Source organism: Papaver somniferum, unplaced genomic scaffold (genome assembly GCF_003573695.1).
Source record: "Papaver somniferum cultivar HN1 unplaced genomic scaffold, ASM357369v1 unplaced-scaffold_18, whole genome shotgun sequence".
NCBI lineage: Eukaryota > Viridiplantae > Streptophyta > Magnoliopsida > Ranunculales > Papaveraceae > Papaver > Papaver somniferum.
The window spans coordinates 1,086,242-1,158,330 of NW_020627707.1; the positions used below are offsets into that span (position 1 = coordinate 1,086,242).

At 35.9% G+C, this 72,089-nt stretch overlaps 1 protein-coding gene and 1 pseudogene across 1 annotated transcript; one reads left to right on the forward strand and one right to left on the reverse strand.

Moving 5' to 3' along the window:
* Positions 1–25,467: 25,467 nt before the first annotated feature.
* LOC113337807 (uncharacterized mitochondrial protein AtMg00810-like) lies at positions 25,468–29,255 on the reverse strand. The gene is made up of 5 exons (XM_026583391.1): positions 29,220–29,255; positions 27,018–27,316; positions 26,630–26,919; positions 26,341–26,441; positions 25,468–25,647 (listed from the first exon to the last, which is right to left on the reverse strand). Exons 1-5 carry the CDS (start codon positions 29,253–29,255, stop codon positions 25,468–25,470), a joined length of 906 nt encoding a protein of 301 aa, XP_026439176.1.
* Positions 29,256–41,459: 12,204 nt separating this feature from the next.
* Positions 41,460–44,479, forward strand: LOC113337846 (annotated as a pseudogene).
* The last annotated feature ends 27,610 nt before the right edge of the window (positions 44,480–72,089 follow it).

The following is a 72,089-nucleotide window of genomic DNA, read 5'->3' on the forward strand; positions in this document are numbered from 1 at the left end:
AAATCAAGACCATTAGAGGAGAAGGTATGGTCAAATCGGTTTGATAGGCAGAAGTCTGAGGATTCCTCTCAAGAGGAAAATGGTGGACAAATTGTTGTTCACCGCAACACAACTTGATTGTGTTGTTTTGGAAATCTTGTCTCATGTGCCTGATTAAAAGAGACAATGATTTTGTACCTCTTAGGCTTTAAGAAAAGTATTTCGTTCTTTTTCTTAGTTTTTTTTTGTTTTTTCCTGTCTATCAACAAAGAAAGGTTATTATCGACAATTTGACTCTTTATAGGGTTGTGAGTTGGACGTGTACGAACCTGTTTAAAGGTTTCGAAACCCTACATTCCTTTTTTCCTTCCTCAAAACCTCTTTTTATCTCAAGACTAATTGTTGAGTTCAATTTGTGATTTCCTCTCACAAACCCATACGTTATGGATACTCCAAGCATGATGTCTTCTGATGGAAAAGATGTTAATGTGATTGTTAAGCCATTGTAGTTGCAGGAAATCCTACACTACACCCCTCATATGATTTCATTAACACTCAACTCATTTTAGATTAACAATCTTAATTTTATTGATGAATCTTTGAACAATCTTACAAGAAAAGATAAAGGAATCAAGAATAACCACTGCTCTAGATTTTCTCTCTCTTATTTACTTGTTTCTTACTCAAAAAAGATCTCTCTCTTCTCCTTTACAACTGAACGACTATTTATAGGGAAATACATAGTGGATGACAACTAATCTGTCCTTTTTTTCGGATATGGCTTGCGACATTCTCGCAAACTTACAAATGTTAATCTCACAAACTCTCTAATTTTCGAAGAATCATTACATTCTTCTCATGATTTTAGCTGACGTCGTTTATTATGTCACTTCTAAAATTATTCTGCGACGCTGTTGTGTTGTGTTGTGTTGTTGATAATTTCGCTGAGGCATTATTGCTGCGACATTCTGATCCTACATCTTGCCTATTCTCATATCTTCTCCACGAAGTATAGAATGATGTGATAAATACCGCAGTTATCCATCATTTCATATTCTGCATTTATCACACGTATCCTTTTTCCCATCTTTTTCTTGACACGTCTTTTGTAACTGCTTCTTTTTAACCGCTTATATCTTTCCGTATTAATCGTGTTTATCTTCTCGAGGATGCTTCTTATCTGGATTGTAATTCGCAGGGTGATAAGGATGTCAATAAACCTCTCAAGAAATCTGGCCACCTTAAAACTGTTGAAACTTCTGTTCCATTCCACTTACTTATCTCTTCTAAATCTCCTGCGACATCTTCGCAAGAAAAACCATCATCTCCAATTCGCGAAAAAGCTGCCTCAGACTTCATTTCTTCAACTAAATTTTCAATGATTGAAACCCCCATTATTGATGCTTCTGTGAATGAAACTTCTTCTCTTCCTATTGATAATGTTTCTCAACCTTCTATCATTGCCAGTTCTCTACCTGAGCCTCTTCCCTTTTCGAAAGAAACCGTGGAAGGAATAGATATTGCTTTCAAAGTTTTTTCTGAAGTCCTGGATGATGGAAAGAGGTCTTCCATTGATCCTGTCAAGTCTAGTATTTGCGAAATTCTGAGTAAATATTTCGGTTCTGACAGAGCTGCTTCGCAAACATCTTTGGAAAAAGAGTGTAATGCTCTTCGTCTCGAAAATCAAAAGCTTCAGAATATTTTGTTGGATCGTGACAACCTTCGCAATAAGAATGATGAATTTGCCTTTCTAATGATTTTATCCTTCCCATATTTAATTATCCTTGAAATCCCTCTTTCGCATGTTAAGACTTAAACCAGAAACAAATAATGGAGAGATATCAATTTGAATCTGCTGTTGAAGAATCCCGTGTTGATAAAGAGATTTTGATGGATCAATATAACCAATTAGATAACCTTTATTCATATTCTCTTGATCATATAAATAATCTTACCAATGAAAATACCCAATTAGTTCAGAGGAAAGATTTATTAAGTAATGAAATATCTCGCCTTTCTTATTCATTAACTAAAGCTAATTTAGGGATGGAAACTTTATCAGATGAGAATAAAACCTTATCTCAAGAGAAGCGAACTTGTTTAAACAAGATGGCGATATCTTCGCAACAACTTAGCATTCTTCAGAAAGTATGTGATGACCAAGAACAATCTCTTCGCTCTTTGAGAAATGAACTTAAAGAAGTAACAGAGTCATCTACTGCTGAAAGAGATACACTCATTCAAGGTAGAATAGCTTTAAGTGTAAAGGAGAACCAACTTAAAGAACAATATTCCAAATTAGAAGAATCTTATTCTTCTCTTGCGAAGAAAAATGCCTTTCTTATTTCTAAAGAGAAAAATCTTCAGTCTCGACTTAAAGGTTTAGTTGGAGATAAATTTGATGATGCGATGGGCCGTTGGGAGAATAGTCATCTGAATTTGATTCAACATCTTATTTCGCAAAATGAAGGTAGTCATAATAGTTTGACTGCCTTAACTATCTTTTCCTTGTCATATCTTTTTGAGTTCTTCGTCTTATTGAAATTTTGTATTCTACCTTTCGCAGAGTCTGAGAAGAATCTTCATTCCTCCATTTCTGTCTTGGAGGCTAAATATGCCAAAATTCGCAAAGAAAATGCATTGCTCGTCTCTGTCCTTACTGGTTCTCGCGACCGAGCAGAAAGAAGACTTGATTATCTTGCTTATTTTAAGGATATTCAAGATAGGAATCATCAGAGAGCACTTCTTCGTCAAGTTCATCTCCGGGCTAAAGTCCTTGTAAATGATATTTTATTTTCTAAAAAAAAATCTCATCCTCATACATCAATCGAACCTTTGGAAGTATATGATGATGAAGTTCCTCGTCCCGCTGATAGTGATTATGATTATGAAAGTGGTGCAGAGGATAATCTCTTGGAAGATGAAGAAGAAATTCCTTCTAAGGAAGCATCTGCTGGTGTTAATCAAAATAAAAATGAAAAAGAAATCTCTTTTGAAGAAGTAATTGCTGGCGATAATCAAGGTGCTAATCAAGGCGAAGATCAGAATCGAAATGAAGGAGAGGCTTGCGATAATGAGTACATTGGCGAAGAACGTCTATTATCTCCTTCTACTGGAATTAATATTGAAGCATGATCTTCTTATCTAGTTCTATCTTCTTGAATTGTCTTATCTTTATTACTTTTTGCGAATAATATTCTTCAACCAACTTTGGAATCAATTTTCCCTTTTAGTATTTTGCTGGTGAGAAAGATAATGCTTCTAGTTTATTGATTCCCATACTTTCCTCTCATTATCATTCTTGCGAAAAATAATCTATTATGAATACTTATAAATATTTTGTTTTGTCATGTGGTCTTATTTTTCCTTCCTAATTAAAGGTCTTATTATGCCACCTCTTGTCATTGCGACAAAATCGCAGGACGTCCTTGCACTTTCATGCAAAAACCCATTGATCTTGCCTTAACTTTTTCTTTTGTATTATGGACTCTTCAGGAATGTTGCGACAATATGACAGGCCTAAATATTCTTGCGAAAATAAATCCCCATGACATTGCCGTCTTGCGACGAAATCGCAGGACGTCTTCGCACTTTCATGCAAAAACCCATTGATCTCGTCTTATCTTTTTCTTTTGTATTATTGTCTCTTCAGGATTGTTGCACAAATATGACAAGCCTTAATACCCTTGCGAATAAAAAGCCTCCTGACATTTGCGTCTTAAGACACTTATCAGCTCCCTAATGGAGGGTGCCACCCTTATCTCCCCCCTGATTGCGCCTTCAAGGAGGCGTACTTCTACCATACAAGGTTAGATCCTCCCATACAGTATTAACAACAACCAGTTGTTTTCGCAGCCTATTATCCCTTTTACCTATGGGGCTTATGGTTACGAGACTGCACCCTAACTGGGGTTTTCTTCAGGCCGAGTGCAGTATAAGCCAAGACTTGTCAAGAATGGCAAGGTACGCTTCAAACGCCCCTGGCACTCTTGACTCAACCATGTACCTCGGTGCCTTGATCAGATCTGCACTCCTTGGGAGAGTCCTTATTACCTTAGTCGCCCAACCTAAGTCATATGCTTAAGCTGAGAATCCAAGGTGCCTCTCCCAGATGGGCTTTATTGACCCCAAATATCCATGACTCAGGTTCCGGTGGCGGTGTATCCTTTCCCTGAGCCACACAACAGGTACCCCCTTATATGACGTACTTTAGGTCTTACATTTGCCTCTTGCGAAATTTTATTCGCGAACTAGGGTGTACGCCATAAAGGTTCGCCCCTTATGTCATTGTTCTGTGATTATCTCTGCGAAAGTTTCACACATCATGATCTTGTTTTGATATGAATAATCTTGCAATTATTCTTTCAGAATACATAACTTCTCAAAGCTTCTTACGGATAATATCTTTTAAAGTACAACCTATTCCATGGTCTGTCAAGTCTATGACAAACATCTCTACCTTTTGGATCCATTAATCTATAAGCTCCTGTTCTAACTATCTCCTTAATGATGTAAGGTCCATCCCATTTTTTCGCTAATTTTCCACCATTTTCTCGCTGATATATTGGTGTCTCTCGCAGAACTAAATCTCCTGGTTGGAATTCGCGTACTTTGACACGTTTATTATATTCTCGGGCTAATCTTCGCTGATAATTATCCATATGTTGTAAAGCTTTTTTTCTTCTTTCTTCTAATTCATCAAGTTTGTTTAAGATTAAACCCGCACTAAGATTTTTCTCCCAAGCTTCTCTCTTTGTTGTCGGAATAACAACTTCTGTTTGTAACACCGCTTCAACTCTGTATGTTAAACAAAAAGGTGACATTCCAGTAGCTTCTCTTCTAGTTGTATTATAAGCCCATACTGTATTATGTACTTGTTCGCACCATGCTCTGTGATGCCCTTCCAATTTTTTCTTTAATATATCTGCAATTGTTTTGTTTGTTGCTTCTACCTGCCCATTAGCTTGTGGATACAAAGGAGTAGACTTTTCACATTTTATCTTAAATGCATTAAGTAACATTTCTATGTTCTGTCCTTCAAACTGTTTACCATTATCAGATACCAACTGCGCAGGAATTCCGAATCTGCAAATGATATTTTCGAATATGAATGTAAAGATATCTTTGTCGCGAATATGCTGTACTGCCTTCTCTTCTGTCCATTTTGTGAAATAATCTGTTGCGACTATTAAGTATCTTCTTTGGCCAGAACCTGGTAAAAATGGCCCCACAATATCTAAGCCCCACTTTCCAAAAGGCCACACACTGGTTGAAGATGACAATGGTGCTCCAGGTGCATGTATTTTCTTTCCATGTCGCTGACAATCTTCGCAACGTCTTGATATTTGTTTTGCATCTTCGTGCATGTATGGCCAGTAATATCCTTGCATTTTTGCTCTATGTGCCAAAGATCTTCCCCCGCTATGATTTCCAGCATCCCCACTATGTAAGATTTTTAGTACTTTTTCTCCTTCCTCTCGTGTCAAACATCTGAGTGATGGTCCATTAAAGGATTTTCGGTATAGCAGCCCATATCTTAATTCATAATTCGTTAAGCGGCTTTTTAACTTGTGTGTTTCCAATCTATTTCTTGGTGTTTCTCCTTTCGCCAAATATGCATGAAGTTCCGTTCTCCAATATGCGATATTGTTCATTTGTTCTTCTTCTTCACCGTCTATTATCATCACGTCCACTTCTTCTTCTTCTTTATTGATTGATGGTGACAGAAGTGTTTGTATTTTTATGCATCTCGCAGTTGGATCTGTCATCATACTTGAGATGAAAGGAAAAGCGTCTGCGAATCTATTATCCTTCCTTGAAATGTGCCTCCATTTTATTTTTGGGATTTTCGCTGACAATTCTTCAACGAGCTTCTTGTATTTCTTCAAGGATGGTTCATTTGTAGTATACTCTCCCTTTATTTGGCGAATAACTAGCTGTGAATCACTAGTGATCCTGGCATTTTCTAGTTTCATTTCTATTGCGAATTTTAAGGCATGTATCACAGCTTCATATTCCGTTTCGTTATTAGTGGACGCGAATTCCAATCTGAATGAAAAAGCCATCTTTATTCCTTATTGTGAAATTAAAAAAATTCCAACTCCATTACCTTCTCCATTTGATGATCCATCTACCAATATCTCCCATCTATTTGGTTCTATTAATAAATCTTTTGGATCTCCGTGATCTTTTAGAAATCTTCATCACTGATTCAATTGGTACTTTCATTAATACCTTTATCTTGTGCGCTTGAAAATATATGCGGAGTTTAAATGATGCATAAACTAATGCTAAGATCAACTTCTCAATCTTTGAGTAATTATTCTCAGCAGTATTAAAAGTTTTGCTAATGTAATAAATGGGTTTCTCCACTCATGCGTCTACTAGCAATAATACAACACTTAATGCATGCGACATCGTCGCAAGATAGATCAATAATTCTTCTCCTGATTCTGCTTTTTGTAAAATAGTTGTATTCATAAGATGTTCTTTGATCCCTTGAAAATCTTTTTCGCATTCATCAGTCCATTTGAATTTCGCACCCTTCTTGAGTATATCGAAAAAATATTTGCATTTGTCTGATGATCGCGAAATGAATCTCCCCAGCGAAGCTAGAAGTCCATTCAACTTCTGTACATCTTTTATCGTTGCTGGTGTTGGCATGTCACGAATTGCTTGCACTTTTTCTGGATCAACCTGTATTCCTTCTTTTGATACAATGTAGCCTAAAAATTTTCCCGATGCAACTCCAATAGTACACTTCTCAGGATTCATCTTAATGTTGTACCGCTGCATTTGTTCAAAAATCTCCCTCAGGTCTTGTACATGGTATTTGGATTCTTTACTCTTTAGTAACATGTCGTCCACATATACTTCTAATGTTTTGTGTATCCATTTTGCGAACACCTTCTCTACCATTCTTTAGTATGTCGCTCCCGCATTTCGCAAACCAAATGGCATTTTCGTGTAACAATATAAACCTCTAGGGGCGAGGAAAGCGGTATGTTCTTGATCTTGTTCAGCGAGAGGTATTTGGTTATACCCTTTGTACCCATCTAAAGACGATACCCTTTCATTTCCCGCTGCGGATTCCACCATTTGAGGAATATCTGGTAACAAAAAACTATCTTTAGGGCAAGCTTTGTTTAAATCAGTGAAATCTATGCAAATCCTTATTCCTTTGTTTTTCTTTGGGACAACGACCATATTCGCTATCCATTCTGGGTATTTATCTTCTCTTATGATTCCCGCATCAAGCATTTTCTGTAGTTCTTCTTCTATTTGGGAATGGTAACCTGTTGCGATTTTTCTTATTCTTTGTTTAAATGATCTCACATTCTTGTTAATCTCCAACTTGTGGCATGCAATTGATGGATCTATTCCCGGTATCTCATCCATGCTCCATGCGAAAACATCTTTATATTCTCGCAAAAGATTGACAGTTCTTTCTTCTTCTTCTACATCCATCTTGGTTCAAATTCTCAATATTAGAGGTTCTTTTATAGTCCCAACGTTTATTTCTTTTGTTGGTTCTGCGGCAGTGTAACTGGGCTTGGGTTCTCTCATTGGTGTTGGTTCTTTTATTATTTTCACAGGTCCTTCTCCTTCTTCCAAAATTTCGCTGGGTATTTCATTGCCTTCTTTTGCCCTTATCATATACACTCTAAATTCTTCTTATTTCTTTGCCTCCTTTGCCAACTTTCTGCGAAATTATTTCCTTTTTGCTTGTCCTTCATAATGCTTTATTTCAATTTGATGACATAATTTCGCATTGTCAATATCTCCTCTGATTTATCCTATTCCATTTGGTGTGGGGAATTTAATACATTGATGCAATGTTGATACTACAACTTTTATCGCATGTATCCATGGTCTTCCTAGCAACATATTATATGGAGATTCTATATCCACCACGCATAGTGTTACGTGTGTTCGATCTCTCCTAGTGGAATTCGTACCACTATTTCTCCTTTAGGTTTTGTTATGGATTTTCCAAAGCCATGAACAAAATATGTTGAACTGGACATTTCTTCATCTTTAAATCCCATTCCCCTGAATGCATGATAGAATATTATATCCACTGAACTTCCTGTATCGATTAAAGTTCTGTTCAATATCCATTCTCCCGTGGATTTTGTTGTTGTCTCCTTCTCTTTTCGCGTAATAGGAACTGTAATAACCAATGGAGATGTGTGGTTCAAATTTTCTTTTGGTATTTATACCGCCATGAATGTAATTTTTTGATTTTCCCAATCTTTCAAGGGTGATGTCTTTTCTACCGCCATAACCTTCCTTCCTTCAAAATTTCGTTTATGTATTCTTCCTTTGATGTTTTCATGGAATTCATTAACCATTGTTTTTGTTATCATATTACACTCCAATCTTTTGTCATCTTCATTGACTCTCATCATTTTTCTTTTAACTGGTTCACTGATTTATTTAATCACTTTCTTGATTTGAACAATCTCAACAACAATCTTCAATTTTCGATCTTCAGCGTCCCTGTTTCTAGCGCCATTATGTAGTTGCAAGAAATCCTACACTACACCCCTCATATGATTTCATTAACATTCAACTCATTTTAGATTAACAATCTTAATTTTATTGATGAATCTTTGAACAATCTAACAAGAAAAGATAAAGGAATCAAGAATAACCACTGCTCTAGATTTTCTCTCTCCTATTTACTTGTTTCTTACTCAAAAAAGATCTCTCTCTTCTCCTTTACAACTGAACGACTATTTATAGGGAAATACATAGTGGATGACAGCTATCTGTCCTTTATTTTCGGATATGGCTTGCGACATTCTCGCAACCTTACAAATGTTAATCTCGCAAACTCTCTAATTTTCGCAGAATCATTACATTCTTCTCATGATTTAGCTGACGTCGTTTATTATGTCACTTCTAAAATTATTTTGCGACGTTGTTGTGTTGTGTTGTTGATAATTTCGCTGAGGCATTATTGCTGCGAGATTCTGATCCTACAGCCATCAATCATGAAGGAAAAAGAAAAATCTCCGTTATCTCCTACCTTGAAAAGAAAAAGAAGGAATGTGAGGAAGCCAAGAGCCGTTCCTTCAAACTCTCATAAGTTTTCTGGTGTTCTTGAAGAGTTGAAGGAGGTGCGAAAGGAGATTCAACAAATAAAGGCTTTTGTGTATAAGACTCATGAGATTCAGAAGGCCCTGGTTCGACAACATCAGCCGAGAAGGTTTATTGATATAAACTCCTACCTTAATGAAACTTATGTCCCAATGGTTGTTGACGAAAAGGAGTTCGGGGACGATAAATAATTCTTCAAAGGTTTTATTGCCTAGTAAATCTTCTATTTTATGTTTTTATTAAAAGAATAACTAGAGTTTGGAATATCCATTATTGTGATTACACATAGTTGTGTCCAACCTTTTCATCTTCATGTTTTTAGATTTATTAGTTTAAATTCTAAACTTGTTTGGAAGATAATTTTTGAAATATTAATCTTTATGATTTTATATATTGCAATATTGTTATGGGATATGTGTATTTGAGTCGGTGAACTTGATTGTCCCATATCTTGTCAAAAGTAAAGTCGTTCATGAATTTATATGCATGCATTGATGAAAGAATGAATAGACTTTTGACAATTACAAAAGTTAAGCCTATATTGTCAATTATTGATGGAAGATAGGTTAAAATATTTTGTTTGCAAGGATTATGTCTATTAAACGTCGTTATGCAAATAGTGATGAAAAATAGAATGAATCCTTGTATATTCCGCAGTAATTGATCTTCCCTGATCCATTTTTTTTATGTATTTGTAGGATCAGATTCTCGCAAAAATTGTGTCTCAACGAAATTATCAATGGAATTGCACAATAGCGTCGCAGAACAGTTTCAGAAAACAACGTCAGCAAATATCATGGGAAAGATGTGATAGTCTTGCGAAAATTAGAGAGCTTGCGAAGTTAACATTTGTAAGGTTGAGAGAATGTCGCAAACCATATCCGAAAATAAATGACAGATTAGCTGTCATCCACTATGTATTTCCTTATAAATAGTCATTCGAGTTGTAAAAGAGAGAGAGATCTTTTTTGAGTGAAAGACAAGTAAATAGGAGAGAGTTCAGAACAAAGATCATTCTTGATCTTCTTTATTTTCCTTGTCTTGTAAGAACATTCAGAATTCAATCAATAAAATTAAGAGCATTAAACTAAATGAGCTGATCAACAATGAAATCATAGGAGGGGTGTAGTGTAGGATTTCCTGCAACTACATAATGGGGCTAGAAACAGGGAAGATTAAATATTGAAGACTATTCTATAAAAAATCAAAGATTAATATTGAGATTTGTGAAAATTTAAAGTAGTTGATTAAGAATTTTTCATAATTTCTTGAAACACTGTTAGCATTGAAGAAATGACTAGAAGAAGAAATACATCCGAACAACCAACTACTATTAGAAGAAGCAAAAGAATTGATGGAAGAGAAAGAAGTGAAATGGGAGAATCTACTAGAAGGAGAAATAATAGAGAAAGTATAATTCAATCACCAACTCAACAAACACTAGTTCAAGAGAGGAATACAGATTATGAGAGAGTGAGCGTACACACTTGGCGATCAAATTCAGTAGAAGAAGTAGAAGAAGAGCAACAAAATAGAAATTACAGACAGGAAGAGAGAAATCAAGAAGCAGATGAAGGAATAATTCATGGAGGTGAAGAAATTGGAGCGTTAGAAACATTGAGACGAAGAATACATGAAGAAAGAAGAGATGAGGCGGAAGAACGTGCAAATTTAACAAGACAAAATCACGAATTAAGGATGGAGAATATCAGATTGCAGAATAGAAGATCGAGAAGTATTACAAAATCATATTCCAGATCAACTAGAAGAGAAATGAGGCAAAATTCACCTACAATCAATGTTGGAAACAATATTCAGGAAGAAATGTCAAATCCTAATGGAGAATATCGCGAAAATAGAGAAAGAATTGATGATCGTTACATTCCACAAAATGAAACTTTTGATGATAGACAAATTGGAGGAAATCAAGAGAACGGGCAAATTCAGAGACAAAATAACCAAGATGGCGAAGGAAATCAAGAGGAGGGAAGAAGAATTTTACATGTGAGAGAAAATCAAAGAAATCAACAGACAATTGAAGAAGAAATTGAAATACATAATGCTGAACAAGCACGTTTAATCTGCGAACGTGAAAAGTTGAGAGCGGAAATGGAAGAGCAAGAGCTTCAGGAGACAATTCGCCAGAACAATCATGACAACCGAGAAAGAACGCGTATACAAAACTGGAATAATGATAATCTCAATGAGGAGTATGATAGAGTGAAGAGAATTGCTGAAAGACAGCAAATTGAGTTGATAAAAAATGAACAAAATTATGGAGGGGAAAATGAACGACATCATCACTTTCGAATTCAAGATAGGGATGAGGAAGAGAATCGCAGAAGAAGACGAGATGAGGATAATGAAGAAGAGATACAAAATTTCTCAAGAGAAGATAAACGTGAACGCAGAAGAAGAGAAGCAAAATTAAAGAGACCAATGGGTCAAGATTCAGGAGTAAATCAAAAAATCTTGAAAGAATTAGAAGAAATGAGAGGAATGCTAAATAACAGAGGAGAAGTAGGTAGAAGATAATTGGATGAAGCAATAGAAGAATCTGCGAAAACTCCATTTAAAAGGGAAGTACAATTAGGAGGAATACCACCGAAATGCAATTTGCTCGCATTAACCAGCATTTTCGATGGAACAACTTGTGCAATTCAACACATTAAAGCTTATGTGAGATGCATGTTACAATGGGAAAATCATGATGCGGTATTGTGCAAATATTTCGCATCCAGTTTAACAGGAGAGGCGTTAAAATGGTTTGAAGGTATACCGAAGAACACAATAACCTTCTTCAATCATTTGCAGACCACATTCTTGGGAGCATATATAAGTAATAATTCTTCACGACCTGGTATAGAAGATGTGTTTGGATTAAAACAAAGGATTGGTGAAAGTTTGAAACACTTGACTAAAGATGGAGAACCATGTGTAGCGAAATGGCTAGTCGTGTAGATGAGAGATATCTCATATTATCATTTATCAAGGTTATGTTTGCAACAAACCTATTGTATGTCCAAATTTTCAGAGTCAAGAATACAATTACAATGACTGAATTGCGAGAACTTCAAGAAGAATACATTGCTTTGGAGAAAAGAAAAAATGAAATGGAATCATATCCAGTTGCGAATACCAGCTCACAAGCAGCGAATGCAAGCTTATTACCCAAGCTAATAAATACAGTGGCAAATACTTCGCAAGTACAACAAGAAAAGGTGACAGGAAACAATCAGCAGAAGTTGGTAGCTATGGGAATTCGAGATCAAGAAGAGTATGAAAGAGAAAGAAGTTTCTACAATCGTGGAGGAAATAACAAGATTCAAATACTCGATCAACCGCAAGAAACTTATGGAGGTCAAAGACCAAACTTTAATAGAGGACAAGGAGGTCATAAGGTAGTATGGGAAGAAATCAATATGTCACCTCTAAATGCAAGTGTGGAGAAGATATGGGAAGCTATAATCTTTATGGAAAATATACCAACACCGTGGAACATGGGAACGGAACCACCTCCAAATCACAGAAGTCATGAATTTTGTTCTTATCATCATTTTCATGGACATACCACAAACAATTGCAGAAATATAAAGAGGATTATTTTGAGAATGATAGATCAAGGAAAATTAAACGACTTTCTGGTAGGGCATCCACAACCTCAACCATTACCACCACCACCAGAACATCACAAAGTGAATACGATGAAAAAGAAAGAAACATTCTTCATAGAAGTTGGTGCAAAAGCAAAAAATCTATTTGTCACTCTATCGTACATTCATATAAGACAATTGAAGATTTTCATGATAATGTTTTAAGTAGTGTTCGCAAGAGATAATAATGGAAAGAAATTATGAATATTGCGAAAATTTCGCAACTAGAGGAATGGCAGAAACAGATAATTTCTTTACCGCAGAAGAAGTTCCCGAAGGAGAAGAGATGCATGACAATCCATTGGTAATAAAATTAGATTAATCCAAAACCAAAAGAAGATGAGGATGATGAAGCTGAAGATTCATGGGCAATCAATAGAATCTAGTCGATACTGGAAGCTCTGTGAACATCTTATTTTATCATACTTATAAAACCATGGGTGGAAGAGATGATGATCTTATACCATCAACATATAAGATATATGGTTTTAATGGTACTGCTAACAAGCCTAAAGGGGAGGTTACTATGCAAATTCCATTGAAGGGAATATCTTCAGAAATCTCATTCTGTGTGTTGATGTAGAATCACCCTACAATGCATTAATTGGTCGACCTTGGCTACATGGGATTCTAGGTGTAGCTTCAACTTTCCATCAATGCATCAAATTCCCTCACCCCAATGGTGTAGGAATCATAAAGGGAGATTGGGTTGAAGGAAAGAAATGTTACGAAACTGAGATAGAATCTTGCGAAGGAAGAGCAAACAAGAAGGAAAACTGGCGACAAAATCAAGGATGTACAAAGAAGTGAGAAGTTGATGGTGGATACAATCGAAAAGAAAGGAGAAGAGATGTTAAAATCAATGCTAGCTCAGGATAAAAAGGATGAACATACCATTACCAAGGAAGCAGTAGAGCAAAAATCATAAAGAAGCAGAGGAGGGCAAAAGTAATAAAAGCAAGAAATGTATGAATGATTAAGTTGTTGCGATAATCTCGCAATAAGTAAAATTCTCAAAAATACATTTGATTGAACAAAAAATTGAGATTGCGAAATTCAGATACAATATTATGAATTGCGAGACTCTCGCAGAGATAATGAATTTTACAGAAAATAATCAGAAAAGAATGACAAAAGAGAAAGAGGCGAACCTTTATGGCGTACACCCTAGTTCGCGAATAAATTTCGCAAGAGGCAAATGTAAGACCTAAAGTACGTCATATTAGGGGGTACCTGTTACATGCTCAGGGAAAGGCTACACCGCCACCGGAACCTGAGTCATGGAGATTTGGGGTCAATAAAGCCCATCCGGGAGAGGCACCTTGGATTCTCAACTTAAGCATATGACTTAGGTTGGGCGACTAAGGTAATAAGGACTCCCAAGGAGTGCAGAATATGCAAGCGCCGAGGTACACGGTTGAGTCAAGAGTCGAGGGCGTTTGAAGCGTCCTTGCCATTCTTGACAAGTCTTGGCTTATACTGCACTCGGCCGAAGAAAACCCCACTTAGGGTGCAGTCTCGTAACCATAAGCCCTATAGGTAAAAGGGATAAGAGGCTGCGAAAACAACTGGTTGTTGTTAAGACTGGATGGGAGGAGCTAACCTTGTATGGTAGAAGTACGCCTCCTTGAAGGGGCAACCAGGGGGAAGATAAGGGCGGCACCCTCCATTAGGGAGCTGATAAGTGTCTTAAGACGCAAATGTCATGAGGCTTTTATTCGCAAGGATATTAAGGCTTGTCATATTTGTGCAACATCCTGAAGAGGCAATAATACAAAAGAAAAAGATAAGATGAGATCAATGGGTTTTCGCATGAAAGTGCGAAGACGTCCTGCGATTTCATCGCAAGACGGCAATGTCATGGGGCTTTATTTTCGCAAGAATATTTAGGCCTGTCATATTGTCGCAATATTCCTGAAGAGGCCATAATACAGAAGAAAAAGTTAAGGCAAGATCAATGGGTTTTTGCATGAAAGTGCAAGGACGTCCTGCGATTTTGTCGCAATGACAAGAGGTGGCATAATAAGACCTTTAATTAGGAAGGCAAAATAAGACCACACAGGAATGAGATTTTGAAAAGAAACAAAATTCACTTCGCAAAAGTTGCGAAATTATACAATAAGAAAAGTTTATGAAATCTCTCATTTGGATTCAAATAACAGAGGCAAGTATGGGAATGTATGAAATTAGAAAATGTTATTTGTCTCCATATGAGAGATTTACTCAAAAATTCAAGAATTAATGATTATATTGATTAACTGTATTGCAAAGAAGAATTGTTTTAATTTACGCAGGCCAAAATGAAAGAAACACAAATATACAGAAAGAAGAAATAAATATACAAGTGCTACAAAGAATCAAAGAAGAAATAAAGACTATTTCTTGGTTAATCCTTCATTATCTTCATCAGACTTATTTCCTTCTTCATCTGCGTCAGAATCCTCATCACCATCAGAACTTCCATCACTATCAGATTCTTCATCGTCAGCTTCACTATCAGAGATAATCAAACTGGGAGTATTCTGTGGGATTTCCTCTAAAAGACAAGGGTAATCAGAATGTGGGATATTATGATCATCACAAACCATCTGGATGGTTTGATTGCGAAAATGCATAGCATCATTCTTAAAATTCTCAATGGTGATTTTGATTTGATTCTTCAATCTAGAATACTTGTCGTTGCGAGAAGAAAGATTCTTTGCGAGTTCCTCCTTTTCAGCTTCAAGTTCTTCAATCTTTTCACGATATCTATTTTCAGAATCTGCGAACAAAAGACAACCAATTATTAACTTGATGAAAATCATAAGAAGCAAAAGATTAGTAAAGAAGAGCAATTAGCAACCTTCTCTGTCAGAAATCATGTCTCTAATCAAGGCTGTATGTTCAACTTGGAGACTAACATTTACGCCTAAATCTTTTCTAGCATCATCTAAAATTTTCGCAGCCCAGACAAATTCATCCTCACTACTTATGAGAAGACGAGAACGAATTTGATTTTCCCTTTCGCAGAGTTCAATATTCTTGCGGTTAGCTTCATCTCGCTCAAGTTGAACTTCAAGGAGAGCCTCTTGGAATTTCCAAGCCTTGGCACCTTGATCAGAGATACGATCTTATCATCTATGAGACCGCTAATTTGGTTCTAACTCATTGGTTTTCTCTTTGGAATCAATAAGGAGACGCTTAAATCTGTTGGCTAAGCCTAAACTGGATCTATGATCAATTTCTAAGAGGCGAAATTTGATCTAAGTTCATTTAGAGAAAGAGATGAAATTCTATCATTGAAAAGCTATTTAAGGAATTGTTAAGACGTTCAAGAAGGGTATCATTATCCAAGGCATTAGGAAATGAACGAAGAAGGGTAGCTTCATCAGAAAGACCATAAATGTCTGCAAAAAGGATCATTTAAATAAGATAAAACAAAAGATGAATGAATAAAGAGAAAAGAGAAAAGTAATATACCGTAAAGCTGATTATTAGCTTGTTGAAGACTAGAAATTTTGTTCTTATAGAGGAAGAATCAATTTCTAATTGTCTATTTTCTCGCGAAGACCTTTAACTTCAACTTCCAATTCTTCATTCTTTTGCGAAATTGAAGATTCTTCTTTTCAAGATTTCGCGTCTTCTCTCTAGATCTGAGGCAACACAAAAGAAGCTTTTCCAGCCTGCGAAAAGAAATAAAAATATTAATATAGAAAGAGATTTTGAGTTATAACAATGAAGAAGTAAAAAGATAAAAGTATACCAACTATTGAGAGAATGCAAGAAGTCGGGAGTCACTGATCTAGAAACTCCGCGAAGAGAGCTATCACCATCTAGTAAAGGGACATCACAAAGGGTAGCGAGAGCTTTGCAGGTATTTGCGAATTGGCTATCTCCCATTCCTTGTAGAGAATCAGAAAAGAGGCCAGAAAGCTTAGCCATAGAAGATTCAGGTGGAGAATCTTCAGTTGCAGAGATCATCATTATCCTCATCATCCTTGTCACTTTCAGAATTTCGTTAGGAAGAACATTTGAAGGAGAAGAAGAACGAACTTTTCTTTTCTTTGGAGGAGGACCAGTTGATTTTTTCTGCGAAGAGCACCTTTACCTTTATCACCAATCTTCGCAGCATCAGCAGATTCTTCTACTTCAGCAATAATCTTCACACACAGATAGAATAAGAAATGGAAGCATGGAATGACAGTACTATTTAAAGTCATAAGAGAAAATTTCTTACCTCATCTGTATATGAGCGAAGAGCTAACAGAGTACTAGATTTCCCAGTCCTGTTATAACTATCTTTTAGTTTTTGGATCTGCGGAATATCGCAAGAGTTAGCGAACATAATAGTAAAAATCAATAAAGAAGTATAAAATGAGTTAAAGGGAGAAGTATACCTCTTTCTCCTTCGGGCCAGGAGAAAACCCAAGGTTGATATGCAGCGAGATTCGCAGGAAGAACGTTTGATCCAGCAATGTAAGGACCCTTTAGCATTAAAGGAAACACACCATTTGTCATCTTTGGATTGGCGAGGAGTTGTGTTTTTACCAGAATGCCAGTCAATATCTTGCATAAGAATTTTGGCTTCATCAATGTTATCTTTTCTTCTTAATCGAATACCCCAGCGAGTATTCTCTTTCTTCATGGAGATAAGTTCGTATTTTCAAAGAAATTCGCCACTGTATACTTCTCAGCAACTATTCTAGGTTGCGAATTTTGGATCCCTAAGTTCTGGAGTAAAGAGATCCTCTACCAGCACCACGATTAGCGAACTCTAGCATCAGACGGATGCAATCCCCACTTAGTTGGAAAATGGCTCGCGAAAATCCCGGATGAGCGAGAATTTCATAAAATAAAGAAATGTCTGGGTTATAAAGAGGAAGAGGGAGACCTTCGAGAATTTGACCTAGCGAAATTATGATTGATTGATCATCACAATTTTGATTGGAGAAAAGCTTGACAGAAAGAATTGATTTGGCATTCACATCAGGAATGGGGGAGAGTGTAAGACCTTTATTATCAAGATCTTTTTGGACATCTTGTAGATTCTTATCATATCTATGAACACTTGGAGCCATGATTGAATAAAGGGTATGGGAATGTATGGAAAGTAAAAGAATTGAAGGAAGAAAAAATTACAGTAGCAGAATTTGCAGAAGAATGACAGAGTTGCAGAGATGAGAGAATAAAAATAGAAGAGAAAGTAAAGAGAAAAGTGGAAAGAGGGAGGGAGAAGAGTATATAAAGAAAATTTAATTCTCGAAGAGATAAACACCATTAAGGCGAAGAGATGTGAGCGGTTGAAAAGTAGCGGTTACAGAAGACGTGTCAAGAAATAAGTGGAAGAGAGAGAGTACGTGTGATAAATGTGGAATATGAAAAGATAAGTAGTTGCGACATTTCTCACATCATTCTCTACTTTGTAGAGAAGATTTGAGAAGAGGCAAGATGTAGGATCAGATTCTCGCAACAATTGTGTCTCAGCGAAATTATCAATGGAATTGCACAATAGCGTCGCAGAACAGTTTCAGAAAACAACATCAGCAAATATCATGGGAAAGATGTGATAGTCTTGCGAAAATTAGAGAGCTTGCGAAGTTAACATTTGTAAGGTTGCGAGAATGTCGCAAACCATATCCGAAAATAAAGGACAGATTAACTGTCATCCACTATGTATTTCCTTATAAATAGTCATTCGAGTTGTAAAAGAGAGAGAGATCTTTTTTGAGTGAAAGACAAGTAAATAGGAGAGAGAGAGTTCAGAACAAAGATCATTCTTGATCTTCTTTATTTTCCTTGTCTTGTAAGAACATTCAGAATTCAATCAATAAAATTAAGAGCATTAACCTTAATGAGCTGATCAACAATGAAATCATAGGAGGGGTGTAGTGTAGGATTTCCTGCAACTACATTATTACTGTGAGGCTCCGTAAAGTGTCTTATGTTGAGCATTAAACAACCAAGTTGATTATTTTTTATTAGCCTTGTTGTTGTTCCGTAAGGTACTTTATGTTGAGCATTTTGAACTAAATTAATCATCTTGTTTGGTTATTTAGTTATGACTCCATAACTTAGTCATTGCTCCATAGACTCTCTTATGTGAGTATGACCAATTAAATTGATTACTTTTGTGATTAGTTTGATTGTGTATTTCGATTAGATTAATTATGGGTTTACTTGTGATTAATCTAATTGAGCGCTCTTAAGTCTCCATAAGTTTACTTGTGTTGAGCATTTTTGGTTAAATTAATCATGAACTTCTTGTGGTTAATTTAATATTTTGGATTCATATTCATACTTGTATGTGATTTGTTTTGTCCAAAGAAATCCTTATTTTCTTTCGAAATTAAGGTCGCTCTTGTTATTCCCTTGGGAATGACATTTTATGGGGGAGAGTTCTTTTTGAACTTGCGCTTAATTGCCAAATCTTTGTGGGGAGTGCGGCTGTGGAATATTATAGGGGTTATCTTGTATCTTTAAACTCCTTGATGAATGCATTTAGCCTCGGCTTTATGATTGCATCTAAATAAGATGATGTGTGTTCTTTCTTTTGGTCATGAAATATCTCTTTCAGAAATTTCATTAGGATCCCGTTCTTGTACCTTTGCCAATTTTATTGACAAAAAGGGGGAGAATTAATATGTAGTTCACACTACAAATACATATGGTTTTCGGATCATTATGTAAGGGGGGGTGATTTCCATGTGAGATGGAGTATTGATTAAGGGGGAGTGATACATATCACCATAGTATTGTTGTTGAAGTTGTGATACAATTGAACTTTGACGCTATGTAATGATACTATGACACTATATAACAATGATTGAGAACTATTTTTTCTTGTTGTTATAGCTACGGATTTTCAACAACGATGATGCTAAACTTAAAACCTTTGGGATCATTGGAGTACTTGGAAATGACGAAGATTTCGAGTAATGTTGAAGATTAGGCATGTGGAATAGGATCTACAAAAGTGAATTTATTTATTTTTTGTATTTCATATGTATTAATAGTTTTGCTACTAAAATTGACAAAGGGGGAGATTGTTAGAGCACTGCTCGGTCGAACTCGCATGCGTTGCTATCTCAAGCATGTTTGTCAATATTAGTGATCAAAACTATAAGTCTTGATTACTAGCCTATTAGAGCTAAGGTCTTGGATTATGATAAAAAGTTTAGTTGAGCTCAAGACTCCATGACAATCATCATAGAAGACGAAGGACTACTCAAGGAACTGGTGGATATTCATCGACTAAAAGGTATGTGGAGACTTGAACTTATCTGTCACTAAAAAGTTTATTTACTCTATCTCCTACTCTTGAGACAAAAGTCGATTTGATATATAGACTTTCATTATACACATTTGTTATTTCGAGCCGAGTTTATCTCGCCTATCTATTTCTCGAAATGTGTGTTGGTAAGCTTTCGCTTTAGCCGAATTCATCTTTACCAAGTGACGAAAGTCATGTTATGTTTCAATCACTTTGAAAATTGCTCTGACGAAAAATGGTATATGAATAACGTCTATATAACGTTCTATGAGAATGTTTCATTGATTGAAATGAGAGTTTAGATTACATAACTATTGGTAGGATATAAGCATTGTTTTGGAAACACATATATGTATAAGTCCTTATTCCTTGAACCAAAGTTTGCGAACTTTGTTGATCAAGAGAAATGGAAGTGGCGTGAGCCAAGTCCGCGAACTTGCGGAACTTCTCGGCCTGAGATTTTCTGCTGGAGTTTGTGTAATCCTTCCATGAGCTTAAGTCCGCGAACTTGAGCATGTTATATCTAAAGTCGGTTGTTCTTGAACTAATGTTTAAATAAACTAAGGAATGCTTTTGCAAACCGTGGCTATAAAGTTCATGAACCGATTCGAGTGAATCAAACTGATTTTGTTTCAACTGTGCCTTGTGTAGTTACATAAGATTTCCTTGCAATTGAACAACTCTTTAACTATTCATTTGATTCATTTGAACTAGTTATGGTGAAGAAGAATAAGGTTGGTATGAGAGTAATTATATGGCTAACCTTTTGGTTGACCTGTTGAACCAACAAATGTTAATGTTTGGGTACGGTTCATAAACCCAAAATTGGACATTTCATTTGTGTGTTACAAACTAAGTTTTCGATCTAACGGTTGAGAAATATTAGCTTGAATCTAATCAGGTTTTCATCTAACGGTGAATATTGAATGCTTTGTTACTAAGCTAACATTAATTGCAAACCCTGATTTGAAAGTGTATATAAGGGAGAATTCTAGCAACTGTGAAACCTAATCCCCACACATTCTGTGTGATACTAGTTGTGCTAAGCCAGAGTCGATTCTCCTTTAACCTTTGGTTTCTTCTTCTAAACCAGGTTAACGACTTAAGACTTCATTGGGATTGTGAAGCCAGACCGATACTACTTTTCTTGTAGTTGTGTGATCTGATCTTGCGTCTTCTATCGTACGAGTACAATTGTAATAATTGGCTTGAGATTTATATCTCCGATAGGCAAGATAAAAAGTAATCACAAACAAACTTCGTCTCATCGTTTGTGATTCCACAATATCTTTTTTCGCTTCGTCGATTAAGAATATTGTGAGGTGATTGATAATACTAAGCTGTTCTTCGGGAATATAAGTCTGGTATTATTGATTAGTTCATGTTCACCTTGATTTATCAAAAGACGGAACAAAACTCGTAGGTATATTCGTGGGAGACGGATTTATCTATTATCGTATACTTTTCTGTGTGATACAGATTTTTTTATTAAAGTCTTCGACTTTGGGTCGTAGCAACTCTTAGTTGTGGGTGAGATCATCTAAGGGAATCAAGTGTGCAGTATCCTGCTGGGATCAGAGGCGTAAGAGCATAACTGTACCTTGGATCAGTGTGAGATTTATTGGGGTTCAACTACAGTCCAGAACGAAGTTAGTTTGGAGTAGGCTAGTGTCTGTAGCGTCTTAATACAATGTGTGTTCAATCTGGACTAGGTCCCGAGGTTTTTCTGCATTTGCGGTTTCCTCGTTAACAAAATTTCTGGTGTATGTGTTATTTCAATTTCCGCATTATATTGTTTTATCTTTATAATTGAAATAATACAGGTTGTGCGTTAGATCATCAATTAGAGTAATTCAACCTTTGGTTGTTGATTGTCATTGATTGATCCTCGGATATTGGTCTTTGGTACCATCCGAGTTATTCCTCGTATTTGATTAGGACTCGCTGATTTCTATTAGCTTGAGTAAATCAAATCAAGAGAGAGATATTGACTCCTTGAGATACCTTTACCTAGATTGAGTCTGACTGTCTAATTGATCTCTAGAAAGTATTTCGGAGTTAGTCCATACAGATTGCTAAGCGAAATATTGGGTGGTGTTGTTAGACCCCCGCTTTTTCAGCTATGTAGGCTAGAAATGAAGACTTATAGTTTTGATCACTAACATTGACAAATATGCTTGAGATAACAACGCATGCGAGTTCGACCAAGCAATGCTCTAACATACACAATCAACATTTTTGGTTTCTATCTAGTTCTTTTAGGAAGAGTAATGACAATATTAGTCAAACACCCCCACACTTTGACGCATTCATAAGAAGGTCATATACCTTTCCATAAATTATATGGAGTTTCATATGATCCATAAAAGGGTACTCTATTCAGGATATACTAGTTAAGAGGACTTCCTCCCCCACAAGGCCGCAGGTAATCCTGAACTAACCAACATGGAAATTTCATCTCCTTAAGGATACGGTTGTTATGTTCAAAGCTTCTAATTGGTTTTGAACTTCAAGTTTATACATCTTAAGGCTTCTAATACATCATCCTTATCCCTAAGCAAGTATACAAGATAGTACCTCGTACAATCATCTACGAAAGTTATAAACCATCTTTTACCATAGTGGTTTTGGTTTGAACTCATGTCAACTATGCCTAACTGAATTAATTCTAAGGGCTTAGAATTACTCTGAACATTTGTGCTAAAAGATTTTATAGCATATTTTGATTCTACACAGATTTCACTTTTGTGTTCCAAATCCAAACTAAATTTGGGTACGCAGCCTATGCTGGCCAGTTTAAGCATTGACTTAGAAGTTTACGGTTCCAAGTGTACCACGCAAAAAAATTCAATCACACAAAGAAAGCACAAGAATCAACTATGTTCACTTTATTAGTTTTTCCGTTAATCTTATATAGACCCAAAGTCCTATAACATTCAATAAAATTTTAAATATTTTACCATCTACAACAGAACAAGATACAAGATTCTTGCATATGCTCGGAACATGAAAACTTTATTCAATGTGAGAATCTTATAGATATGAGCTTATGCTCAACCTTTCCCTTTTATACAACCTCTGTCGCAAATGAGTTACTCATATAGAGTTTCTCGACATCCCCTATCCCCTGATAGGAAGTGAACAAGTCTCTGTTTCAACAAACATACTTAGTGGCTCCAGAGTCCACCCACCAGTCTCTCACATTGGTTATTAAAATAACTTCCGACATCATGCCACTGAACTCGTTCTAGTTTGTTTCAACTAAATTAGCATTAACTTTCTACTTATTAAGTTTTTATGTTGTCTACACTTTACTTCCGTATGACCAGTAATTTTACAAACATAACAATCACCCTTAATTAAAGTAATGCCAAATTCTGGTTTATGAAACATACCTTTCTTATGAAGACTACGGTTAGAGTTCTGTTTCATGTTCTCGCCTTTGTCATCTTTGGAAGACTTGTGTTCATCCACATGTGCCTGTTATCCATGTACCTTTCCAGTTTCATGTCACAATCTTCATTTATATTCTGACTAGGGAGATAGTAATTTCCCAATCACCTAAAACACCACATCTCACAAACCTTAGTTACGAATCGGAAAATAAAATATGAATTTTGAAGAAAACACCAAATACAAACTTCGTTTGAATCACCATTTCAAAAAATCCATGTTACCCCCTTTTAAACTAATTTAGTCAACAACAAATTTCTGTTCGTCAGAATTTTTCAGGAACGTTTCTCTGTTTTGTAAAATATCAAAAACATACTTTTACAACTCCAACAATTCTGAAATTTTGCGTGGGTAACTATAAAGATGTCTACTACATTAGGTCAAAAGGGTTCACCGAAATTCCTTCTAGGTTGAGAGAAAAATTCGAAACTCTACAGCTGACCAAATTCGTTTTTTGTTTTTCACTCCACAATTAACATTCATGATTATTACAAATTTTAATGTCTTAAGATTGTTGGGTGCAATAATCAAAACAAAGAAAAATCAAATAACCAAAAGTTATCGATACTTAGATCCTTTTTAATGGAAGTGATGGATTTGACGAAACGAGCGAGCTTCCCATATCTCCACAACAACAACAAGGCAAAACTTTGAAAAACAGAGTGAGTCACGTGTTCAACACGCTGCCTTTAAGACATTAGCGTCCCGCTTCACTCAAGAGTGATGCTATAGCCCTTACAGGACGGATATATCCAGGAAAAAACACCCTACTACACCTACTACTAGCATATGTAGTAGATGCTCAACTTGAGCTTGGCAACTCCGAAAAATCCTTAAGGAAAATCGCATATGCTAAAGAAAACAATATAAAATATTTTTCCCTTGGGGGTCTCTCCAAAATATAGAGAAACCCCTTTCCCTTGATTTTACAAAGTAGTGAATTTGTTTATATACTTGACAAATACAACTTAAGAAGAGGAATTTTCCGATCTGGGACTAAAAGGTTTATATAGTCTCTTAAAACTATTAAAATATGGAAACTCCACAATGTGGGACTAATAAGTTTCATTCATAAAGAAAACAATAAATTAATTTTATTTAGTTAAAAACCTTAAAATAATAATTAATAAATATTGTTTCCAACATTATTAAGCCTCTTCAACTTCTTCACCAATACTCCTCTCTTTTTCTCAACATCTAGTTGATTAACAACCTTCATATACTGCTGTTGTTCTTGCTCATGCGCTGAAAATCCATGTCGATGAATATCAGCTGGTTGAACCGCCAGTTGGAGATTATTAACATGATCACTATTTCCTTGTGAGTTTAGGAATCAGACTTATGGTGGAATCGACTTGTGGGTTACCGAAAGAGTATGCTTTTCCGGCCGGAGAGAAAACAATAACAGCAACCTCAGCACCACATAATACACAGAGCTCACATGCTTTTTTAAATAAACCATTGCGACGTTTTGAAAAAGTGACTTGTCTGTTTGATTCGCTTTCGATCTTTTGTATTGGGATCTTTTTCCTACCTTGACTTGGGTTTCTTTATTTTTTCTCCTTCACTATCATCACCATAGTTGCTGACAAAACTTGTAAAAAGTGGAGAAAATAAAGAGTTTGAGTTTACTTAGAGCATTGCCTGCATGGATGTGTATATATATTACAATGATTTCAATAAATTTTCATAAATGATTTCAATCAAGACAAAAGAATTTGGGAGATTTTACTATGTTGGGTAATAGGTTGGTAGGACTTTACCTGGTTAAATTTTCAAAAATGGCACCTTTTAGAAGCATAAAGGGCGTGTTTTGGTTATACTGTATTAGTACTTTTTTTAAAAACAGTTAAAAAAATTAAAATAGAGGATTACAAATTCGTAGCAACCCATTGTGGAATGCCGTGGCCAGAAACTCGTAATAAAAGAGATACCAAATACTGTTCTAGGGTTTTTGAAAGTTACAAGCATATTTTTCAAAAATGGCACCTTTTAGAAGCATAAATGGCATATTTTGGTTGTACTGTATTAGTACTTTGAAAAAACAATAAAGTAGACAACAAGTTGCTGCATTTTAAGAATGCACTGGCTTTGATAGACCACCTTGTCAGCATTTCCAATCATAATGTCTGCAACAACTTTTGAGTCAGGCCGTATTCGAAGCTTTTGGATCCATTGTTGCAATGCATCTTCGTACTCTTGGGAATCCTGCAAAATCGAGAACAATTAGACCAATGCGCCCATTTTTATTCTTAAAATTATAAAAGCATCACAGTTTATAATGGACATAAATCTTATATATCCGAGTCTAACTTCCATTATGATTAAAATTTGGTCGTTCTCTTGGTAGATGCAGGCAAGTCAAACAAGTTGTGTCTATAGAGATGCCAAATGCATGGTCCGTCGCTTTTGCATAACATCAAAACTAGAGCATCTAAAATTGTGAGATAATGATCAATCCCTGAAGGTAGTTTTGAGAACTACTCAAGTGGTCTATGATGGAAAATCTAGCATCAGATAATAAATGATTGAATTGAATCAATGTAACAGAAATTCAGAACACTAACAAATAACAAACTATGTCGATAACAGATAGCAGAATAACAACCAATAATAAAATGAATAACAACACATTACACCAATCCAGAGAGAGCAGAAATATAAAGGACCATACACAGACCAGACACACACACACTCTTTTCACACGCTCACAGATGACACAATACACATGACAGAGTGTAAACAGAGTATAAGGGAGACTAAATGCTATTACGCGCTGAGTTTTTTGAGTTGAGAAATACCAAACACACACATCTTGTTCTTGAGAAGAGAGAATCTATGACCATGTAAACCCTTAGTGAAAATATCATCCACTTGGTCTAAGGTGGAGATGTAAGAGACCCTCAAATTCTTAGCTTGCACCAATTCTCTGACAAAATGGAAGTCCAAAGCCATGTGCTTTATTTTACTGCGGAAAACAAGATTGGATGCTAGAGAGAGCACTGTTATTATCACAGTATAAGGGAGGTGGTGTAGGAAGAAAGATGTGTAAGTCCTGGAGTAGTTAGCAAATCCATACAAGTTCAGCAGCAGCTTGAGCTAGAGCCTTTACTCAGCATCTGTGGATGATCTATCCACAATATCCTACTTTTTAGAAGTCCAAAAATAGGGTTATTACCAAAGAAAATACATAACCCAGTAGTTGATCTTCTGTCATCAGGGGAACCAGCCCAATCAGCATCACTGAAACCTTGAAGAACCTGTAATCCTTTGGAGATGAACAAACCATGATCCAGAATGCCTTTGACATACTTGAGGATTCTCTTAGCATCCACAGAATGAACAGAAGTAGGTTTGTGCATGAACTGACAGACCTGATTGACAGAATAAGCTAGCTCAGGCCTAGTCCAGGTTAAGTACTGTAAAGCTCCAACCAAATATCTGTATTCAGTAGGATTTTCAAGAGGATCACCATCTGAGCTGGTTAACTTTTTAGAGAGAGAAGCAGGTGAAAAATAGGACTTTAACACTTACCATGTTAAACTTAGCAAGTAAATCAAGAGTAATTAGTCTGATACATGAATAACCCAGTTGCATTCCTCTTAACTTCAAGCGCCCAAAAAAAATGAAGGTCCCCTAAGTCTTTAACAAGAAATTGCTGAGTTAAAGTCTTGAGCAATGCAGAACAAAAAGCAGCTGAGTTTCCAGTTAATAATATGTCATCAACATAAACAAGAACAATAGTGATGAATTTTCCTTGAACTTGCACAAACATAAAAGTGTCAGCAGCAGAAGCACCATAACCAAGAGAAACCAATATTGAATGCAGCTTGTCATACCATTCTCTAGGAGCCTTCTTGAGGCCATACAAAGATTTCTACAGTTTGGAGACATATTCTGGATGAGCAGGATCCACAAAGCCAGGGGCTGAGTCATGTACACCTCTTCTTGTAAGTCACCATGTAGAAAGGCATTGCTCACATCCAATTGGGTAATCATCCAATTATAATGAACTTCCAGAGAAATAATGAGTCTTATATATGGTAGTTGGCTTGGAAACATGACTGAAGGTTTCATTGTAATCCAAACCAGGATGCTAGTGAAAACCTTTGGCTACAAGTCTATATTTGAGTCAATCAATAGTACCATCATCTTTGTGCTTAATCCTATATACCCATTTGCAGCCAATGGCATGATGGCCAGTAGGAAAACGCATTTAGGTCCAAGTGCCAGTATTGTGTAAAGCTATGTACTCATCAAACATGGACACTCTCCAGTCAGGAATCTTATTTGCATATGAAAATTAAGTAGGAGTAACAGGGAGAGCCTTGGCAGTAATAGCAATAGAAAGTTGATGATGAGAATCTAAATATACTTTTGGTACTGAGATGCCAGATTTACCCCTAGTTTGCATAGGATGAGCATTGGATACAACAGTTAAATTAGACTGAGGTGATGCAACTGAACAAGTGGATGTTAACTCAATATTGGTAGCTGAAGTTGGCTATAAAGATGCAGCTGAAGGTGGAGAGGCAACTAAATATGATTCAGGTAGATAAGGAGATGAGTCTGAGGTAAAAGCAGCTTGAGTAAGGACAACGTAAGTAGGATTTGGGCTAGATACTAATGATGGATAAGGAAATATGGCTTCACTAAAGACCACATATCTAGAGACATAGACTCTGCCACTGAAAGGTTCCAAACGCCTATAGCCTTTTTTATTTGTATTGTAACCAAGAAAGATGCAGGAGACACTCCTAGGTGCTAGTTTATTTGCAACATAAGGCCTCGGCTAAGGATAGCAAGAACAACCAAAACTTCTGAGAAAATAGTAGTCAGGCTTTTTGTGAAACAACATTTCAAAAGGTGTCTGAAAACCAATAGATCTGGTGGATAGTCTGTAGATAATGTAGTTGGCAGTCATGAAAGAATTTACCTAGAAAGATTCAGGTAAATTGGCTTGGATAAGAAAAAGGTTCTACCAATATCAAGAACATGATTATGTTTTTCCTTAACAACACCGTTATGTTCTGAGGAGTGAGGACAGGTGACCTCATGTCTAATGCCATGCAAAGCATTAAAACTAGTCAATTCATTATTAATGAACTCACTACCACCATCAGTTCTGATTGTAGCAATTTTATGACAAATATCATTCTCAACATAGGTTTTGAAATTGAAGAAGATAGTCCTAAAATCAGATTTGACATAAAGAGGAAACAACCAACAAAATTTGGTGTAGTCATCAATAATGTTTACATATTAGAGATAACCACTATTGGAAGCAACTGGAGGTGGACCCCAGAGATCCATGTGAGGAAGTTCTAAAGGCCTATAGTTAAACTGGTAGAAACAAGAAAAGGTTTTTTTATGAGACCTGCCTAACTGACAACACTCACAGAAGAGTGGTGACTTAACAACATTTTTAATAGACAAATCATTACAGACTCTTTGTAAACCTTGAAAGGAAGGATGGGCAAGTATGTGATGACAGATTGTAGAGGACACACTTATGGAATGAAGAGCATGAATTGGATTCTTAAGATTGATTGGATAAAGGCCATTATTGTGAGGTCCCTGCAGCAGAATCTCCCCAGTATGAAGATCATGCACAATATAACCAACAGAAGAGAAGGTTATAGTGCAGTTTTTGTCAGATGTGAACCTATGGACTGAAAGTAGGTTGGTTGAAGCTTGAGGTACATGTAGAATGTGCTGAAGATTAATTTTCCTAGAGGGAGTAAGTATAATAGAATTACCAACAGTGGAGATGGACATACCTTCACCATTTTCTGTTTGAATGAAATCATAGCCATCATAATTAGTTTAATCTTCAACAGGAATAGCATTAGCAAAAATATGTTGATTGGCTCCACTATTAGCATACCAAGGATTCTCACCAAAGATATTGGCTGCAGCTAACATAGCATGAAGATTTGCAGGAGGCTTCTTTCCTTGATAAGCAAAATTCAGTTTGTTAGTGCATTCAGTAGCAATAAGACCATCATCTTTATAGATTTGACATGAAGGTTTAACGCCTTTGAATGAAGAATGAGGAGGTGCTGATGTAAAAGTTGGAGCAGACCTTTGAGCAAATGAATAACCACCTTTAGGACCTGAATTGTAATCCCTTCTACCTCTATGAGCTGAATAGTAGCCACCACTCATTGGAGGAACATAATATCTGTAATTGTAATTTGATAATGGAGGCCTAGACTGAGAGTAAAAGGATTTTTTCTCAGACTCAGCAAATAGTGAAGCATGCTTGGATGAAATGACCACTTCCTCACTTAACAACAGATTATGTAATTTAACACAAGTTACTAGAGGACATCTAAGTATGATGGATGTAGCATAAGAATCATAAGCATAAGGAAAACCATATAAAGTAATAACAACACATTCAACATCACTAACAATAGATCCAACAGCAGCCAAAGCATCAACAACCTTCTTAATATAATTGAGATAGGTTTGAATATGATCATTACCATTTGATAGACTGAAGTTTGGTATGTTATTGAATCGTGCGAGTTGCAGAAGCTTGAGAAAACCTAACCGCAAGATTAGTCCAAAGTTCATGAGCAGAGGTAGCACCAGCCACACAAGGAAGAAAAGCATCTGAAATCAACGAATTGAAAAGTAAAATGATCAATTAATCCTCATTTTCCCAGGTTGTGTAAGCCGGATTGACGATATCATTGTTTTGATGATTGCAAGAGCTAAATTGAGGAGGACACATTGTAGAACCATCAAGATAACTAGTAACACGAAATTTGTTGAATAAAGCTAGAACCAAAGATTTCCAAGTAAGGTAGTTATTATCAGTAAGCTTAAAGGAGATGATATTAAGAATTTGATTGAAAGGAATTTGCGCAAACATTCGTTGAGGCATTGAAAATAGAAGAAAAAAAATCAAATCGAAATTAAGGAAGATAAGATCTCAGAGAGAGAGAGAAATAGTTCTAAACTGAAATGAAAAACACAGAGAAGGAGGAGCTATTTATGAAATTGAAGATAAAATCTCTGAGAAAGTAAAGAAATCCATGAAGGATCGATAAACCCTGAGAAAGATTTACTTTCTCAGTCTGATACCAAGATAGCATAATAACAACCCATAATAAAAACAACATTACACCAATCTAGAGAGGGGAGAAATATAAAGTACCAGATACAAACCAGACACACTCTTCTCACACACTTACACAGATTACACAATACACATGACAGAGCGTAAGGGAGACTAAATGCTATTAATAACCTCCCACTTAAATGGGTGAATCACATCCTCTAAAGTTTTCCTTCCCATGGTTAGTACACGAGGATTTTCACAGTCACCGACGACAAATCTTGAAATTCTTTTACCATCCTCATCCAACAAATCTTGAAAACCAAGTGAAACATTGAAGACCATCCCATAATTTTAAGATCATCCCCTAATTATATACATTCAACAGAATAAAATTTAACAACACTAACTAGGAAAATGTTTTGCTCGCGTTCTGGAAAGACTGTCCATTTGAACTCACTTAAAATTGTTCAGATGTATGGACAAACAGGAATGTTCTTTTTTTGAGTTGGGTTATGAGTTTCAAGGGAGTTTTTTTCAGTTGTCTACTAAGAGTTTTCGAATGAAATAACCCACCTTACATGTTTTAGGAGTATCTTACACCTACAACCACTTGACTTAGATTACAGTGATACATAGAAGGGATTTTAGGATTATTGTTCACTTTAAGTGAAATATAGATATTAACAAACCTACCAAATACGACTAAATTACTAAAATATCTACATAGAACGACAAAAAAGCATTGATAAATGGGTTATGAAAATATTACGCCCTTCAAGTGTCGATAACTTGATAGAAATAAATTAAGAGTCCTGTTATTAGGAGGGAAAGAATAGATACGAGGGGTGATATATTTTGGCCAAATTTCAGTCAACATACAGTCAAAGTCAAATACAATAAATATATATAGGTAAATAATTTCAATATACCCACCCTATCCTTAATCACGACCCTTAACTTCCGAAGAATCAATCGTATCGTGTTTATTTCCTCATCTAAAAAAAACCCTAGATTTTGATAAAACTGATTGAAATCAAAAAAAATATAAACTTATTGGGTATTCCTTAGTGTTATTACTAATGTCTATAATGTCGTCGTTTTTCAAGATCAGTAAGAATTTTCTCTTTTTTACTTCTCTTTTCACAAGTGTTAATCCAATATGTTCTGTGGTACTGTGGCCTGCTTACAAGTTTTAAAGCTTTTGGTTTCCTCTCTCAAGCCCACACACATAATTGCACTTAATTTTTTGTGGTTTTCTATGTATACCAATTGATTTTAAGTGTAGAAATTACTGTGCAGGGCTTCAAGATATTGGTACTGGAACTTTTTTTTTGACTTGAAAGGGCACAGTTTATTACAAGAAAACTCAGTCACCAGAATGTGACCAAGTTTTGAAAGTTACATGGATGTTTGCATCAGAGCATCCCAATCACATAAAAGCATAGACAAACCATAATTTTGAAAAATATCTGTGTTGATTGTCCAATTGAACAACAAACACTTAACTTCAGTTATGATCTGCTCATTGTTCTTCTCCTGATTATTGTGAAGCATGTTATTGCGCTCTTTCCATATGCACCACCAGATTGCAAAAGGCAAATAGCTCCACAATCTCTTAATTTTGTTTCTGCTTTTCTTATTACGCCACCCCCATAGAGTTCTTCTAACATCACTACAATGTACCCAAACAACACCAAAACTCTTCAGAAAGTAATCCCACACAATAGAAGTAATGTCACAATGCAGAAAAAAATGAGAATTAGTCTCAGTGTGACTCCCACAAAGTAAACAAGTAGAATCTTGAACCATATAATCATTTGTTGGAGCACCATCATAGTATAGAGCATTGTACATATAATCATTTGTTGGAGCACCATCATAGAATAGACACCAGACCAAAAAAAGCTACTTTCAAAGGGATTTTAGGGTTCCGCAAATGCTTATCTGGAAAAGCAAGTAAACCCTCAGTCTCCAATGCCTCATAAGCACTAGCCACAGAAAAGCCTTTCCCCATACCATAGATCCAATGCCTGTCATCTTCTGCTACAACCATATTAAGCCTTTCTGCAGGGTCCTCAATCACTTCCAACATATTAACAACCTCTGGCAGCTCAGTTTCTGTCAAAACTCTTGAAAAGTTTAGATTCCAAGCCCCTTCAGCTGAAATGCAATCCTTATTGACTGCATTTCTCTTCTTTGAAAGATGAAACAATGAAGGAAATAGAGTTTTTAGTGAATGCTCTCCCACCAAGACAACATCCCAAAAATAAATCTTGGTACCATCTCCCACTACCACAGAAGACCCTGTTTTAACAGTCTCTTGCCTTCAACAATCATATCAGATTTTTCAAACTTGCAGCTGCAGGTACGATGAACATGTTCCACCTAAATACTACAATAGCTTTAGCTGTATAACTAAATTAAGGAGACTTAGCCTAAGCCCTTATTGAGTGTTCCACCGATATAATCGAAGGTGAAGAGTACGTCGCGTCCTATAACTTTTCTTTTTGCGAATATCAGATTTGTCGTTAGGGAAGTGTATTCTTTAGTTGTTTGTCTCGTAAGCCTAACCAGTAACACCAAGGATATCATAGACATTTCATAACACCAAGGATATCATAGACATTTCATCGTTTTTTTGAAAAGTCAATCCTTCCTCAAAAAAAATTTAGCTCCCTCCTCATACCATTCTTTCCCTCTTAATAACAGGACTCTAAATTAACTTGGAGGATGAGAGAAACATGGTCAACCTTCTTCCCATAAGAATAATAATTACATACTTATTATTTTTTGAAATAAATAAACGTTCCTCCTCCAGCTTCTTGCCTTCTTCTGTTTCTTTATAACTTTCAGCAATTCCACAAGGTAAATAGGCTATCGGGAATTCTGTGCTGGTAGACGAAAAACAAAGTATAATTTCTTAGTTTTTGAAAATGTCCTTTTAATTTTCATTTCTTGTTAGTTTACTCCAACATCTCAAACATAATTTTGGTTGGAAGAGATTGTAAATACAAATAAGGATGCACTTATATTTCTAATTGAAATCTTTGATTTGTGGTCATTAGAATGATTGAGAGATATAAGTAGTGAGACGAAAAGTCAGTGAAAATACTAGGTAAAACCTGCAAAAACTGCACTCTAGAGTCAACCTTTAAAACTAACTCTTTATACAATTTTGTTTTTTGGTCATATTCTTGATGGAAACGTGAAAAATGTTACACCACCATCTTCATGAATCTTAACCTCCTCCTCCCTCAAAAAACCCATATAACTACGATCATCAATTATGCATGGTCAAGCACAAGTTTTATTACAGGGGCACTCACGACTTTCAGAAAATGCTACCTGACGTAAGTGTTGCAACTGTAACAATAAAATACTCAAAGAATATGTTAGAAATAAATTTTTGAAATGCTTAAATAAACACTCATTGGAATCAGCAAACAGAGGTCAGAGTCACGTGTTTAACACGCTGTCCTTAACACGATAGTTCACCGGTACACCTCAAGAATGAGCGACGCCTATACCCCGTGGTGAAGTCGTATCTAGGATAAAACTGACCGTTGCAAGTACTATAAGCACTACAGAACTTGCCCACTCTTACGAACTTAACAGCAAGGCACAGAATGTAAAAACCACACAGAGGGAGAGAGACGAAAAGAAGAGGGATAGTAGCCTCTTATGGACACACCTTGATATGAAGAATTTTAGTCCATTTTATAGGTAGAAATGAGAGAGGTGAAATCAATGCACATTAATGTGTGAAATTATGTTGCATGATGTCGACATAAATCATTCATAAAATAGTCAAAAAGCGGTAAGAAATAATGTCGTAATTTATGCACATAAAAACGTTATGAAATATTTTTGGTAAGAATATAAAATCTTCCATGTCACACGCCCCCCCACATTCAAGACAAAATTTAATTTGATGTTTAAAATATTTAAAGAAATATTTCCAAAGAATTTTGTCCAAAAAGGTAAGTCTTGGTTAACCTATGTCCACGGCGCAAGAATGAGCCCGAGTCCAAAACTCAAGCCTTAGCGGAAACAAATATTGTTTGTCCCACCCGTTACACCCACATTGTTTGTCTAACTATCCATAATGTAATAGTTAATAGTGGAGCTCCTCTTTAGTTATACCCTATGTAGAACTAAAGGTCATATTTCATTCACTCATAAGAAAATGAGCAAGTTCCCTTAGAGACTCAAAGGTGCTAAGTTCCATTCCCACCAAGACTACAAAACCGGAACAATTAATAAAACTTATTTTTCCAAAAATCCCCCACATTAATGAAATATCGATAAAAATTAGAAAACGAAAAGCGAGAAATACCACTTAGGCAAGAGGTGTCCATGAAGTCTTGAACCTTTGCTTAGTGAGAAATTGCCGGAACTACTTGATGGACAGTGAACGCGATGTCTTGAACTGCCATCGTTTGGTGTAATCCGCGATAATAACCACACGTGATATCTCTCTAGGTGCTGTCAAGTTCGTGCCGTCGTGTCCTTTTTGGCCCTGGACAAATCCCGTTTCTCAGAATGCTCTAGAGAATCAGCTCTATTCTCATAGGAAGCGACCCACTTCCACATTCAGATAGGTGAGTTCCATAAAGAGTGTTTACTGCTACACCCCACTTCAATCTTAAATTGAAATTATAGAACTCATTAAGACTTAGTTAAAAGTCATCCTTCACATGCAGTCACACTATCGCGTCTACACCATAGGGAAAGGGCAGAGAGTGAAATTCTCTGATAGTGTTTACCTTGAACCGCCACAAATCAGTTGCCTCATTCAAAACCTTGATCTTGGGATCTCTAGTCAGCAAGGTTGAGTATCCTTCATGACAAGTTTATTTAATGAGCTTAAGCCTCATCCCCTTCGATGCAATTCTAACTATCTTCTTGAACAAACCTTTCGTCAAAGGTTACGCGATATTCTCCTTGGACTCTATCCAATCAGTGGAAATAACGCCGAATGAGATTAGTTAGTTTTTAGCTTTAGCTATTACAGCTAGGCTAACAAAGTGTACAGATATAGCTGGCACAGGCCTATGCCAGAGAGGAATATCTTCTAAAAAGTATCTCAGGCGCTCGACCCCCTCTCATGCTTTATCTAACGCAATACTCTCAGATTTCATAATGAATTGAGAAATGTATGTCTGTTTGGAAATCTTTCAAAACAAACCCTCATGCTAGAGTGAAAATACATCCACTCGTAGACCTAGACTCCTCTGAGTCAGCTATCCATTTTCCATCACAAAATCCATTAAGGACAACAAGATACCTTTCATAAATCAAACAAAAGGTAATAGACAATTTTATGTATCATAATACTCTACTAAGTGCATCCTAATGCTCTTGCTCTGGACTAAAAGTATATCTACTTAACTTACTCACAATATAGGCAATGTCTGGACTCTTACAGTTCATTAAATCCATCAGACATCCTATGACTCTTGAGTATTCAAATTAAGATACTCCATTACCCTTATTTTTCTCGAGTCTACAAGAAGAATCGTATGGAGTACAAGCACAAATTCAACATAATTAGAATGACTATGAAAGTTTGATTATCTTCTAATCCTCATCCCTAAGATTACATCAAAAGGGCCTAAATCTTTCCAGTCAACTTTCTCATTCAGCGCATGCTTTTAGTGGAATTAATCACATCTATGTTTGTATCAAGTATAAGCATATCGCAAACATACAAGCATACAATCACACAAGCATCCTAAACAAGTTACTTGTAAATACACTTGTCAGATTCATTAACTTAAATCCACTACTCTTTATCACATGATCAAATTTTTCATGTCCTTGTTTATGTGCTTATTTAAAACAATACAAAATTTTATTCAGGTTACACTTTGTATTCAAAACCTTTCACCACAAAGTCCTCAGGTTGGTCTTAGTAGATTTTTTTATCTAATACACGGTTTTTTGAAAATCTGTCTTAACATCCACCTGATGTATCTATAAGATGTTTAAGGCAGCAAAAGCAATTAGCATCTCAACGGAAGTAATTCACGTCACAAGTGAATAAGAATCAAGAAAATCTACACCTTCTTTTAGTTTATAGCCTTTAGCTACTAACCTAGATTTATAATTTCCACAGTTTCATCTACCTTACGTTTCCTCCTAAAGACTCATTTACACTCTATGGTCTTATTCCATGGAGGTAAACTAGCAAGCTCCCAAGTCTGGTTCTGACGGACTGAGTCCATTTCACTAAATGAAGCTTCTTACCAGAATGGGGTTTTAAATTAGTAAATGTTATGGATTCTTTCCGAGTCTGGAGCTCAGACTATGTTAGGCGTATTATGAAGCCAAATTTATAAGAAGTCCCAGTTATAATCCTTTTACTTCTCCTAGGATCAACTCTACTCCATCTTTCTTTAAAGGTAAATTCTGACTAGTTGCAAAGACATCTAGGGGATCAACAACACATCTAAAGAAGAGACAGGTTTCATCAAAAACATGTTGAAAAACACATCATCCCTAGACTTCATAAAAGTATTCACACCAAATTCAGAAATTTCAGAACTCACAACCTTAAATTTATATGCAGTAGTGTGCTCAGGATACCCTATGAAGGCGCAGTCAACAGTTTTGGGTCCTATCTTGGTTGTTTTAGGTTTAGGGATGGAAACCTTAGCCAAACATCCCCACACTTTGAAGTATGCAAAAGAAGGTTGTCTACCTTTCCAAAATTCATATGGAGTTTTATCTGATCCTTTAAAGGGTATTCGATTCAGGATATAGCAGGATGAGAGGACAACTTCCCCCCACAATTTCGAAGGTAATCCTGAACTAATTAACATGGTATTCATCATCTCCTTAACGGTACGGTTCTTACGTTCAGCTACACCATTAGACCGAGGTGAAATAAGCATGGGTAACTTCGTGTATTAAGCAAGTTTATATACAAAAACTCCTTTAAGAATTTTATACTTACCACCATGGTCAAACCTAACTGTTTTAATGGTATCATTTAATGGTTTTCAACTTCTAGTTTATATATCTTAAAGGCTTCTAAAGCATCATCCTTACCTCTAAGCAAATATAAATGACAATACCTCGTACAGTCGTCTATAAAAGTAACAAACAATTTCTTACCACCTCTAGTTTGTACGGATTTCAAGTCCACTAAGTCCGAGTGAATTAATTCTAAGGGTTTAGAATTTCTATGAACATTTTTGCTAAAATGGTTTTTCTAGCATATTTTGATTCTATGCAAATTTCACATTTGTGTTCTTTTTCCAAACTCAATTTGGTTATGTAGCCTACATTAGCTAGTTTATGCATTGACTTATAATTTATCTAAGTCTACAATGCAAAACATTCAAACACACACAAAAAATTAAAAAAGTTTACTTCATCAATTTTCCTTTAAGCTTATAAAAATCCTAAGTCAAATAACCGATGCCTGAAAATATCATTTCCCTTAGTTATAACAAGTTTTCCAAATTTAATTAAGATCTTCGATCTTTTACCATCTACAACAGAATAGGATACAAGATTCTTGCATATGCCCGGAACATGAAAACTTTATTCAATGTGAGAATATTACAGATATGAGCTTCTTCTCGACCTTTCCCTTTTATGCAACCTCTGTCGCATATGAGTTACTCATATAGAGTTTCTCGATATCCCCTATCCTCTAATAGGAGGTGAACAGGTCTCTGTTTCAACAAACATGCTTAGTGGCTCCAAAGTCCACCCATCATATCTGATATTGGTTATTAAAATAACTTCCGACATCATGCCACTGGACTCGTACTAGTTTGTTTTCAACTAAATTAGCATTAACTTTCTACTAATTAAGGTTTTACGTTGTCTACAATTACTGTCATTTGACCAGGAATTTTACAAACAAAACAATCACCCTTAATTAAATTAATGCTAGATTTAGGTCTACGAAACATACCTTTCTTACAAGAGCTATGCATAGTGTTACATTTGACGTTCTCACCTTTGCCATCTTTGGAAGATTTATTTTCAGCCACATGCGCCTATTAGCCATGTCCCTTGTAGATGGCACCTTTATTCACAAAACACAATTCTGAATCAGAAAGTATAATATGAATTTTGAAGATAACATCTGGATATACAAACTTCGTTTGAACCACCATTTCAAAAAACTCATGGTTACCTCATAAAAACTAATATTGTCAACAACAAATTTCTGCTCGTCAGAATTTTTCAGGAACATTTCTCTGTTTTGTAAAATATCGAAAAACTACTTTTACAACTCCAAAAATTCTGACATTTAACGTGGGTAACTATCAAGATGTCTACTACATTATGCCAAAAGGGTTTATCAAAATTCTTTCTAGGTTAAGAGATACACTCGAAACTCTACAGCTGACCCAAAAATTCATTTTTTGCTTTTCACTCCACAAATAACATCCATGATTGTTGGGTGCTATAATTAAAGACAAGGAACGATCAAATAAACAAAATTTATTGATACTTATCTCCTTTATAATGAAAGTGATCGGATTGACAAACCGAATGAGCTCCCCAGAAAATTTTGCAGACCCATCAACATCGTTCTTACCTATTGTTACAGATAGAAAAGACTATCGTGTTAAGATTGTTGCAACTGTAACAATAAAATACTCAAAGAATATGTTAGAAATAAATTTCTGAAATGCTTAAATAAACACTCATTGGAATCAGCAAACAAAGGTCAGAGTCACGTGTTCAACACGCTGTCCTTAACACGATAGTTCACCGGTACACCTCAAGAATGAGCGATGCCTATACCCCGTGGTGAAGTCGTATCCAGGATAAAACTGCCCGTTGCAAGTAGTATAAGCACTACATAACTTGCCCACTCTTACGAACTTAACAACAAGGCACAGAATGTAAAAACCACACAGAGGGAGAGAGACGAAAAGAAGAGGGATAGTACCTCTTCTGGACACATCTTGAAATGAAGAATTTTAGTCCATTTTATAGGTAGAAATGAGAGAGGTGAAATCAATGCACATTAATGTGCGAAATTATGTTGCATGATGTCGACATAAATCATTCATAAAATAGTCAAAAAGCGATAAGAAATAATGTCGTCATTTATGCACATAAAAACGTTATGAAATATTTTTGGTAAGAATATAAAATCTTCCATGTCACACGCCCCCACATTCAAGACAAAATTTAATTTGATGTTTAAAATATTTAAAGAAATATTTCCAAAAAATTTTGTCCAAAAAGGTAAGTCTTGGTTAACCTATGTCCACGGCGCAAGAATGAGCCCGAGTCCAAAACTCAATCCTTAGCGGAAACAAATCTTGTTTGTCCCACCCGTTCCACCCACATTGTTTGTCTAACTATCCATAATATAATAGTTAATAGTGGAGCTCCTCTTTAGTTATACCCTATGTAGAACTAAAGGTCATATTTCATTCACTCATAAGAAAATGAACAAGTGCCCTTAGAGACTCAAAGATCCTAAGTTCCATTCCCACCAAGACTACAAAACCGGAACAATAAAACTCATTTTTTCCAATAGTATGCACATGTATGATCTTAAGAAAATGGAGCTCCACCGGCAAACCATGGTTAGACCTTACAACTCACTACGAGAAGGCATGCTACCATATGCCATCAAGGACAAAAAATAACTTCAGCTCAAAACTGTTCTATAGGAATCACGCTTCTTGCCTTCTCATCATAAAAAAGAAGTGCATGAAACAAACATAGAGATTTTTTTATTTATAACTTGAATTTTCAATTGCATAACAGTGTAAACAGTCTAAATCGAAAAAAAGAAAAGATAAACCTATAAAATCAGTGATTATAATTATCAAAAGGGACAATAGCAGTTGTAGTACTAGCAGCAGTACTATATTTTGCTGTTTGGCCATTATCACCAGCAGCATACGAATTCATACCGATTGGTTTCACGTTCAAGTACGGTGTAGGCATCATCCCTGGAGAAGAAGATGAAGCAGCTCCATTTATCACCAACTCCTCGATTCTCTTAGCCACAGTTTTCTTCAATTCTTCCATAGCTGATTTCATTTGTTCTAATTCATTCAAACTCAACCCATCAATGGGTATTTCCCACCAAAACTTATTACTATCGTTACTAGTAGTTGTTGTAGTATTAAGCCTCTTCAATTTCTCAACCAATGCTCCTCTCTTTCTCTCAACATCTAGGTGATGAGCTACCTTCATATACTGTTCTTGCTGTTGCTCATGCGCTGAAAATCGATGTCGATGAATATCAGCTGGTCGAACCGCCAGTTGGAGATTATTAACATGACTATTCCCTTGTGAGTTTAGGAATCGACTTATGGTGGAATCGACATGTGGGTTACCGAAAGAGTATGCTTTTCCGGCCGGAGAGAAAACAATACAGCAACCTCAGCACCACAAAATACACAGAGCTCACATGCTTTTTTAAATAAACCATTGCGACGTTTTGAAAAAGTGACTTGTCTGTTTGATTCGCTTTCGATCTTTTGTATTGGGATCTTTTTCCTACCTTGACTTGGTTTTCTTTCTTTCTTGTTCTTCACTATCATCACCATAGTTGCTGACAAAACGAGTTTGAGTTTAGTTAGAGCATTGCATGGATGTGTATATATGTCAGTGTTGGCCAATAAATTTCCAAAAATTATTTCAATTATGACAAAAGAATTTGGGAGATTTTACTATGTTCGGTAATAGGTTGGTTGGACTTTACCTGGTTAAATTTTCAAAAATGGCACTTTTAAAAGCATAAATGGCATGTTTTGGTTGTACTGTATTAGTACTTTCTTTGCGGCGGTTTGTGTGTACTAGTTGTACCACATTGGCCCGAATGCGCCAAACAGGCCCGAAAAGGCACGAAAAGACAAAATAGGCCCGCTTCATACCTCTCCTCCTAAAATTCCAATTAACCATCCCCTGTAAAACCTAAACCCCTAACTAAACCCTTTGATCACCTCCGAGAGATAAAAAATCAAAACCCAGAAATGTTAGCTCGAAAGCTCTCCCCTTTCAAATTCAAGCATGGGTTTCGCCTCGCCTTCATCACTTCCTCTTCACAGGTAAGCAAGTTTCAATCTTTAAACTCTCACTTACTTTCCAAATTCAATTCAACCACTTATAACCAATACCCACACCAATCTCCTTCAAATCTTCCAAGATTTTTCACTTCTGAATCACAAACATGTTTAAAATTCATAAGAGAAGGAAATTTCGATGTGAATACATCTCAAAATCATCTTGTTTGCCCTGGTTGTGGTGTTCATATGCAAGGATTAGACCCAAAATTACCAGGGTACTTCCTGAAACCCTTAAAAAGAACCCAGATTATGAAATGAAGTTAAATAGAGAACCCTTAGTTGATGAAAGTGAGATTTCAGATTCTATTAAAATGGGCAACCTTGATCCCTGGAGAACAAAAAGTAAAACTCCCAGGAGCTACTGAATTTAGTTCGAAACCAGGTGTTTGTGCTAGATGTCATTCGTTACGTTATCGCAGGAGAGTGAACGATGCTACGGTGGAGAAGTTGTTACCGGATTTTGATTTTGATCATACAATTGGTAGGAAATTGGTTTCGACAAGTGGGGCACAGTCGGTTGTTTTAATGGTTGTTGATGCTGTTGATTTCGATGGGTCTTTTCCTAGGAAAATTGCAAGATTGGTTTCGGATATTGATGAGAATTCAGTAGATTGGAAACAAGGGAAATCGGGGAATGTACCTAGAGTTGTTCTTGTAGTGACGAAAATTGATCTACTTCCACCTTGTGTATCGCCTACGAGGTTGGAGGATTGGGTTCGTACGCGAGCACGCGAAGGAGGAGCTAATAATGTTGCTAATGTTCATTTGATTAGCGCAGTTAGAGGTTGGGGTTTGAAACATCTTGTGGATGATGTTTGTAAGTTGGCTGGTGCTAGAGGAAATGTTTGGGCTGTTGGAGCACAGAATTCAGGGAAATCTACGTTGATTAATTCAATAAGTAGACATGCTAGTGGTGGGGAAGCTACTAAATTAACTGAAGCTCCTGTGCCTGGGACTACTTTGGGGATTATGAGGGTTGAGGGTGTTCTTCCTGGTGAAGCGAAATTGTTTGATACTCCGGGGCTTTTGCATCCTCACCAGATTACGACAAGATTGACGTGGGAAGAACAGAAATTGGTGCAGATAAGGAAGCAGTTGAAACCAAGAACTTACAGAATCAAGGTTAGTAGATTATTATATTGAGTCGATATGTTGAGTTTTATGCGAGTTATGCAATTCTGTTTATAAGAGTATGATACTTTGTACACCTACTGCATTAGACTTGTAAATCCAACATTAGTTTACTGAAATGGTAGTTTGTTGTCTTGAAAGATTTTTATGGATTTGGCAATTTGGTTAGTGATATTTCAGGGAGTTTATAGCACGTTTTGTTACTGCGCAGCTTAGCAATAATTGCAAAAACAGAATTTCCATTTTTTATTCATTCAACGGAATGAAATGTTTATTGTTGAATCTAAGTGTAGAACATATATGTAGGCAATAGTTACCCCAACTTTGAGAGCCTTGAAGTTAACTGATAGTTTATTGTCCTACCTTTATCCTGTCGAATACGACCCTTTTCCTCTCATGTCTGTTTTAAATGTTTCGAGTATTTTGTTAGATTGGAGAAAATCCTATGTCTAAGATACTATTGTGGGAAATAAGGAACTTCTTTATCACTTTTCAAACTCTTTGTGTTGTTTAGCACACGGGTTTCTTGCTGTTAGTGATAGCCTGACAAGAATTAAGAAGGGCATCATATAGGTTTTGTGTGTTATTACAGATTCAGCAAAGGTGGATGAGATGATTAGGGTCAGTGTAAACCTGTGCACATGCTATAATATCTGATAATGGTCGGGCCTAACCTAATTTCATGGTCCTTTCAATATCTCGATACTGTGTCTGATGTTAGTATGATTATGACAAATTGGCAGGCTGGTTATACTGTTCATATTGCTGGCCTAATGAGACTGACTGTAGAAGAAACATCTCTCGATACAGTTTACGTTACTGTCTGGGCTTCTCCCCTCCTTCCTTTGCATATGGGAAAACTAAAGCATGTTGAGACTATGCTCCAACACCATTTTGGTAGTCGGTTACAGGTATCATTTTGTCTTTAAAATCACAAAAACTTTTTCATGAACACAAAAATAATCAATGTTCAAAGGTTGTTGAGTCTGACCCTTGTTATTCATTTATCTTTGTAGCCACCTATCGATAAGGAAAGAGTCAAGGAACTTGGAACCTGGGTGCGAAGGGAATTTCATGTGTCGGGCAACAGTTGGGATGTAAGCTCCATAGACGTCTCAGCTTCTGGTGTTGGTTGGTTTGCTGTGGGACTAAAAGGGGAAGCCCGTTTAGGAGTTTGGACTTATGATGGCATTGATGTCACATTACGGAACTCACTTATCCCACAAAGATCAAACTACTTTCAAGCGCCAGGATTTATAGAATGCAAAAAGCTGAAGAAGCAAATGCAGAGGAAAGAAACTCATTCTGATTCATCACCATTACCAGATAATGCTGCAGATACAAGTTCTTGCTGATAAAAGGTTAGTTTATCTGAAAATGAGAGTCCCTTGCTGGTTTCATATTTCACCTAAAGGTGAACCCTTGACATGAAAATGAAGTAATGGGAAAAGAAGCAACTGAATGGTTGGACAGAGGAAAGTATTGGTATTCAAAATGAGAAACTAGGCACGAATAATGAGAACCCTTATGGAAGTAACTATATTTCTGAAAAGCCAGTTGGTTGGTTGTTTTGTTTCGCACTACTATCCTGTCATTCCAGATATGGCGCAGAGAAACGAGGATATTTTTTCTTGTTGTGATTTGTGAAGAAAACCGAAGGGTTCAGAATTTTCAAACATGAAATTGCAGGTACCTAATTTTGGAACTGAGATTTACCAGGTGTAATTTGTTCGTGGTGTTTGTTATCAGCTAATGTAAGCCATCATTAAGTACTCTCGGCACAATCAAATGATTAAAAAAGTCCATTGATCTCTATCGTAGCATCTCTCCTTTGTATTAATTTGTATTTGTATCTATTTCAAGTGGTGGTTCTGGTAATTGCTTGAGAAGTTGTGATGATGGTGGTTCTGCTAATGGCTTTGGGTACTCAAATCAGTTGGGTTCTTGTTGGAACTTTTTTTCCCGATAATTTCTGTGAAATTCCACTATGAACTAATCATGTACGGCCATGTCCCTGACTGTGCTTCAAAAAAAAAAAAAAAAATAATGTCCCCGACTGTTTGAGTCGTCGGAGTGTTGGACATTTTAACCCATGATAGTAAGACCCGACACAGTCAGAATCGGTTGAGACTGGACAGCTAAAATAATTGATGCCCTTAAGTGAGATGCCTCCAATAAGATGCTGCAACCAAGCAGATCCAGTGGTTAATATGATGGTGCAAATCAGATATTAACAGCGAAATGACCAAGTAGATCCAGTGGTAAAATCGTCCGTGTTGCCCGAGTTTGAAACTCAGCCAAATTCTGAACAATAAAAAATGTGGGAATGTTATAAACACCCTTACTATCCATGGGTCTATCACAAATACCCTTAAGAGTCTTTACAAATACCCCTAATGGCATAATTGAAATTATAAACAAAAAAATAATTCACCTAATCCCTCTTTTAACCTTTGTATCTTATATTCAGACTTCTTCTTTATATCTCACTCAGAGAAAAATCAATAGAAGTAACCGGCACATCTTCATCGTTGCACCACCAGCACCATCTTCGCCTCCGCCACCACGATCTTCATCGCTGCCATTATCAGCTCCGCCACTACCTAAACCACCACCTATAGCACCACACCCAACTCTTAAACAATCGATTTTGATTTAGATACAAAACTAATCTGCGAATCAACGAGAAAATAGTCTTCAAAACTTAGATCTGGTGAGGAATCAACGAGAAAACAATCTTCAGCGAGAAATCAACACCACCACCACCTTTACGATGACGACCACCATCGTTTCAACAACAACTTCCTTTTCCAGATAAAAATGGAAACTAAGGTATGATTTAGAGATTTGAAATTAAAAATCAAACAAGAAACTAATTTTTCAGATTCAACAATTTAGAGTTTAAAGTTTCAATTTCTGAAAATTTTCGATCTTTGTTGCATAGATTTATCAAACGGAGATGGATTCTTCATGGATCGATAAAAATCGATTGTGTATTGGTGATTTTTACATTACAAAGGTAAGATTCAAATCATGAGGTGGAGTTTCAAGACAAAAATCAAGTGTCGTTCTCAGGTAGCGGATTTAAATAAGGTTAAATGGATTTTTGTGGTGGATGTATAGGGCTCAGTTATGAGATGGCAGTTGCTGGCGGTGTTTGGTGGCCAAATGGGTGTTGATTTGGTTTTGAGTTCGAGTTAGTGGTGTTCTGGGTGATTTTTGGGATCACAAAACAAATGAAGGAATGAGATGTTGCTGCTACGGTTGCGAGATTGAGACTCACAGAGAATCATATATGGTTTGAATGAGGGAAAATGGTGTTCAAGGCTGCAGCAATTTCTCTATCTCACATTTCTCTACATGCAACAACAACATGAAGAAGAAGAGATACAATAGAAGGCTTGTATTAATTGTTCTCGAGTTGAATTGATTGGCAGGAAGGAATATATAGATGTGTATTGACTGTGTCGCGGCCATGGTTGATTATTGGCTTCTATTTACTATTGTTGTGTACATATGGCTTGTATTGGAGAATGTTTGGTATCGTGGATGTGCTGGGAACTTGGGTTCTCATTAGTGTGTTGTTTGATTGTTTTGGTGGTTGATTCTTCATTGTTATCAGCGTGAACAATGGAGTGTAACAAAGAAGAGGCTGTAAGAGAAAGGGTTATGTGGGAGCATGAACAATGGTCAAACAGGTTAAAAGTAAGAATGGGGAAGTGAAGTTGTGAATGTTATTCATGTATAGTCCTTGTGGATGTTGCAGTTGAATCTGCAGAATGGAGTCGAAAGTACTAGTAGTGCAATTGAAATCATGGTTTGGGTTTGAGAATGCCAGTTACCTCCATATACGGGCACAACTTTGGAGATGAGAGTGCTGGCTAGTACAGTTACATATGGGCTGATGGATGGATTTTTTGTGTTGCGTTGATGTTGACTGGAATCGATGATGCCATGGAGATTAGAAGGCATAATATAAGAAGACAATGAAGAAGATGGTTGTGCTGCTGATGCTTATGCTTTGAAGTCGAGAGAATAGATGAATGCTTAGGAAGTTTGAGCAGGAACTGAATATGTATCTAGTCAGTGAAGAGCAGAACAAGGAGTTGTTGCTGCTTGTGTGTTGTTGATGGTGTTTGAGTAAGGGCATGGAAATGACTGAAGTTGTTGGATCATGTTGCAAGTGTACATAAATGGTTGTGGTCATGAACCCGTTGCAGGTAGAGTTGTGGTCATGAAGCTGTTGCAGTATCAGAGATGGAGGATGTGATACTATCTGGTGGTGGTTCGAATTGTTGGTTGTGCACTGAAAAGAGATATGAAGTGGAAGGTGCTGGTATGTGATTTTGATATGTTACTTTGTATTGACGAATCTGTGGTGCAATGGTAGCACAACTTATTATATGTCAGAAGATGTGTGTTCGACTCACACTAGGTTCACTTTTTTGTGTACAATTTTTATTTTTTGGAGACAACTTGTGATAGTTTCCTCCATATATGAAGACAACTTGTGCTAGTTACCTCCATATCTGGAGACAACTTGGGCTAGTTTCTTTCAATTTTGAAGACAACTTTGTGCTAGTTGCCTTCACTTTTGAAGACAACTTGAGCTAGTTGCCTCAGATTCGGAGACAACTTGAGTTAGCTGGCTCCATTTTGTTTTGCAACTTGTTCCTGTACACTATTTATTGGAGAAAACTTGAGCTAGTTGCCTCCGCTTTTGGAGACAACTTGAGCTAGTTGCCTCCGGTGTGGACACTATTTATTGGAAACAACTTGAGCTAGTTGCCTCCATTTTTGGCTCCGATATGGACACAACTTCAGTAAGTTGACTCCACATGGTAGTGGTGGTCGTCGGCGGCGGTGATGGTGGTTGACGATAGTGGTGGTTAGCGGCGGTGGGTGGCTGTTATTGGCGGCGGCGGTGTGTCTGGGGGCGGTGGCGGTGGACATTTGTGGTGTTGGTTAGCGGCGGTGGTGTTGATGGATAGCGGTGGTGGACAATGGTGGTGGTTGGCGGTGGTGGTCGTCTGTGGTGGTGGTTGTTGGTTGGCGGTGGTGGACAGTGGTGGTTGGCGGTGGTGGTCGTCGGTGATGGTGGTTGGTGGTGGTCGTCGTCGGTGGTGGTTTGTGGTGGTGGTCCGCGGTGGATAGTGGTGGTGGTGGTTGGTGGTAGTGGGCGGCGGTGGATAGTGGTGGTGGTGGTTGGCGGTGGACAGTGGTGGTGGGCAGTAGAGGTAGTCTTTTTTTTTTTTGAATAGTGGTTAGTGGTTTTGTATATACGTTAACAAAAAAGGGTATTTTAGTAATGTATTAAGCTTAGGAGTATAATTTAAGTTGGAAAGGGTATTTTTTAATAGGTCTCATACTAGGGATATATAGATAATGTTCCCAAAAAAAATATAGAGAATGGTCACAACTATCTTCCCCTGACTGAAAGGTTCAAACACTAACTTGATATGCTAAGGGAATATTGAAGCCAAAAAAGGCCAACTAAATCCACTAAATCAGTAATACTGAAACCAAGAGCACGGTGTTTTCAATTTAGACATTAGAGAGGATCTGAAAATACGATGTCGGCATACTTTATTTCGTAATGTGAAGGTGTGTTGTACTTTTTTCTTCTCTTCGGACGAGATTAGTTGTTCCCGTTAGTCTTTGTTGTTCGATAAGGTTTTAGCGAGACAACGATAACTACACTAGCTATATATGTCAAATGTTGAAGACTTGAAAATCGCCTTGATATTGCTGAACAACATGTTGAATCAAAGAAATGAAACACGAAGGTATCTCCAGACATACCAATTCCAGAATCAACAAAAAGATACAAGGATTGCATCATCTAATTCACAAAAAAGTCTAAAAGAAATATCGGGTCGTCGAGCGCTGACTTTAGTCAAAGGAGATTTCCAGGCGATTGAGTTAGGGTTTCCTGCATCTCCTATGATGAGATGCCATCATCTTCTCAGGTGATTCCACCTCTAGTGGCTCCCTCCAAACCGCTATAGGTTTCTCTCATGGAGGGTATTCCTACTTTGAATTCTTCTGGCGTAGATCCATTTATTCCTCCTGGACTTGAACAATTTCCTTCCTCTGGTTCAGTAGCATCTCGAGGACATTGGTCATCTTTGTTTGATAAGAAAAAGGAAGAGATGTCTTATGCAGATATGGAATTCTATTCGTATCCAGTATTTGATGGAAAGAAAACAATGGATATTCTTTATGAGGTATTTGAAGAGGATATTCGTCAATGTGAAGATAAGGTAATTGGTGCTTTTGTAGGAAGAAGGTTACTTTTCAATTGGATTCGCAATACTGTTCATCGTGCCTGGAAACCCAAAGGTAATATTCAAATGACTACCATGGAGAGAGCATGTTTATTTTTGATTTCCAATTGCCTGAAGATAGAGTTAAGGCTTTAGAATTGGGGGCAATGTTTATCTCCAATAGATTGTTTATTGTCTAGCCTTGGTCTAAGAAGGTTGAGCAAGAAATTGCTGAGTTGAAGTCCCTCCCATTGTGGATTAATTTTAGAAACGTTCCATTATTCATGTGGAATAATAAGGGATTGAGTATGATTGCAAGTTTTTTGGGTAAACCTCTTATGATGGATACTCAAACATTAAACAAAACTAGAATGAGCTATGCCGGAATTTGTGTAGAAGTGAGTGTAGAGTGTGAATTTCCTGATTCATTTACTTTTACTCTTTGAGGAAAGGATACTGTTGAAATTAAGGTTGAGTACTCTTGGAAACCTCCAAAGTGTAGTGAATTTGTTGTTTTTGGACATGTTCTTTCTCACTATCCCAAGCAAGAGAAACATGTTCAGAAATTGGTACAAAAATGGGTTCCTAAGAAGATTATTACTTCAGCGGATGAAGCAGGGGTGGATTTCAAAATCAAGAAAGGGGAATCATGAATTGGTTAATCCTATTGCTACTCCTAGTGAAGTGATTCCTACTGATACAATGAGAATCAATTAAACTCAAATTCTTTTATGATTCTTGATCAGTTTATGGAAAATCCTTCTGAGTCGGCACCTGCAAACAATAAAGAAAATTTTCAAGCCTTAGTGCAAGCAGCTCAAATGAAGTCTAAAGAACAGTCCTCATCTAGTTCTGGTTCAGGCTCAAGGGCTCATTTCCAAAAGAAAGGTAATACTTCCCATCCTGCTGGTACTCTTTTACCAAAGTCTGCAGATTTAAAGAAATCTGCTAGAGGTTTTATCACCCTTCCTACTAATATTATATGATGTTCAACATTGGATGTTGGAACATTAGAGCTCTTAATGATCCTCTTAAGCAGTTAGAAGTTAAAAATTTAATAAAGATGAATAAATTATCCATGATTGGTATTGTTGAAACCCATGTGCATCCTTCTGATAAGTTGAGAATAAGGAATAACATTAACCCCTCCTGGAGTTATTTAGATAATGATAGCATTAATAATTTTGGTAGAATCTGGATTGCTTGGGATCCTAGATTGCTTCAAGTCACCTTACACAGTTCTTCTCCTCAGGCTATATTCTTGGAAGTTGTTTTTTATCCTATGGTAAAATTTATTGTTACTTTTGTCTATGGGGTAATTACTATATTACTAGAAACTCTCTTTGGGATTCAACCAGGCCTTGGGTCCTTTTGGGTGATTTCAACTCTTTACTATATCCTTCTGATAAATTGGGTGACTCTCCTGTTATGCCTATTCACTATCAAGATTTCTCAATATGTATTCATCTCTCTCAGTCACTATCAAGTTGGACATGGGTATGGTTAATTTGGAATGGATTCAACAATTTCAGTTATCTAAGGCTGATTTCTTGTCCAGGTTTCTCTGACCACTCTCCTTGTGTTGTTTCTATATTTGAACAAAGAAAGCATGGCCCTCCACCATTTAGAATCTATAACTTTCTGTCTGAAGAAAAATATTTTATGAGTGTGGTGAGAGTTGGATGGAACATAAATGCTAGCGGCAACCCAATGATAGTTTTTATTACTAAACTAAAAAATGTCAAGCATGTTATCATTCATTGGAAGAAAGCAAGATTTAAGAATATGTCTGAGCAAGTGCTTCAAGATAAAGACAAAACGGATACTTCCCAACTTTTGCTTCAATCTCATCCTTTAGATTCTGATCTGGCTAGAAGAGAAAGACAGTATGTTGCTGAATATATTAAGCTAGCTAAATATGAAGAATTTGTTGTTAAACAACAGTCTAGGATTAAATGGCCGGACTTAGGTGATTGCAATACTTCTTTTTTCATAATTCTCTCAAAGTAAGAAGATCAAAGAATAATATTTTATCTTTTTATAATAGTGAGAATGTTAAGTTATAAGAGGATCAGGATATTGCTAAGGAATGTGTTACCTATTACTCTGATTTGTTTGGTAGTGATCTTAATGAAGAGGACAACTCTACTTCTTTATCTAGATTTAGAATTGATGCTTTCATTCAACAATATGATGTTGCAGACCTTATAAAGCCTGTGACTATAGAAGAGGTTGTTGCTGCTCTGCATTCTATTGGTTCTAGTAAGGCCCCTGGCCCTGATGGGTTCTCTAGTCACTTCATTAAAACCAGTTGGGCCATTGTGGGGGATGAATTTGTTGTTGTTGTACAAAATTTCTTCCATAAATCTAAACTATTAAAAAAATTAACTGTACTTTCATTAATTACTTTGATTGCTAAAAAGAAAAATTCTTCTATTATTTCTGATTTCAGACCCGTATCTTGCTGTAATGTCATCTATAAGTGTATTACTAAGATCTTATCTTTGAGAATGAAGAAAATTTTGGGAGCGATTATTAGCCAAAACCAGTTTGCTTTTAAATCAGGGAGATCTATTCAAGACAACATTATGGTGGCTCATGAACTGGTAAGAAATTATCATAGATCAAAAGGTACTCCTAGATGCTCCCTTAATATTGATTTAAGAAAGGCTTATGATCCAGTTAAATGGGTGGCTATTCTATTTATGCTACATCAACTTGGTTTTCCTGAAGTTTTCATTAATTGAATTTCCTTATGGTTTCTTTGGGTCCAAGAGAGGATTGAGGCAAGGCTTCCCTATTTCTCCTTACTTATTTGTGTTAGTTATGGAAATCCTGAGTACTACTCTTCTTCATCGAGTTCAAATTCAGAATTTTGGTTTTCATCCAAGTTGTAAATTAACTAAGTTAATCCATCTCTGTTTTGCTGATGATGTCCTGATTTTCTTCAAAGGTTCTACTGCTGCTTCTAGTCTCAAGATAGGTTTGGATGATTTCAGTGTTTGCACAGGGTTACAGATTAACAATCAGAAAACTTCTTTGTACTGTTATGTTGTGCCTGATGCCATCTTGCAGCAAATTGTTCAAGTTTTGAATTGTTCAGTGGGAGAGCTGCCAGTTAGGTACCTTGGAGTTCCACTTCTATCTACCAAGATTTCTTACAGATATTGCCTGTCTCTCCTTGAAAGAGTGGATGAGAGAATCTATTCCTGGAAGTCTATTTCTCTTGCTTATCTTGGGAGAGCTCTTCTTATCAAAGTTGTGGTATGTTATTCTTTTGGTTTTCTTGTTTTATTCTGTCTAAGAGAGTTCTTAAAGAGTTAAATACTAAGTTTAAAAGATTCTTATGGGCTGGACCAGAGCTAAAGAAAAGTTATAATCCTATAGGCTGGATTCATGTTTGTCATTCCTATGATGAAGGTGGATTAGGGATTAAAGATCTTCAGAATACTAATATAGCAGCTAATCTTAGACACATATGGGATCTTGTCTCTGGTAAGGAAACTATCTGGACTCATTTGGTTAAGAGTAATCTAATTAAAATCAAAGATTTTTGGACTATGTACATTCTTCAAGACTCTTCATGGTGTTGGAGAAGAATTTTAGATCATAAAGAAACAGCTAAGAATCATATTGGAGTTCTTCTAGGTGACGGAGCAGATACTAATTTCTTATATGAGAATTGGCATTCTAAAGGGAGACTCATTGATTGGGTGGATTCAAATGTTTTATCTACCATTGGTGTTACAGAAGAGTCTAAAGTGGCTGATTTTATCTCTAATGGTCATTGGTCTTTCCCTGATTTTATGGAAGAGGAAGTACAAGAAGTGGTTCAACAGATTTCCCTTAGTGACTTCAATTCTCTGGAGAAGGATCAAATCTACTGGAAATCCAGTACCACAGGTCAGTTTTCAATAAAAGCTACCTATATTTCTATTTCTGATCATCTCCCTACCCCTTTTTGAAATAATCTTGTTTGGTTTAAAAAACATATTCCCAAACATTCCTTTATCACATGGATTACTCTGCACAAAATATTAAAAACTAAAAGTAAGCTTTTTAACTGAGATGTTGTTACTGATGCTTCATGCATTCTCTGGGGTCATGTTGAGGAAACTGAAAACCACATTTTTCATGACTGCATTTTTTCTGCTGGTATATGGAGTGGTCATCTTCTGAAGATGGGGATTATTAAAGATCCAACAACAAATTGGGATGATGAGATTAGATGGTGTTCTCTTCATTTTATTTGGAATAGTTGTGTTTCTAAGATCAAAAAATTAGCTTTGAATAGCTATGTTTATCATATTTGGATAGAAAGGAATAATAGAGTGTTTAGGGCTCTATATGGTTCCCAAGATCAAGTCAGTTCACTTATTATCCAAGATGTGAGATTCAAGATGATGGCTTCTATTCAAGAGGAATCTGACAACCCTAATTCCAGAAGATTCATGATGAGATGGAATGTGGATTATATTTTTGTCATTCCTGAGTTTATCTCCTGCACTTGGTTGTACCCTGATGTATATGAAGTTATGATTAATACAGATGGAGCTAAATTTGATTATGCAGGAGGCTTTGGAGCTATAATTAGAGATCATACACCTGAGGTTATTGGTGATGCCAGTGGTGAAAGTCCAATTATCTCTGTACTTGCTCATGAGTTAGGGAGTTGAACTGGGTTTACAGCTTGCTATTCAGAAAAATCAGTTTAAAGTCCATCTTGCTATTGATTCAATGACTATTTATAATTTGCTTACCAATCAGCATTCAGAGCCACCTTGGAATGTTATGCAAATTTGGAGGAGAGTTAAGAAGTTAAAAGACAGGTTTGTTAAGCGCTCCTTCTGTTACAAAGAAACCAATAGGGCATCTCATTATCTAGCTGGGCTTTATCTGGGGAGTACATGGGTTGAAATCCTTCGGGATGAGTTCACTACTGACTTTAGAGAAATCCTTGCGGCTGCCAAAAAATTGCAACAAGTTTATCAGAGGAAGAAGAAGGGGAGAAACTAGTTTGGTGCTTTCTTTTGTTTTGTTTCATTTTTTTGTTTTTGTTTAGTTCTTTATTTTTGGGCTTCTAGCCCGCGGAAAGTGTCAAAAAAAAATACGAGGATTGCATCACAACAGTTTTCTGCACAAGTAATGATATTACTATCATATATCACTTGGTTTTCATCAATCACCCACAAAACATAGAAAGGATATTATATATGGGTATCGAAAAAAACGTACCCCTGGACCTATCACGTTAAACCCTTTTTCCCTTTGCCAAGATTTTCTGTCACTGGTTCCTTGTCAAGGATTTAACGAGACGACATATTTCTTGTCTAAGGAAAATGTAAATACAAATAAAGACGGACTTGTCGTAGTTTAGGTCATTAGAATGATTGAGAGATATAAGTAGTCAGACGAAAAAGTCAGTCCTTATATATCTCTGTCATCATATTCTTGTTGCAAAAGTGAGAAATGTTGCACCACCATTTCCATGAATCTTAATTAACAGGTACCCTCCTCCTCCCTCTAAAACCCATACAACTATCCATCATTAATTATGCATGGCCAAGCACAGATTCTATTAGAATGCTTCAAAAAAAAAAGATTCTATTAAAATGGCAATCACGACCTTCAGAAAATGGTACCTAATATGGAACACAATGTACGATCTCAGTAAAATGGAATTCCACCGACAAGCCCTAGTAAGACCCATACAACTCACTACAAGGCAGGCACTAGGCAAAAAGCCAGAAATAGTAAAATCTAGCAGTTATAGTTTGCTACCATATGCCATGCCATCGTGGAGAAAAAAATCACTTCAGCCCAAAACTATTCTACGGGATTTACACTTCTTCCCCAATTTCCCATCAAAAGTTAAGATAAAATAAGTCTATAAATCTAAGAATTCATCTTTTGAATTGTCCGAGGCCTACCATTAGAATACAAAAAGAGTATTTTATTTAAATTAATCAGTTCTAATCTAAAGTAAATTAATTTAATTTAATTGTGCTCCATCGTCATTTTGCTTAAGAAGCATGTGTACTTTTCAATACCCCATAAGGATTATTAAAACTTCCTTAAGGATTATGCAATGATCCAGCTTCGTAAGCAAAACTTGAATTTTTCTACATCTTCTCAATTCCTCTTGATCTCACATACAACTTTAGCGTTGGTTTCACCTCTAAGTCGATATCGATTGACAACCCGAACTAAAGCTATATAATCTGCTACTTGGTTTTTTTATAAATTTGATATCGGCAAAACAACTCAGCTGCATTACAGTTATTCGGATTATCAGTATCAGTACAAAAGTTTTCATAAATTCCCGTTTAATAACTGATACTCACCAAACCATGTAGTCGGCGCTCTACACTCTTAGCCGAATAACATATTACAAAATTTCTGCATTAAAGATAAAGCTTCCTCTAGGTTAAACTCAGCACATTAATATACGGTTGAGCCATTAGTCAGAAATTATGCGTGTAAAATATAGAGAAGGTATGATTTTGGAGTTCAAATTAATTAATTGAATTTATATAAGATGAGGTTAAAGTCACTGGATGAACCTAGTCATTGTCAGCTCAGACAAAACTGAGTGTCTCAGTATGAGACATGCAGTACTCTAGGTTAAACTCAGCACATTAATATACGGTATAAAATATAGAGAAGGTATGATTTTGGAGTTCAAATTAATTAATTGAATTTGTATAAGATGAGGTTAAAGTCACTGGATGAACCTAGTCATTGTCAGCTCAGACAAAACTGAGTGTCTCAGTATGAGACATGCAGTAGATCCGAGGCTCGACCTAAAGTGGGACAACCATCCCCGTTAGATCCGTCATCTCTGCTTGAGACGCCCCGATCAATCTGAACCCGGATGAGCAAACTCCCAAAGTTGAGCGTTTGCATATCCATTTTCTTTGTTTGAAAGTCCCACTGTGGGATGTTAATGTGAAAATTTTCTCATTTTCCCACTCAGCTATCCTTGCACTTAATGACTTCACTTTCTTCCCTTTTAATTGCTTCAACTGCAGTTAGTCTTCTAATGCCTGCTCCTTGTTTATTGCCATTGACAGATTATATTTGTTGATCATATAAGACCACCGGGAATATTGCATGAAAAACTCGTGCAAAAAAAAAAAAAAAAAAAAAACTGGCATGACCTCACAACTTGTGGAAGCTGAGTGCATTGCTCTTATATTAGCTATTACTCGGTTATTAGTCTTAAATAACATTTATGTTGCGACAAATTGTTTTGGAATCCCCGAAGGTTTACAATGTCAACTTAGGATGGAGGGCTAGTAAGGAATCAAATGATTCCCCGTATTCATTTAGGGTTAATGTGTTAGCAACAGAAATTAGAGAGTCGTTTATTCCATTTGATAATTGTTGTCTAGTTGTGCGTGCGTATATTATTTTTATTTTAAGGATTGATGCTGATCGGAACAAATAGAAATAGGGGTGGTGTTAATGGGCGGGAACGATTTGGTGGTTTTCGAGCAAAAGTGAAGAATTGTGCAGCAGGCTGATCCTCAATTAAGCAAATTTCTCAAACCTTTAACAGATACACTGCACAAGAGTGCTTTGAGTTGGAGAGATCAATATATATGACTAGATGACTCCGGCCTAAACCAAGACAATGGTCGTTCCAGAGTCATTTCGGTCACAAAAAGGATTATAGAGCATTGCTCGGTTGAACCCACAAGTTTTGCTATCTCAAACTTGTTTTCAATGTTAGATGATCAAAACTATATCTTGATTTCTATTCTACTAAGTCAAGTCTCGGACTAGGTTATAATTTATAGTTGAGTATTAGACATCACCCTTGAAGACTGAAGATTGACGAAGACATTTGGAGAACTTCTGTATCAGGTATGTGAAGACTAAACCATTATATTTTACTCACTATCTCACCATTGAGAACTTTATTTTCTCTATTGAGACTATGGCGTGTGACTTTTAGTAGATTTATAAAGGAGAAGTTTCGAGTCAAGCTTGTCTTGTGAAAAATCCCGAAAATATGATTCTAATCAAAGATTTTCAACGGTCCTTAACAATATTAGTTCTGTGAATTAATTTGTGGATCAATTGAAAATTCCCATGCAAATGATACTTGGGAATGTTTGAAACATCATAAGAGAGAAATATTGAACTTACTGATATTTCCAACGTAGGTTGGCAAACCAGTTTACAAACCATAGATATCTGAGTTTCAGAAATACAGGAAGCTTGGTAAACCAGTTCACAAACCAAAGTTGGGAACAGTTCACGAACCCGGTTGGCAAATCATGGTGAACTGAATTTATCTCAAGGTAGCTAGTATATCCGTGCGTTCATCAGTCGTTGAAAAAACTCAGTGTCTTGCATTTGTAGGGACGTTATGATTTGGGGAGACTTTAAAGATATATTCAAAAGGTTTGATATCTCTTAAAATCCCATATTCTAAACAACACTTGTCGTTGATATTATTATTTCATTTAGGAGTTTTCTGAATTACCAAAAGAACTTTATCATCTAAATTGGGGATTCCTTGGACTCCTAACGGAGAGAGCATAATTAGGGTCATATATATATATATATATATATATATATATATATATATATAACTACGAATAAATTATCTAGTTTTTGCATATGATAACAATGATATATTTTTCCTTCGTAATTCTTTGTATATCGAAAAACATCCCGGACCTCTGTTTTTCAAGCTCTTTATCAAATTTACATCCAAGATTGGTATATACACTTGATACACATGCTCAAGAATTTGTTTTCGGATTAATGAATAGTTTTCGTCACCGTCATAAAAATATCTTAGTTTCTCAAGAGGTTCACCTAGCAAAGGAATATTCATTTTCTCGTAACGACATCATTGCCTTAACTTTGGTTCCCTCTTAGATGAATTGGTTAGTCTTTCATTAATTCGCAATGGTGTATTCCGCGATTTATGTATGTTTTTCGCTATTAATATTATCAATGAAAAACCAAAAACTATTTGCATTGTTCGACGTAAAATCTTACTCAACAATTATCATATATACAAACATAAATGCATGCAACTAATCTCATGTATGCCACTAATCTCTAGCACCTGTATGTATATGAAACTGGAAGTTAAAAAATGATGGAAAATTTAATATGAAAAAGAATTATGTTTAAGTTTTGATATATATTGTGCTAGCAAGTAAATCTGCAGGCTCAATATCACCTTGTTAGACGTATTTTTATATCTAGAAATTACTGGTTAATCCAGTTCTCAACACCCGTTTGATGGCTAGTCCAGTCCCAAAAAAAAATTAATCACTCTTCCAAAAACATGTTTTTGGACCAGGTTTTTTACTCGCTCATCCTACACACGTGCAAGGTATTTTATGTGTATTTTATAATGTCGCAATTGCCCCTCCTCCCAATCAATATCTAACAGAAAAACACATCTAGCATATTATTTTTATAGAGCTCAATTTTTTAGATCTGAATCGATCAAGAAGAAGAAGATCGACAACAGATCCATGAAGAAGAAGAATAACGAAGAAGAAGAAGATATAATTCCATTAATAGATCAACGAAGAAAAAGAATAAAGAGATATAGATTTAATCAATTTTTGGATTCTTAACTTTTTAATCTTTTTCCTCGTCTGGATCTGTTATTCAATGTTGAAGACGAAGGCAACCATTCAAAACGATATGATTTAGTTTATTAAAGTAAAGATTAATCCTCCTTCCATCTCCGGTTAGTTTTGATTTCAATTTTTTGTTAATTTTATCTTTGATCAAATTGTTTTGGTTTTTATTTTTTCAATGTTATTGTAGGTTCGTATAAAACAATTGGAGAATTTATATGATCCTACAATAACCCAAATTTTTTCTTTTTTTGTACATATTTTCATTCAGTACATATTGAATCATCAACATTTTCCTTCAATACATATTTTCCTTCAGTACATATCAACATATTTTCCACTTTTTCTTTTGTACTCTTTTTTCTTTTGTACATATTTTCCTTGAGTACATATAAATATGTACCGCTATGTCAATATGTACTGTTGTGTCAATATGTACTATTGAATCATACAATTTTCCTTCGATACACGTTTTTGTTCAGTACATATCAATATGTATTATTAGATTAATATGTATTGTTGGATCATCTACTCTTTTCCTTTTGTACTCTTTTTCTTTGGGTACATATTTTCCTTTAGTACATATTGTTAGAGCACTGCTCGGTCGAACTCGAAAGCGTTGCTATCTCAATCTTGTTTGTCAAGTTTAGTTTCCAAAACTATAAGTCTTGATTTCTAGTCTACTTATAGCTAAGTCTCGGACTAAAATAGAAAGTGTAGTTGAGCTCTAGACTCCACGACGTTCATCATACAAAGACGAAGAACTACTCAAGGAACTGGTGGAACTTCATCGACTAAAAGGTATGTGGAGACTTGAACTTATCTATCACTCAAAAGTCTATATACTCTATCTCCTATCTTGAGACAAAAGTCGTATTGCTATATATACTATGATTATACACATTTGCTATTTCGAGCCGAGTTTATCTTGCTTATCTATTTCTCGAAATATGTGTTGGTAAGCTTTCGCCTTGGTCAAGTTCATCTTTACTAGTGACGAAAGTCATATTAGTTTCAATTACTTGGAAATCGCTTTGGCGAAAAATAGTTTGTGAACATCAACTATATAACGTCCTCTAAGAATGTTTGAATGATTGAAATGAGAGTTTAGAATACATAACCATGGTTGGATATAAACATTGTGAGATGATAGACGCATTTATGTGTCTAATTTGTCCTCAATGTTTCGTATTGTTAGTACTCGTTTTTATACTTATTATGGTGTTCTTATGTTTGTTTAGGTGTTTTTGGAGAAGTACACTTATGTGGAAAAAGTTTCTCGAAAAGTGCTTTTCGGACACCCGGAGAAAAATTACTAAAGGCACCCTCACTTTGGATAAGGGGCACTTCAGTTGGGCACCTGCTATTCGCACCCCCGGTTTGGTTAGGGGGAGGTCGTCCTCTACATTTCAAATTTCTGTTTGGCGGGAAACGGTGTTCATCAATGGCAGAATTTAGGGTTCGCGTTTTGGGCAGGATAAATGGAGATTCAATGGCTGAGAATTGTTGGGATGATGTGACTGGTCTTAACAGGCCTGGTATGGCTTATCTTTTCGGACAGAATTGGCTAGATTCTCGCATTGAAGAAATCAGGGTATCTCGGGTTTTAGCTAGTCGATTTCGAGTTCTGAGTGTGTGATCAAGAGGTTTTCGCGTGCCTGCTGAATGTTTGACCACTTCTGGACGAGGACTGGACATGTTGGGAGTATTTTTGCACGAGAAAACAGCGTGTGGAGTTGTTTCTGGGAAGAAAATATTCACGAGAATATTGTTCTTCACTGCCGAGTTATGAGAGAATATTTGGGAGTTTAATGCGATATTTAGAGGTTCTGACGAGTATATATAGGTTGTTGGGGATTCATAGAAGGGGACGGAGAGTTTGGGGGAGAGATTGGGATAGTTGCAGAGCATCAGAGAGTCGAGATAATCAAGTGGCAGGAAACCACCATTTATGTTGCTGTGAAGAACATGAAGAACATAAGACCATCCTAGACAGTCGTTCATGCTACCGTAATTGCAACACAGCAGCGACAGTCTAAGAAGCTACAGTAACAGTGACTGAAAGTTGAAAGTCTTATATACTACAGTAACAGCGACAGTTTGCATTTATCGTTCTCTGTAACTTTAACCATTCTCATCATTTGTAAACCATTTTTGAGCATAAATGAAATCAACTTTTGAACGTGTTTCCAACATGATGATGAGCTAAACCCAATCCTTGGGGCGATGGAGGAAGCTTTTGTTTCGGTAAAAGTGATATATCTTTATTTTAATTAATTATAAGAACTCTATTATGATTTTTGCATTGAACTCAAAATTGATTATATGATTTTTATTAGATAGGTGTATTTTCTCTTGATAAAATATGCTTTCTTTAGTGTTTTGATATTCTATGCTTGGATTAACATCTATTCTTTTGGAAATCTACATGTCTAGGAAATACTATTAGAATCAATTTGAATGTTTAGTTGCATAATTGTTGTTTTATTAAATCACAAATATCGACCAATGGTGGAATCCTAGCCCCGGTCTTTCTCTAATTTTAACATCAACTTTTACTTCCTTTATTTTTGTTATTCTTAAAATTTAAATCTAAAAGCACAACCTTCACAAGTCTTGAACGAACTCTATTATTTACCACTTCTACAACCACTGTGAAAATCATCATCATGAGACAACTCATATGTGTGTAAGTCCAATATCCTTGAACCAAAGTATGCGTACTTTGCTGATCAGGATAACCTGAACTAAAGTCCGCTTACTGTCGGAAGTTCACATCCCGTGAATTTCTGCCGGAGTTTGTGAACTGAAAACAAACTTAATCCGGGTACTTATGTATGCATATCGGTATGCATACTTGAGTGGGTTATTTTCTAAAAACGGTTTAGTCGTGAACTTAAACTTATATAAACTAAGGAATGCATATTTGCAAACCGTGGCTATAAAGTTCATGAATTGATTCGAGTGAATCAAAATCGATTTTGTTTCGATTGTGTCATATATACTTCTATGAGATCTAAGCAATTGAACAACTCTCTAACTAGTTCATTTAAGTCATTTGAACTAGTTGTGGTAAAGAAGAATAAGGTTGATATGAAAGTGCTCATATGGCTAACCTATGGTTAACTACTGTTGAACCAACTAGGTGTACACGTTTAGGTACGGTTTCACATACCTAAATGAACGTGCATTTGATTTGTGTATAACAAACTAAATTCGATTTAACGGTTGAAAGATATTAGCTTGAATCAAATCAGGTTTTCATCTAACGGTGAATATTGAATGCTTTGTTACAAAAGTAGCATTGATTCCAAACCCTGATTTGAAGAATGTATAAAGGAGAACTTTAGCAACTGGGAAACCTAAACCCCACACCTCCTTTGTGATACTAGTTGTATAAGCTAGAGTCGATTCTCCTTTAACCTAAGGTTTCTACCGAGACCCTGTAGGTTAACGACTTGAAGATTTCACTGGGATTGTGAAGCCAGACCCAACTATTTTCTCTGTAGTTGGGTGATCTGATCTTGTTGTTTCTATCGTATTTGAGTACAATCGTAAGATTGTCTTGAGATTAATTTCTCCGATAAGCAAGATAGAAAAGTAGTCACCAACATATTTGTCTCATCGTTTGTGATTCCACAATATCTTGTTTCGCTATTCGATTCAGATTATTGTGAGGTGATTGATATTTCTAGGCTTTTCTTCGGGAATATAAGTCTGGTATATCAATTGGTTCCTGTTCACCTTGATTTATCAAAAGACGGAACAAAACTCGTAGGTATTTTTGTGGGAGACAGATTTATCTATTCCTGTAGGACTTTTCTGTGTGATACAGATTTGTTTATTAAAGTCTTCGACTTTGGGTCGTAGAAACTCTTAGTTGTGGGTGAGATCAGCTAAGGGAATCAAGTGCGTAATGTCCTGCTGGGATCAGAGACGTAAGGAGAGCAACTGTACCTTGGATCAGTGTGAGATTGATTTGGGTTCAAATGCAGTCCAGACCGAAGTTAGTTTGTTGTAGGCTAGTTTATGTAGCGGCTTAATACATTGTGTGTTCAATCTGGACTAGGTCCCGGGGTTTTTCTGAATTTGCAGTTTCCTCGTTAACAAAACTCCTGGTGTCTGTGTTATTTTTTTTCCGCATTATATTTTGTTATATAATTGAATATCACAGGTTGTGCGTTGAATCCATCAATTGGTAAATCGAACCTTTGGTTGTTTATTGAAATTGATTGATACTTGAACATTGGTCTTCGGTACCGTTCAAGTGATTTCTCTTGTACTCAATTAGACTCGCAGATTTCTATTTGCTTGAGTAATTATTGAATCGAGAAATTGAGATATAACTCTTGGATATACTTTTTATTAAGATTGAGTCTGACTGTCTAGTTGATTCTCTTAAAAGTATATTGGAGTTAGTCCATACAGATTGCTAAGCGAAATATTTGGTGTGGTTGTTAGACCGCCGCTTTTTGAATTGGTATCAGAGGAGGCAAACACGTTTAAAGACCTTATAAGTCTGTGTTTGTAGCGATCTGACTATATGGACAATAATCTCTCTGATAAACGCTTCACCAGAAATAAAAGGTCTGTTTCGGAAATTTCAATTAAAGAGAATGATTCTTCAATCTCAAATATAGACGAACCTAGTGTTCTAACGAAACAGACTAACAATGACATGTGTTATCCAGATTACCCTTCAAAAGAGTCCGACTCCGACAAAAGGGAAGCAGCTGAAGAGAGTAAATTGATTCTTAACCTAGTTAGAATCCAAGCTGATATATTTAATCGGTGGAAAAACAATGTCAATGTTCTTCTCGGTATAGTAAGAGACTATGATTCCAAAAATGCTGAAGTTCAGTCTTCACGTATCTTACTTGAGGCAAGCCTCAAAAAGGATGCTTTGGAAATTGTACATCGCTTGAGTAAACTCTCGATCCAAGGATGTTCCAAAAAGTCCTCTATACCATCTACTTCTATTACAATTGAGAGAGTTCCAGTTCCATAAGTCAAATTGGAGTTCCATTCAATTGGAAAAGATGTGTCTATAGCATATTCTAATCAAGGATGTTGCACATCACATGGAAGGAAGAAATCTCCAAACAATGATGTTAATACGGTACTTTCTAATCACCCTCATGATAAAAAAAAGTATGTGTCTTTTGTGATTCAAAAAGGCATGTTAAACAACAATTCCATTGTACGATTTCAACACACCTTAAACTTAATCCTCAAATGTGTAATTGACATTCGTATGTCTAAACTAATTGGTTTTAGTATTCTCCCTTTGTATTCTACCAGGAAAGTCAGTTCTATGAATTCCTCAAATGCTCAGAAGCATAACAGACGTCTCAACAAAAATGGTCTAAGAAGAGATTAGGTTTTTTCTTCTGGCAAAAAGGGAGATAATGTTATTTTTGATGTAAACAAAGTATCAGGATAAGGAAGCAAAAATGACGATATGAGAGATAACCTAAAGGTGATAATTGAAGGTTATAAACAAATCGTCAACAGGCTGTCGACTTCCTCTAGACAACATTCTTCTGGTAAGAACTCAAACTATGTCTCGTATTTTGATGACAATAAGTTTTATGATGATTTTTCACATCAAAAGATATTATTTCCTAGATTTGAAAATAAAAAGAGACTCAACCCTAAACACATTTCATTTAATGAGCTTAGGGCTCATACTTGTGTTAATTAATCACAAGGATTGAAAACTTACTCATAAAAATCCTGTTGAGTAAGATGAGTTAATAATCAGGTATATTGTTGGCAAAATTTATTTCTGTTTAGTTGAGCTATTTTCTTATCGTCCATAGCTAAACTATTGTCTGCAGACAACTTTGCTTAAGTAGTGGTTGTGTCTGATGTTGTTCTTCTTTTGTTTTCGTTGTAACTATGTTGCCTGCTACTTGTGTGCTCTAAATTGTTTCTCAATGGAGATATAAAATTTATTGAGCCAAAAATGTTGTGATAATTTTCACATAGAAGAAATTTTGTCTTGTCGTAAAAATTACGACCGGTTGCATACATTTGTTGTTGGGTCAAGTTGTGTTCGTACGAGTACCCGTGTTACTGTCACGATCAATTTTTAGAAACCCTAAAAGTTACCTTACCTAAGAAACCATTTAAATACCAAAACCCTTGAGTCACGTACGCATACTCTGGGATATTCTGTGGTTTGTCAAGAATGTCTTCTTCTAACTCTAGCGGTTTTGCAAAAGGTTTTCTTGACAAAGTTATTGGTTTCGAGTCCAAGGGAAGGAATAAAAGAATCCTAGTAAAAGATTATCAACCTAATGCCTTATGTTACTATGAATATACACGTTAGGATGTTGAGAATGAGGATATGGTTACTGCTGAAGTGGTTCATGATTTTCTTAAATATTTTGAGGAAGCAAAACTGCAGCTCGTTGATACTTTGAAGAGTCTTAATGTGTTAAGAACTGAGTTGAAAAAGGTTACTTCTGACCTTGGTCTCATAAAGACACATGTTAAAGATCTTCTCAATGAGGATATCTTCTCTGAAGAAGCAGTAGATGCTGTCAATCACAAGATCAAATACCTCAAGGCTCGTAAGGATTCTGAAACGTCTATTTGATTTCAGTTCGTGTTCGGTTTTGATAGTTTAAGAGTATGTCCTTGTTATTTAGCTTGTTGATTTTATTGTGTCTAGGAAATCTTCTTATAAGAATTTTATTCTTGTGTTTTAGGAAGAATAACTAGAATTTGGAATAACCATTATTGTGATTACACATAGCTATGTCCAACGATTTTCATCTTCAATGTTTTTAGATTTATGTTTTTAAATTATAAAGTTGTTTGGAAGATGATTTTGCAGTATTAATATTTATGGTTTTATATATTGCAATTTGTTATGGGATATGTGTGTTTGCTTCCGTGAACTATGATTGTCCCATACTTGGTCAAAAGTTAAGTCTGACGTATGTCGATATGCAAATATTGATAAAAGATTGAATGAACTTTTGACAAGCAAAAGTTAAGCCTTTTATGTCATTATGCAAATATTGATGGAAGAAAGGATGAGCTTTTGTATACAAAGATTAAGTCTCTTATATGTCATTGTGCAAATAGTGATGAAAGATAGAATAAATCTTTGTTTATTCCGCAGTATTGATCTTCCCTGATCCATATTCTTATGTATATACTGTGTGGATCCGTAAGTTTTCTTATGTTGAGCATTTCCGATTGAATTAATCATAGGTTCTCTTTTGGTTAATTTAATTGAGTATTTTGGATAGAAATTCATATTCTTATGAGATTTATTGTCCAAAGAAGTCCTTCTTTTCTTGCGAAAGTAAGGTCGCTCTTGTTGTTCTTTTGGGAATGACATTTTATGGGGTAGAGTTCTTAATTGAACTTGTGCTTAATTTCCAAATCTTTGTGGGGAGTGCGGATGTGGAATATTATAGTGGTTATCTTGTATCTTTATAAACTCCTTGATTCATTTAGTTTTGGCTATATGATTGCATCTAAAAAGTTGATATGTACTTTCTTTTGATCATGAAGTGTCTCTATAGAAATTTCATTAGGATCCCACTAGTTTTCGTACCTTTGCCAATTTTATTGACAAAAAAGGGGAGAATTAATGTGTAGTTCACACTACAAATACATATGGTTTTCGGATCATTATGTAAGGGGGAGTGGTTTTCATGTGAGATGAAGTATTGACTAAGGGGGAGTGATACATATCACCATAGTATTGTTGTCGAAGTTGTGATACAATGGAACTTTGATGTTGTGTAATAATACAATGACACTGTGTAACAATGATTGAGAGCTTATGTTTTCTCATTATTATGACTACGGATTTTCAACAACGATGATACTGAACTTATAACCTTTAGAATAACTGGAGTACTTGGAAGTGATGAAGATTTCGAGTAATGTTGAAGAACCAAGAGGATCATGCATGTGGAAGAGAAGCTTCAAAGTTTATTTATTTTGTATTCCATATGTATTGATAGTTTTGTCACTGCTCGGTCAAACTCACAAGCATTGATATCTCAAGCTTGTTTGTCAAATTTAGTTGCCAAAACTATAAGTCTTGATTTCTAGTCTACTTATAGCTAAGTCTCTGACTAGGATAGAAAGTGTAGTTGAGCTCTAGACACTACGACGTTCATCATACAAAGACGAAGAACTAATCAAGGAACTGGTGGAACTTCATCGACTAAAAGGTATGTGGAGACTTTAACTTATCTATCACTCAAAATTCTATCTACTCAATCTCCTATCTTGAGACAAAAGTCGTATTTCTATATAGACTTCGATTATACACATTTGTTATTTCGAGCCGAGTTTATCTCGCTTATCTATTTCTCGAAATATGTGTTGGTAAGCTTTCGTTTTGGCCAAGTTCATCTTTACTAGTGACGAAGTCATATTAGTTTCAATTACTTGAAAATCGCTTTGACGAAAAATAGTTTGTGAACAACAACTATATAACGTCCTCTAAGAATGTTTCAATGATTAAAATGAGAGTTTAGAATACATCACCATGGTTGGATGTAAACATTGTGAGACAACTCATATGTGTGTAAGTCCAATATCCTTGAACCAAATTATTCGTACTTTGTTGCTCAGGATAACCGGAACTAAAGTCCGCGTACTGTCGGAAGTTCATGTCCCGTGAATTTCTGCTGGAGTTTGTGAACTGAAACCAAACTTAATCCGAGTACTTAAGTATGCGTACCGGTATGCATACTTGAGTGAGTTATTTTCTAAAAACGGTTTAGTAGTGAACCTAAACTTATATAAACTAAGGAATGCATATTTGCAAACCGTGGATATAAAGTTCATGAATTGATTCGAGTGAATCAAAATCGTTTTTGTTTCGATTGTGTATTATATACTTCTATGAGATCTAGGCAATTGAAAAACTCTGTAACTAGTTCATTTGAGTCATTTGAACTAGTTGTGGTAAAGAAGAATAAGGTTGATATGAAAGTGCTCATATGGCTAACCTATGGTTAACTACTGTTGAACCAACTATGTGTACATGTTTAGGTACGGGTTCACAAACCTAAATGAACGTGCATTTCATTTGTGTATAACAATCCATGTTCGATCTAACAGTTGAAAGATATTAGCTTGAATCTAATTAGGTTTTCATCTAGCTATGAATATTGAATGCTTTGTTATCAAGGTAGCATTGATTTCAAACCCTGATTTGAAGACTATATAAAGGAGAACTCTAGCAACTGGGAAACCTAATCCCCACACCTCCTGTGTGATATTAGTTACATAAGCTAGGGTCGATTCTCCTTTAACCTTAGGTTTCTACGGAGAACCTGTAGGTTAACGACTTCAAGACTTCATTGGGACTGTGAATCCATACCCAACTATATTCTCTGTAGTTGCGTGATCTGATCTTGCTGTTTTTATCGTATTTGAGTACAATCATAAGATTGGATTGAGATTAATTTTTCCAATATACAAGATAGAAAAGTAGTCACAAAAATCTTCGTTTCATCGTTTGTGATTCCACAATATCTTGTTTCGCTAGTCGATTAAGATTATTGTGAGGTGATTGATATTTCTAGGCTGTTCTTCGGGAATATAAGTCCGGTATATCAATAGGTTCCTGTTCACCTTGATTTATCAAAAGACGGAACAAAACTCGTAGGTATTTCTGTGGGAGACAGATTTATCTATTCCTGTAGACTTTTGTGTGTGATACATATTTGTTTATTAAAGTCATCGACTTTAGGTCGTAGCAACTCTTAGTTGTGGGTGAGATCAGCTGAGGGAATCAAGTGCGTAGTATCCTGCTGGGATCAGAGACTTAAGGAGCGCAACTGTTCCTTGGATCAGTGTGAGATTGATTGGAGTTCAACTACAGTCCACACCAAAGTTAGTATGTAGTAGGCTAGTGTCTGTAGCGGTTTAATACAGTGTATGTTCAATCTGGACTAGGTCCCGAGATTTTTCTGCATTTGCGGTTTACTCGTTAACAAAAATCCTGGTGTCTGTGTTATTTCTTTTCCGCAGTATATTTTGTTATATAATTAAAATATCACAGGTTGTGCGTTGAATCGATCAATTGGTAAATCCAACCTTTGGTTGTTGATTGAAATTGATTGATACTTGAACATTGGTCTTTGGTACCGTTCAAGTGATTTCTCTTGTATTCAATTAGACTCGCAGATTTCTATTTTCTTAAGTAATTATTGAATCGAGAAATTGAGATATAACTCTTGGATATACTATTTATTAAGATTGAGTCTGACTGTCTAGTTGATTCTCTTAAAAGTATATTGGAGTCAGTCCATACAGATTGCTAAGCGAAATATTTGGTGTGGTTGTTAGACCGTCGCTTTTTCAATTGGTATCAGAGCAGGCAAACACGTTTAAAGACCTTATAAGTCTGTGCTTGTAGCGATCTGACTATATGGACAATAATCTCTCTCATAAACGCGTCAACAGAAATAAAAGGTATGTTTCGGAATTTCTATTAAAGAGAATGATTCTTCAATCTCAAATATAGACGAACCTAGTGTTCTAATGAAACATACTAACAATGACATGTGTTATCTAGATTACCCTTCAAATGAGTCGGACTCTGACAAAAGGGAAGTAGCTGAAGAGAGTAAACTGATTCTTAACCTAGTTAGAACCCAGCTGATAGATTTAATCGGTTGAAAAACAATGTCAATGTTCTTCTTGGTATAGTAAGAGACTATGATTCCAAAAGTGTTGAAGTTCAGTCTTCACATATCTTACTTGAGGCAAGCCTCAAAAAGGATGCTTTGGAAATTGAACATCGCTTGAGTAAACTCTCGATTCAAGGATGTTCCAAAAAGTCCTCTATACCATCTATTTATATTGCAATTGAGAGAGTTCCAGTTCCAGAAGTAAAATCGGAATTCCCTTCTATTGGAAAAGATGTGCCTATAGCCTCTTCTAATCAAGGATGTTGCACATCACATGGAAGGAAGAAATATCCAAACGATGATGTTAAGACGGTACTTTCTAATCACCCTCATGATCAAAAAGTATGTGTCTTTTGTGATTCAAAAAGGCATGTTAAGCAAAAGAGAAACTCTAGGTTAAACAACAATTCCATTGTCCGACTTCAACACACCTTAAACTTAATCCTCAAAGGTGTAACTGACATTCGTATGTCTAAACCAATTGGTTTTAGTACTCACCCTGTGTATTCTACCAAGAAAGTCAGTTCTATGAGTTCCTCAAATGCTCAGAAACATAACAGACGTCTCAACAAAAATCGTCTAAGAAGAGATCAGGTTTTTTTTTGGCAAAAAGGGAGATAATGTTATTTTTGATGTAAACAAGGTATCAGGAGAAGGAAGCAAAAATGACGATATAAGAGATAACCTAAAGGTGATAATTGAAGGTTATAAAGAAATCGTCAACAGGCTGTCGACTTCCTCTAGTCAAAATTCTTCTGGTAAGAACTCAAACTATGTCTCGTATTTTGATGACAGTAAGTTTTATGATAATTTTTCACATCAAAAGAGATTCTTTCCTATATTTGAAAGAAAAAAGAGACTCAACCGTAAACACATTTCATTTAATGAGCTTAGGGCTCATACTTGTATTAATTAATCACAAGGACTGAAAACTTAGTCATAAAAATCTTGTTGAGTAAGATGTTATAATAATCAGGTATACTGTTGGAAAAATTTCTTTCTGTTTAGTTGAGCTATTTTCTTATCGTCAATAGCTAAACTATTGTCTACATACAACTTTGCTTAAGTATTGGTTGTGTCTGATGTTGTTCTTCTTTTGTTTTCGTTGCAACTATGTTGCCTGCTAATTGTGTGCTCTAAATTGTTTCTCAATGGAGATATAAAATTTATTGAGCCAAAAATCTTGTGATATGTGTGTTTGCTTCCGTGAACTATGATTGTCCCGTACTGGGTTAAAAGTTAAATCTGTCCTATGTCAATATGCAAATATTGATAAAAGATTGAATGAACTTTTGACAAGCAAAAGTTAAGCATTTTATGTCATTATGCAAATATTGATGGAATAAAGGATGAGCTTTTGTATACAATGATTAAGTCTCTTATATGTCATTGTGCAAATAGTGATGAAAGATAAAATGAATCTTTGTTTATTCCGCAGTATTGATCTTCCCTGATCCATATTCTTATGTATATACTGTGTGGATCCGTAAGTTTTCTTATGTTGAGCATTTCCGATTGAATTAATCATAGGTTCTCTTTTGGTTAATTTAATTGAGTATTTTGGATACAAATTCATATTCTTATGAGATTTATTGTCCAGAGAAATCCTTCTTTTCTTACGAAAGTAAAGTTGCTCTTGTTGTTCTTTTGGGAATGACATTTTATGGGGGAGAGCTCTTAATTGAACTTGTGCTTAATTTCCAAATCTTTGTGGGGAGTGCGGATGTGGAATATTATAGGGGTTATCTTGTATCTTTATAAACTCCTTGATGTATTTAGTTTTGGCTATATGATTGCATCTAAAAAGTTGATATGTACTTTATTTTGGTCATGAAGTGTCTCTATGGAAATTTCATTAGGATCCCACTAGTTTTCGTACCTTTGCCAATTTTATTGACAAAAAGGGGAGAATTAATGTGTAGTTCACACTACAAATACATATGGTTTTCGGATCATTATGTAAGGGGGAGTGGTTTTCATGTGAGATGAAGTATTGACTAAGGGGGAATGATACATATCACCATAGTATTGTTGTCGAAGTTGTGATACAATTAAACTTTGATGTTGTGTAATAATACTATGACACTTTGTAACAATGATTGAGAGCTTATGTTTTCTCATTATTATGACTACGGATTTTCAACAACGATGATGCTGAACTTATAACCTTTAGAATAACTGGAGTACTTGGAAGTGATGAAGATTTCGAGTAATGTTGAAGAACCAAGAGGATCATGCATGTGTAAGAGAAGCTACAAAGTTTATTTATTTTGTATTCCATATGTATTGATAGTTTTGTCACTGCTCGGTCAAACTCACAAGCATTGATATCTCAAGCTTGTTTGTCAAGTTTAGTTGCCAAAACTATAAGTATTGATTTCTAGTTTACTTATAGCTAAGTCTCGGACTAGGATAGAAAGTGTAGTTGAGCTCTAGACACTACGACGTTCATCATACAAAGATGAAGAACTAATCAAGGAACTGGTGGAACTTCATCGACTAAAAGGTATGTGGAGACTTGAACTTATCTATCACTCAAAAGTCTATCTACTCTATCTCCTATCTTGAGACAAAAGTTGTATTGCTATATAGACTTCGATTATACACATTTGCTATTTCGAGTCGAGTTTATCTCGCTTATCTATTTATCGAAATATGTGTTGGTAAGATTTCATTTTGGCCAAGTTCATCTTTACTAGTGACGAAAGTCATATTAGTTTCAATTACTTGAAAATCGCTTTGACGAAAAATAGTTTGTGAACAACAACTATTTAACGTCCTCTAAGAATGTTTCAATGATTAAAATGAGAGTTTAGAATACA

Coding starts and splice junctions, on each gene's coding strand:
- LOC113337807 (XM_026583391.1), bottom strand. CDS start 29,255: ATGGCTATGATTTCATTCAAACAGAAAATGGTGAAG. Junction 27,317..29,219: donor TCAAACAGAAAATGGTGAAG/GTATGTCCATCT, acceptor TCCAAACTGTAG/AAATCTTTGTATGGCCTCAA. Junction 26,442..26,629: donor AAGATCAACTACTGGGTTAT/GTATTTTCTTTG, acceptor TGATAATAACAG/TGCTCTCTCTAGCATCCAAT.